The sequence below is a fragment of the Hippocampus bargibanti genome, linkage group LG02 (assembly GCF_051943395.1).
Source record: "Hippocampus bargibanti isolate YZ-2025 linkage group LG02, ASM5194339v1, whole genome shotgun sequence".
Taxonomy (NCBI): Eukaryota; Metazoa; Chordata; class Actinopteri; order Syngnathiformes; family Syngnathidae; genus Hippocampus; species Hippocampus bargibanti.
In genome coordinates this window covers 15257501-15326965 of record NC_142735.1, presented here as the reverse complement: position 1 = coordinate 15326965, position 69465 = coordinate 15257501, and the positions used below count along the sequence as shown (strand labels likewise).

Here is a 69465-nt window from a genome sequence, read left to right as displayed (position 1 = left end):
AACATGAATGGTAGGTTCCTTGAGTACGTACTCTTGATCATGTGACAAATTAAGATACTTATCTGTGATCCATTTACAGAGGATCAAATATCCTACGTCATAATCAGCAATGTAAATTGCTTTTGCAAAGCAGTGTAAGTGAGCCGGGTATATGTGTGATTAGATGGAGTATTTATGTGTGAAACACAAAGAGACCCACTCTCCGGCATGAGTTATATTTAATTTAAACCCCATAAATCAAGTATTGTGTAAGACACAGGTATTCCGTTAGCCTATTATTGATAAATCATTGGGCCCCCTTTTTGCTTCCTGTGTATGACAGGTTATCACTGCGGGAACAAATACCAAAAGGAAACGAAGAAGATTGAATGAGAATGGTTCTTTCTGGGTGACATATCAAATGGCAGGTTAAGGGATGGTTTGAAGTACACGCAATGGCAGGAAAAGCATGATTTAAGGTTGGCCAAGTCTCCTCTCCTTTTTTCCGTTGCCCCCAACTCTTTCATGTCAACCTCGGGTCGACCGGCTTGCAACCCCAGATGGTGTTGTCTATCTGCACTGACTTTGTACAGGATGTGCCCATCACACCCCCACAATTCCAGGTATTCACTAATTGATTTCAGGGGGGAGGTCTACTCTTTGTCTCTCTCTCTCTCTCTCTCTCTCTCTCTCTCTCTCTCTCTCTCTCTCTCTCTCTCTCTCTCTCTCTCTCTCTCTCTCTCTCTCTCTCCCTCCTGTTTCACACTAAGACAGACAGCCTGCCAACAGCTAGCCCCTTACCGCCCTTCACAGACACACGCACACACAGACATGCATCCGCTAACACACGCTTGACGCTGTGCAGTGTCAATGCTAATTCAATTTGAGACACAGGAGTGTGACTAACAGCAGACCTGCTGAGTGCTTTGCCATATGCATCGCACACACACACACGCGCACACACACACACACACACACACACGCACGCACGCACGCACACGCACACGCACACACACACACGCACACGCACATGCACACGCACATGCACACGCACACATGCACACATGCACACATGCACACATGCACGGACACACGCAACCATACACACACGCGCACATGCACACATACCATTCCACTGGTGTCAGAATGCCATTGATGTCAACATGTCAATTCAGCCCCACTTGTTTCCATCAGTTATGGAAGACCACATGAGAGGAATTAAGATGAAGCTGATATTCAAAATAGTAAAGCACCACAGCAGACCAAAAGGAGGACTATTAATTGACTAGCTGCATGTAATCTTCCTTGACAGTGTCAATCAAAAATCATATTTATGAAATTGTTGAAGGGGTAGAAATTTGAATTTTCATTGGCTCCCCTCAGATTATGAAGTGTGAATATATCTGATTGGATTCAAGATACCAGCTTCAAAGCTCATGCTAATTGATGACGAGTAGGTGTTTTAGCTCTTGATAAATCATTCCGTCTGTCAATCAGTCCGTCTGTCATCTACAGGTATCGATCCATCCGTCCATTCATCCATCGTGCGTCTGCAATGAATACTATGGTCATCCACCACAATGAGTCATTGTTTGACTTAGCTCAAGGCCACGGATTCCTGAGTTGACTCATACTTACACATTACAGATTAAAGAAATGTCCAGCAAATGTCATTGTGCTCACGCTGACGTCACCAGAGTTCATATCTTGAGTAAACATGGTGTGTTTTCTTGGAAGAGATATCAGAGCAAGTGAAGGGGTAAGGTGACGGTCAAGTGGAGGGTTAAAAGGGTGAAGAAAGGGACTGGGTGGCTGGATCCGGTGCCTGTTAGTGCACGCGTGTGTGACAGTGTCCAAGCTTATGAGAGGAAAAGGTGTTGTCTTAATGAAGCATGAGCTGGGGAACAACGACGGATGGGGCCAGCTGTCTTGGCACGTGTGTGTGCGTGCATGTGTGTGTGTGCATGAGATAGTAAAATTAATTAAAAACAGACATAGCACTTTTGAAAAGAAGCGGTGGTCAAGAGGTGAGTGGAAACAGGGGAAGCCATTGAGCCGAAACGATTAGACACACTCATACAGGGCGCGGTGATAGCAGCCGATTTGTCACACATGCACATCTACACCTGAGTCGAACCAATCAGCGCAGCTTCCTGTGTTTGACCTGGCCCTTCACGTATAATTGGATATTTTAAATTGGAGGCTGGATGGACAAAAGGTGACAAGGAGAGGAGGAATAAAGCCAGTCCTACCTTCATGCAGGAAAGGTGTGTCATATACTTCATAAAGATGGCGCATAGCACAGTGTATAAATCAACAAGTTAATCTGGATGACTTTTTGTGACTGTTCTTCATGACTTTAGTGTGGTTTTCATTTTAGATCGATAGATTGTTTGATCGATAAATAGATTGGATTGGATTGGATATGCCTTTATTAGTCTCACAGTGGAGAAATTTGCATTTCACAGCAGCAAAGTGATGAAAGGAATGAAAGTAGAAAAACAAAAATACATGAGCTGCTGGAAAGGCAGCCATTAAGGCATTGATAAATAGATACTCTGTAGAAAACTTAAAACTGCTACCACCTAACCGCAATTTCAGCATTTCACATGCTCTTAATATAGCAGCGTGTGGGACTTGGGACCTGGACTCATGATTCTGTCATGCAACCATTAAAATAACTAAATAAGATTGCATCAATTCAACAAACCATTTTTTTTCACAATGGTGAGGAATGGTATTTTTTATTTAAAACTGATTTTTTCTGACTTCTCTTTTCTTTTTCTTAATACAACTGTAACGGTGAGAAACGGTCTTTCTGAACGAAAGCTTTTGCATATATTTTAAATTGATTCATGCATTGGATTGGATTGGATTGGATTGGATATGCCTTTATTAGTCTCACAGTGGAGAAATTTACATTTCACAGCAGCAAAGTGATCAAAGGAATGAAAGTAGAAAAACGAAATACATGAGCTGCTGGAAAGGCAGCCACTCTCGCGGCGCCATCTTGAAGTCAAAAGAACAAAAAAAAAAAAAATCGATCTAAAATGAAAACCACACTAAAGTCATGCTCAACAAAACACATTTTATTCTATGATATTCTATTTCACGATGAAAACATTATTTCTCCACAATGACAGGCATAATCACCTTTTAAAATATTGGTCTATCAGTGCCAACCACTAAGGGACCAACAAAGAGAAAAGGTGTTGAATAAACACAGTCCCGTATAATGTGTCTTAAAACAATGTCAATCACTTTATCCAGAATTAGAAATATAAGCAGTTTTGTGGGTATGATTCAACAGTTCACTATTTCCAGCTACTACAGCAGTAAAAAATAAATAAATAAAAAATCTCCAACTTTTAATGGATGTGGTATTTGATTGTGTCACGCATTTCACCTTGGCAAATCACACTTATGCAGGCTCCTTACCATCGACAGCAGAAAAGGCTGTTAGCATTGTTAGTATTGCATATAAGTTTGTCACAGTGGCGGACCGTCAGAGCTTGCAAAGTCTTGTCTGCTGGCCTAAAAATATCTAAATCACAGACTGATGTTAATTATATTTTGTCTGTGCATTCTTATTAAATAATTACAATTTTCTTTCAGCTTCCTTTCATTTCTTATCTCCTGTTGCGCTGCTTCCGGGTGTGGGTTTTCGTATTTAACCAATCACATTTCAGCCATCCTTTGTTACCAGGGTCAGAAATCGACCTGGGCACCTTCACAATCAGTTCTGTGGGCCCTGTAGCATTGAATTCGGGTTTGATGACTCCGTTGCTTTAACAAATGTCTGTTGCTTTAACCAATCAGATTTCGAGTTGGTGACGCGAGAGGCCTGCGCAACGTCAGAGTTTTCGCGAACTATGATTGGCTAGTCACCAGTCAATCGTAGTATCACCTGTCGCAAGAGCTAGCAAACTGTGTCGGTAGCGAGCTGCATAAGCAAATATATTGTGTACATTTAATAGCAGTTTTGGCAACCCACAATGGCTGAAGGAGGAGAAGAAATTGATTTGGTTGGCGATTTACTGTTAAAGCCATTTTCAAGATGGACTTTTGAAGAAAAAATGGTCTTCATGAAGAAAAGTCGGTCAGTTATTTCCTGGCTAATGGTACTCACTAGTGGACTTGTAGTAAATCACGCCACGCCATTCAAACCAAGCACTACTGAAGGCATAGCGATGAAATCCACGGCCAGCCACTGGTTTGTCGGGACAACAAATTCCTCCGTCATCTGCAAACAGATACTTTCCGAAATGTGTCATAGTCCAAAATGTAAAATTATGATGCAGAGTACGAGTATGCAAGAAACTAAATAGGAATCAACAATTCGAGCCGCTTGGATAATGTAAAGTAGGCGAAAGCAGAGTTTACTTGCTTAGTCTAAGTGTGACAGGTTGTAAATTATCTTATTTCCTATTTTGGTTACATTCGCGTAGTTCTATTGGTTTACAAATGATATATATCGAAAATGTTTATTTAAACATGGAACGCCTGCTTCGGTTAGTGTTTCGTGTCGGACCGATTTAGATCGTTGGACCGGAAATTGTTGTGCGCATACGTTTTGCATTAGATCGGGGCATTCGAAGTAAACCACTGTTGAGTCAAGACGTATCACATTGCTTGTCTTGTGTTTTTTTTCTGGATCCCACAACACCGTATCTCCCTTACTATAGTGGAGAGCGCAACATTTTGGAGGCACCGCTGGGATATTTGCGTTCGAGTGTTGTCTACTCGCCGTGGGTAGAAGCTCGCGCCGAATATCCCCAATCAACCCAGTCGAAGTGGCGTCGCCGTTTACTGGTTTGTTTCTACATGTGCTCTGGTTGCATCTCTGTGCGTACAGCCACCACTAGAGGGCACTGGAAGACTTTGAAGTGAATCCGGCCAGTTGAACTGCGTCTACCCTCTCGAAAATGGCGTTAGAGGAATTACAGTTGGACATCAAAGGCAAGTTATTTGGACTGAATTTTCAACAGTTGTCAGAGTTATGTGCTGAAATCCAAATATCTGGACTGGAAAGAGAGCAACTTACAGGAAAGACTCGAGGCCAACTAATTAATATTGTGTCAACCTACATTGAAAGAGCTGAATTAGAGCTAGAAGATGGAGGAATGTCAGATTTGCTACGTGTAAAGGACTTGATTGAAAGTATTAAAGATATTGAACTAGGAATAGCCAAACCAAGTGAAAAAGGTCGGTATGCAGTGCGAAAGAGAAGCATAGTGCCCCCAGACACTGCCCCCTGGCGCAAAGATTTCAAAATATCTGGACAAATAGGTGAACTCGGACAAAAAGATAAACTCACATTTCCTAATTTGGTCAGACAGATAGAAAGTGGGCTCAGTAAAGGCTACCAGGGGGATGAGATCATCGATGCAGTGGTTCGTGCCATAACACCAGGTCTGCAGTTGAGAAGCTACCTCGAAGGGAAAGAAAATCTCACCCTACCTTCTTTACGAAGGATTCTCCGATCTCACTATCAAGAGAGAGGAGCCACTGAATTGTACAAGCAGCTCTCATCGGAAGTGCAGACTAATAAAGAGTCCCCACAGAAATTTCTACTGCATGCAATGGATCTTCGTCAAAGGATTCTTTTTGCATCTCAAGAGGCCGAATCAGGGGTGAAGTATGATCCCACGTTGGTCCAGAGTTTATTCCTGCACACAGTTCTGACGGGGTTAGAGTGACAATGTAAAGAGTGACATGCAACCTTTCCTCCTGCTAACCACCACATCAGATGAAGTACTGTTAGAAAAATTAAACATGGCATGTGCAAATGAAAAAGAGCGACAGGAAAAAAAGAAAAATGCTGCTGCACGGGTGACAACGCTGAACACTGTCCAGTTAGATGACACACCAGTCCTGATTGGGAAGAAGACAGTCTTAAAGCAGAATACTGTTACTGTGCCGAATGAACTCCTTTCAGAGATCAAAGAGATGAGGTCAGAGATGATGCTGTTAAAAGAGCTGCGTGCAGAAGTTTCCCAGATCAAAGAGACTATTCAGAAACCAACAGCCACTTCTCAGCCCACCGGCGGAGGACCTGAACGCCTGCCTGACCACTACCCTGAACAGGTCGCCTTCACTCCACCTTCACAATATCAGGTAGATCCACCAGCCAGGCACTACAACACCCAGCACTCCCCATCAGCTCTTCAGCAGTACCACCCAGCACCAGGCCCCAGGCCGATGAGGGGGGCAGCACAGTTCCAGCAGCGGTTCGCCCCTCAGCAGTACTACATGCCCCGTCGCCCTCAGCCCAGGTGTTATTCTTGTATTCAGACAGGTGAAGAATATTGTCAGCACTGTTTTAAATGTGGAAGTAGTGAACATTTCAGAGCAGGCTGCAAAGCACAGAACTCAGCTAGGAACCATGCTTTAAACTAGAAAGGGTTACCCCAGTGGGACATGGTCTGACCACAGAGACAGATAGGTCCCAGTGTTACAGTGGTGCTATGAAAATGGAATGTAAGCCCCACACATGTGGCCCCGTTCAGAAGAGACATAAGCAGTCATTTGTTGAGCGTACAGATAAGAAACAGTGTGGCAAATTACCTTCGGTCAGGGAGTTAGTGGGAAAGAAATGTCTTATTCGGTGCTTTTTGGGTAACAAAAGGGTTGAAGCACTCTGGGACTCGGGGTCCCAGGTGTATGCTGTAGATGAGTTATGGAAACAAACAAACTTACCTGACGTGTCATTGAAAAATGTGAATGAGCTTATTGACCCTGATAACACTCTCAATATTGGGCAGCTAATGGAACGGATATGCCTTATGTAGGATGGCTTGAGATACCATTTAAACTTGGTGCTAATGATCCAGGGCTACTTGTACCAGTATTAGTACTAAAAGGTGACCAGCAACAGTGTCCTATCATAGGGTTTAATGTCATTGAGCGTCTTGTGTTAGATAGCCTCTCTAATGAGTCACAAACAGGGGATACAGAAAAGCTCTTGAAATCGGTTAGACTAGCTTTTCCCCACCTTAAGCGCAATAAAGCTGCCACTTTCATAAAAGCAGTTAGTCTGGGACAAGCACATGAGTACCGTGTAAAAACAACAAATGGGAGATTCACTATAGCCAGGCATAGCTCACTTATTATTCCATGCAAAGTACAGGCTAAGCCCTTTAAGGAAGATGTTACATTGGTTTTTGAGCCAAGTGAAAACCCACAGTGGCCAGATGGCCTCGAGCTTTGTGACTCGTTGGTCTCAGTAAAGGCAGGTTCCATCCCTAGGATAGTTGTTAGTGTCCAGAACCCTACTAATCATGATATTAGGTTTCCAGTAAAGGCTATTATTGGTACAGTGCAGTCAGTAGGGTCTGTCTACCCAGCTAACATATTTAAACGGGACCTTCCTTCAGCGGTTGTCAATGAGGTCCATGTCCAGAATACCACCATCGCTCTCAGTGAGCAGTGGGACCCCCCAATTGACCTTTCTCATTTGGACGAAGATAAAAGAAAGACCGTTCAGCAGATGTTGAGAGAGGAATCGGCATCATTTTCAAAATCGGACGACGACATAGGGTGTGTGGAAAACCTACAAATGGACATTTTGTTGAAAGACACTGAGCCCGTTTCAAAGACATATATGTCTGTCCCAAAGCCAATGTACAGAGAGGTGAAAGACTATTTACAGGACTTGATAGCGCAGGGGTGGGTGGAAAAGTCCACTTCGTCCTACTCATCCCCTGTCGTCTGTGTCAGGAAAAAAGATGGTACATTGCGCTTATGTATTGATTACAGAGAGCTGAACCGGAAAACACACCCTGACCGGCACCCCATCCCACGGGTACAGGACGTGGTGGATAGCCTTGGGGGTAACACCATCTTCTCGCTGCTGGACCAAGGCAAAGCATACCACCAGGGGTTCATGTCCAAAGGGAGCCGACACCTGACCGCCTTCGTGACCCCTTGGGGCCTTTATGAATGGATTCGAATCCCGTTTGGACTCATGAATGCACCAGCAGCGTTCCAGCGGTGTATGGAACAATGTCTGGAGGGGTTACGGGACGAAATATGTGTCCCCTATCTTGATGACATTCTTGTTTTCAGCGGGACATTTGACAACCACGTTGAGGACGTCAGACGAGTGTTGCGACGTCTCAGGGAAAATGGAATAAAACTCAAAGCCCGAAAGTGTGACCTCTTCAAGCCGGAAGTGAGGTACCTCGGCAGGATTGTCTCTGCTGAGGGGAGCCGAATGGACCCGGCAGATACAGCAGCAGTGCGTGCCCTGAAAAACAAGCAGCCAGCCACTGTCGGTGAGCTTCGAGCCATTTTGGGACTATTAAGTTATTATAGGCAATACATCAAAGATATCTCTTGTATCGCTAGTCCCTTGTATGCTTTGCTTAAAGCCCCTCTGAATGTTGAGACTCAGCAGCATCAAAGAAAAAAATGGAAAGTGAGACATAACAGTGTGTCTTCCAACACACGTATTGAGTGGAGTGATGAGCATCAGTCAGTGTTAGAGCAGCTAATAGACTGTTTAGTTCAACCACCAGTTTTAGGTTTTCCTGACTTCGTGCATCCTTTCATTTTGCATACAGATGCCTCTAACTGGGGTTTAGATGCTGTGTTGTACCAAAGACAAAATGGCAAACTTCGCGTGATAGCCTATGGCTCTCGGACATTAACTGCAGCTGAGAAGAATTATAACCTACACTCGGGCAAGTTGGAATTTTTGGCGCTTAAGTGGGCGATCACAGACAAGTTTCGTGATTATTTGTACTATGCACCATTCTTCACTGTGTATAGTGACAATAATCCACTCACTTATGTACTGTCGACTGCTAAGTTAAATGCAACCGGGTGCAGGTGGGTCGCAGAACTTTCTGATTTTAATTTTACTGTTAAATATCGTCCCGGTAAGGAAAATGTTGATGCAGACAGTTTATCTAGGATGCCCCTTGATATGGTAACATATATGGAAGGATGTACAAAAGAAATGTCATATGATGCTGTGAGTGCTGCCGTACAAGCGGTTGACCAACAGAACGAGTCTAGTGCAGCTTGGTCTATGGGAATCTCAGCTACGTGTGCCGAGGTGTCACTAAACACACCGATAGCCCCATTGACTGTTGGACAGATCAAGCTAGATTAAGAGACTGACCCCATTATAGGACATATTATTAGATACAAACTGGCGGAGACGAAACCGCTAGGTACTGAACTAAGAAAGCATTGTCCTCAAGTTGTTTGTCTTGTGAGGGAATGGGACAAGCTACACTTTAATGACAGAGGTGTTTTGTACAGAAAAACGGCAAACAGAACCCAACTACTGCTTCCTGAAAAACACAAGGTGACAGTGTTAAAAGAGCTGCATGATGAAATGGGCCACCCTGGTGTAGAAAGGACTCTTTCCCTTGTAAGGGATCGTTTTTACTGGCCCTTTATGCAAAAAGAAATAGAGGACACAAAAAGCCCAACCGTGAGACCAGTGCCCCTCTCACTAATATTGTGACTACTCAGCCTTTTGAACTTGTCTCCGTTGACTTTTTGCATCTTGACAAATGTAAGGGTGGTTATGAATACGTGCTTGTGCTAGTAGACCATTTTACACGTTTCGCTCAAGTTTATGCTACAACGTCCAAATCTGGCAAAACAGCGGCAAACAAAATATTTAATGACTATGCTTTAAAGTTTGGGTTCCCCCTTCGAATTCACCATGATCAGGGTGGTGAATTTGAAAATCAACTTTTTGCTCAACTGAAGGAATATTGTGGGGTTGCGGGTTCAAGGACAACCCCCTACCATCCACAGGGAAATGGACAGGTTGAACGATTTAATCGAACACTGATCCAGATGTTAAAGACACTGACAGAGAAACAAAAGAGTAACTGGAAAGACTCACTAAACAAACTCGTTTATGCTTACAACTGTACCAAAAGTGAGGTGACAGGGTTTTCACCTTTTTACTTACTTTATGGACGTTCACCACGTTTGCCAGTTGATATGTTGTTTAGTTTGAATCCAGACTCTAACCAGGGTGACACCAACCAGAAGGACTATGTGAAGAAGTGGAAACAGGGCATGGAGGAAGCGTATGTGATCACGCAAGAAAATAACAACAAAGCTGCTGCCAGTAGTAAGAGACTATATGACAGTAAACTAAAGTATTCTACCCTGTTGCCCGGTGATCGTGTTCTGGTTCGAAACTTAACCCCACGCGGAGCTTCAGGCAAACTGAGAAACCACTGGGAGGATGTTGTTCATACACTGGTTCGTCAAGTCAGCCAAGACATTTCAGTTTATGAGCTGAAACCTGAGAGGGTGAAGGGCAGATCTAGGATACTCCACCGCAATCTATTGCTGCCATGTGATCATTTGCCATTAGAGACTTCACTTCACTTCAACGACCGAACAAGATGCCGGAAATGGATCCGGAAGAGGATGATGAGGAGGATGAGTATTATCCAGTGTTGCATCGCCAGAGCACCCGACCAGACTCACCAGAACCGCGGGACGTGAGCTTTGTGGAGACAACCCACCATGATGACAATCAACTGGGGAATGAACTGCCGGGGACAGAGCCGGGAGCTGCGGAAGTTGACCAATCTCAGGAGGGCAACATTGGTCCGGAAAATGATCCACCTGTGACAGTGTGTCCCCCTTTTCCACAGCCACCCCCCAGTAATCCTGATATTGGGGGAAATCAACGGCCACAACGAGAACACAGGAGACCCAAGGTATTCACGTATGATCGCCTTGGTTCGCCATCTTGTTACAATGTAGGGACAGTACCATATCATGGTGAACAGACAATGCCTTGGATGTATGGCGCACACCCCTATTATGCCACGAAATACTACAGAAATGGTTAATCGACACTTCTGTTTAATAGAACAGTGAGATGGAAACAAGAAGACTCCCTTACTATAGTGGAGAGCGCAACATAAGCTATGTTGCATGTTTTCTCAACATTACAGAGTGTTTCAGACGAGCTGTACAGTTTTAGGGCTTTTTTTGAGTGATAGTTGTGCTACCTGAACTGCTGCCACTGTTGCATGACTGCATCTTGCCTACGGATTCGCAGAATGACGATTTCTTCACTTCCTTTTCCGTTGCTGTTAATGAACGCTGAAGAGTCACTGGTTGCGGACTTTGTCACTTCTTCCTGCTTTCCATTCAATCAATCAATGCATTGTGTTTTTTTTTTTGTACGAGTCCGTTTTTGAGATGTTATTTTCATCTTCGATCACAAAAAAATGCAAATCGTGAAAGACCTTAACTTCTTTAATTTTGAAATTCACCGATTTGAAGCTACAGTAAAGTCTCGTTATATCGATATCGGTTATACTGCTTCTTACGATACTATTTCTATGAACTCAAGGAGAAAATTACATGCCCGCAGGATCGGATATATCGATAGTCCGGTTATATCGATATTTTTTCAGACTCCCGAGAATATCGATATAACGAGACTTTACTGTAATTCCAGATCAGCTGCGCTCATTAATACAGAAGCAGTGTGTCAGACGCACATATCACCCACCATTGTCAGAAATGGGTGCATTCTGGAGTCAAACAGGAGGTGTTGGTGCTTGAGAGAAGATACACTTAATGGTAAGACACACACACACACACACACACACACACACACACACACACACATTGAGCAATGTTAGAAGAAAAGCGACCTCAAGTATGTGGACAGAACTTGCTAAGTCACAATCTATTGAGTTTAAGGAAATCTGTTACTTATGATTTTTCAAGGTAATTTTAAAATTCACAAGTTTAATTATTTTACTTTTCCTCAAGTAGGGAAGGACACACATTTTTTTCACACAATTTTACTCAAATCTGGGCAACAAAAAAAAGATTGACAGCTGCTAGAATCCATGGGTCAGTAGAAAATAGGTGTAAGTCTTGAGGAGTAAAAGAATCATGTGTGCACAAACACACCAAAATCAGCTCACGCATCAAAGTGCCTCAATGGCAAAATGGAGATTTGTTTCACTTTGGGGCCACTGATGATGATTGTGGATGGAGTTAAGTATGAGCTGATGATAATTAGGAAGGACAAAAAAGGGTCAAAGGTGGCGGAGTGTCACTCCGGAGGACTCGCATCAACCACGGAGCTGCGGGTGTGTTCATGTATAGATATTTGGGGCTGCTTTGATAGCACCTGTAATGGCTCCCATCTGAGTCTCACCTCCCCCCTGAGATGTAGTGAATTACGTATGTGTGTAATAAGGCAATGGCATGCAAGCAGCAGGAGAACGCTTCCTCTACAGGTGACACCTTTGACCTCTCATCTGTTCCCTGTTGGCAGAGTGGAGGAGGAGGGGTACAAGGGAAAAAGGAAGACTCGTGTCATTCTGCATTCTTTGGAAAAAAAATACAGCTGTACAATGAATGTTATTCAAAACCCTTTAAACAAACTTAAATGTGGATAGTGATGCAGGAAAACAAAACAATAATCAGAGAGCCATCCAAGTGGAATAAATGATCAGCCTGTCAGTTGGATCAACACTCGAGAAAAATCAACCTCAGTGGATGGATTTCAGAAATGGAGGAATGTGGTCAAATATCCACTGCATGGCATTCTAGATGAAGAGAGTTTCACCAAAAATTTCATCTAAATTCTTTGACAAATGTTTTTTTTGGGGGAAAGTTCTGAATTTTCCCAATGTCATATGTCTCAAGGTTTGCCACTGTAACAGCAATTTACATAAACCTCAAGACCGGGATTCCAAAATTGCAAGAAATACATATAAAGTATATGTGTGTGTGTGTGCGTGTGTGTGTTTTAATCGTCATTACTTTCTGATTAGTATAGAATAGAAAGTTCAAATGTGGCTTTTCTTCACACGCTCCTAAACCCAAATTACCCAGATAAACTCCAGCTCACTAGACATGAAAAATAAAAAGAAATGATAAATGCACCACGATGGAAACAGTGTGATTTGGACATTGTCCACTGGGTGTCACTTTTTACCTTGACTTGCTTGGAGTGCTTTACGTTTCCAAAGTACAGTGCTTTAAAATAACCCTGTACATACTGAGCTTTTAGGAGGTCAAGTCAACTTCTAGCTTGAAACTACACGGTATTGTTCTTTATTTTGCAACAAGCATACTTAGTAATCATCAGCATAATGAACAATAGTTATCTAATGAAAGCGACAGGTCAGGCTGATGATAGTGTGAGACGGTGTTGTTACGATAGTACCATATTTATTTCTGAGGCTATCTTTCTGACTGTTTGAGCAGATATACCTTGAGTAACAATGATTAAATATGATGATTGAGATGCCAAATTAGTATTTTTCTAATTTTACTTTTCACCTTCAGTCCTTCAGAATCAGGGAAACACCCCATCACAGACATACAGTACAAACCAACATACATACATTCATGTATCCATCCATCCATACATCCATCCATACATACGTACGTACATACATACATACATACATACATACATACATACATACATACATACATACATACATACATACATACATACATACATCAACTTAATTTGTGTTCATGTACATTTTTGGTGAGTATTTCTAATTACATTCCATAATTGATTATTCAATGAAAGTAAATACGTGAGTATATTCACTTCAAACTATTATGACTCCAGAAAAAAAAAGTATGTTTGTGTATGTGCAGAGGTCGTGAGTTCAAATCCCGCTTCGGCCTCCCTATGTGAAGTTTGGGAACCAAGAGCGTGCTGTACTGTATTCGAGTCGAAATCGAGGAATTGTGTTGTACGTATTTACTCTTGGAATTAGTCAATGTCCGCGTTTGTAACATGCAAATAATTAACAATTTTGCGGCGGATATAACAATGATTAATTAAGAATCGAGATTGGAAACAATCCCAATTCAAGATGCGAAACGTACATTTGCAACGAGCTGCTCGACGCCTCTCGCTTCTTCTCCTCCTCAGCTCGGTCACGATTTTGCATCGCGTGACCGCGCCTACGACGTCACGACTGTTCCCATCGTAGACAGGCGCGTGTGTCCGAAGCAAACAAGTTCAGTCCGCGCTAAAAATAGTTTGTACACGGAATTGCTAGATTGTGGGGAGCGTCTAGTGACGCAGTTCATGCACTCCGCTCATGTGAAGGAGTAATTTGACATTTTCCACAAAGGTTCGCGCCATTTATCACAATGTTTCCCTTGTGTGGTTTTGTCACTTGTTTGTGACGCACCCCGGATGAAACATCTTCCTCGCCGTTTGTCCACACGCTAATTGTTTTTCAATGCAGTTTGACACAGGAAAACGCTGATATCGCACTTGAGCATAAGGCGAACGATTAAAAAAAAGAGAAACAATTCGTGAATGAGAAAAGTTAGTATGAATTCGTGCTCTGGTCGATTTGGCTGGGATTAACGAATGGGTCAAGGAAGGGAGCAGCACGGATGACTCATAGCCGCGTATACATACTCACCGTAGACACCGGACATCATTCTGTCTGTAGGCGAGGGGGTAAATGTTTTAAAGTGTGATATTGCCTTTAATCTCGAGCTCAGCTGCTCTCTCGGTGGCGAAATGTTGAGCCACTTGAGCGCCACACGTGCCTTTACCACGCAGAAATATTAATACGCCCCTACTCCAAATTGCTTTTATAGTCTAGCTTTCTGTTCCTTCTAAATATATTGTAATTTCTTTCCAACATGTTTGGTGACGCTTGTTGCGACCCGCATGTTCAATACTAGAAACTGCTTCATCGCGCGTTCACACACACATACACACGCTCGCGCACACGTACACACACACACGCACAAACGCGGGTGCTCACACACGAACGCGTACACACATACACACACGCGCGCGCGCGCGCACACACACACACACACACACACACACACACACACACACACACACACACAAGCACACACACATACACATACTCACACACGCGCGCACAGCCATAAGTGAATGACGGCAGGTCGCCATGGAAACTGCGTTACGCTCCGGGCACCCGGAGAAGCAAACAAGAGCGCGAGGACTGAGTGGAGTATTCATTTCAGCACCCAGCGTCTCGTGGACAGCGCTCGGCTGAAGTGGAGCAACCTCACATGTGTGGTCAGGGACAAAGCCTCATGCAGAAGCAGCAGCAGTAGCGAGCCTCACCAACGTGGTTCTAGACTTCCAAAGAAAAAAAGAAGACTCTCAGATATAGCTCGACGTGAATCACGGTGGTTCCACGAGGTTTGATCCCGGCTGCGGGAAGAGGAGCCAGTCGCTCTGCCTCAGCAACAGGTAAGAAAACCGTGTCAGCGCTTTCAGATAGGTCGGTTCACTTCTGCTACATGAATTATTGATGTGAAGGTAATCCGAATTACCTTTCCCCGGCATCTCACTTTATAAGGCTGACGTGATCAAATCAAACCAAGGAAAACTGTCGTATTTAGAGTGTTTGGCCATGACATACTCTGGAACCGTATACTACTACTACTACTACTACTACTACTACTACTACTACTACTACTACTACTACTACTACTAATAATAATAATAATAATAATAATAATAATAATAATAATAATAATAATAATAATAATAATAATAATAATACATTTCATTTACAAGGGCTTTCCAATACGGAACAATAAATGTTTTGTTTTTACATCGTGCTTTCACAACACCTGCAGATGTAACAAGGTGTTTTACAGAATATTCCACATAAAATAAGAATACAATAGAACACAACATAAACGAAAATCAGTATCCGCATGCACACCTTGTTTAGTGATATTAATTCATGAGTAAACACCGCGTATTCTTTACCAAAAAAAAGCTTGGGTGAGGGGGGGGGGAGTCTGTTCAACAAAATTTGTAAAGTTTCAGAGACAAATTATTGTAATCATCTCCTGTTTGGTGCTTTGCACTGACAATGTGAACTTCAGAAAAGCAACGTGGAAATATTCCTCAGAGTTTTGTTGTCCATCAAGTTCTGTGTGTGCCAAATCCAAACATTGTGTGCCAATTGAGCTGATACGCCTGGATGAGTCACTCGGGCTGCAAGTTTGCAGAAGAGTGTGACGAGGAGAGAGAATGAGGCGGGCAGAGAGAGAGAGAAAGAAAGACAAAGAGAGAGAGAGAGAGGCCAATTGTATAAAGATCCTGCAGTGGTGATAAAGGGTAATGGGGAATCAGGGTTCGATTCCGGAGAGGGAGCCTGAGAAACGGCTACCACATCCAAGGAAGGCAGCAGGCGCGCAAATTACCCAGACCGATCCTGCAGTGGCTATTTGCTTTTCACATCAGTGCTTTGTTTGTTTATCAGTGATAACATCATGGCTTGTGATCATTGCCTTTGTGTATATGTGATTTTCCAGAGTTATAGTTCATAACCTAAAAGTTATAGTTCATAACCTAAATGGCACATCCATTAGGTTTTGTTTTTGTCACTTTCCAGTCAGAGTACAATGAAGGACTCCTGGTGTACAAAATAAATGTGGTAATTCACATTTACTCAAACTTCAAGATGGATTGCAAGCTTTTGATTGTGGTTGCTTAAAACTATGAAATCTGACAAATGATGATCAAATTCCAAACCATTATTGTTCATTGGTATCCTGTTGCTTCCCTCTGAATATTGACAAATCACAGCAATCAGCGGTATTCAGCTGTTGCAATGATTGACAAGTATTGGTGAAAGCAAACAGTAGATCATAATATTCTGCGATGTTATCACTTGTTCCCTGAACATTTTCCCGCTGGCACATTCTGTGACACCGCCCTTGACAAATGAAATTGGACCATTTAAATATTTGCCACGACTGCGTGTTAAATCCATATCACCAAACCAAACCGAGCAATCTAATGTCAAACTCTGTATTGATTTGTTCGGCTTCCAAATAGATAATGGAAAAGCTTGTGATGGCTCATACGCATGCAGGAATTCTTGTGGGTAAAATATGCATATCCGCATGCTGTGTGGCGTGCACACAGACATGAAAACAGATGTGTGTCCTTAATTTGTGACGTTGGTGTGATTAATGAAGTCTGCCGGCAGTGACTCATCCAGCTTAACCCTTACGCTACTCGTGGAAACAATCAAATGATAACTACTTTAGCTGTCACAACAAATGCCCGTGATTAGTTTTTGTGTTGGCTTTCATTATCGTGTATGCCAAGTACAGATATCAAATAAATGGGCTTGTAGCTTTATTTTATTCTTATCATGTTTCAGAGTAAAAGGGAGTGTTAATAAAGTTCCGGTTTCATTGGATATGGGCACTGAGCACTCTGCTTTTCATATTCAATTATCCTAGTGAAACATTTGTTCACCATTTGTTTCAATCAGATTGCAGCAAAGGATACGTTTGCATGAAAAAGTCTCATGAATGGCCACGTGTCAGTTTGTCAACACAGCAGTTATATTAGCATTGTGGAAAAGCTGTCAGGCAAGCTGTGACGAGCAGGCGTCAGACTGGCAGCGGCAGCGATTCTCTCGCAGTTTATCTCCCGCCACGTTTGTGCGATAAAGAGAGTCCGACATTTGGTGGTTTCAATATGAATAAACTCTCAAGCCAAATGTTTGTTTTCCCTCTTTTAAGGCATCAGCATGCCTGAAATGAAATCCAGTCAGCGGTTCCACAGCCTGAAGCCTGAGCAAGTGGCAGTTCTCCATCAGCTTTTGTCAGACATTGTTCCCATCCACGGCCGTGGGAACTTTCCAACCCTGGAACTCCGTCCTCGAGACATCATCATCGCCGTACGGACTAGTCTGCGGAGGCAAGGCATCATTGTTAGAGACGTACGCCTCAATGGCTCCACAGCAAGTCATGTTCTGGTCCAAGACAATAAAATGAGCTACAAAGATCTGGATATTATTTTTGGGGTGGAGCTGCCCACTCAGGAGGAGTTTCAGGTAATTTTTAACAGAAAAGAAACACCCAGTTCAATAACATGTACTATTATTTCATTTTAGTACAGCGACTCGCGCCACTAATACTGCAGAATCGATTTTTGTGCTTTTCATTTTGGCAAAAATAATTTGAATCTAAACTAATTCCATTACCATTTATTCCACGGGTAGACTGGAATGGTTTTAATATTGATAACCGGATTACACCTGAAGCCAAAGTCTCATATTGCAAGCAATATTGCAGTCATTATTTATAGTCCTTGTCGTATTTGTTCCCTTCTCCCACAGGTGATCAAGGAGTCGGTACTTGGCTGCTTGCTGGACTGCCTGCCAGCAGGGGTCAACAGAGAGAGGATCAGCAGTGCAACAATGAAAGAGGCCTATGTCCAAAAAATGGTCAAAGTCTTTAATGAGCAGGATCGCTGGAGCCTCATCTCCTTGTCCAACAACAGTGGCAAAAACCTGGAGCTCAAATTTGTAAGCATGCTGAGGAGGCAGTTTGAGTTCAGCGTTGATTCCTTCCAAATAATTTTGGATCGTCTTCTTGAATCTTATCTGCAGGAGTCACTGCATAATGTTACACAGAAGGACGCAGAAATAAGGAATAAAGAGGCTTCTTCTCTGCTTAAGCAGGGAAGCCCTGCGGGATTTGAAAAATCGACATTTAAAAATGAATCCCTTTTAGAAGAAGGGACTAATATTACCAACAGTGAACAAAAGAATCACATGCAGAGAAAAGAAGATATAATGCAATCAACAAAACACTCCACTCAGGAAGAAGGTAACAAGGAAAAAACACCCACAGAGTTAATTGAGCACCAAGAAAACTTGAATCAACCCAAACTCCCTCTGCATGCATCTTTAAAAATGATCGCAGGAGAGAAGCCAACCACAGTGTCCGAATGTACACTTGACGATGCGATTCAGGCCTCAGATTCGACTGAATGCTCAGTGCACTTGGAACCGGTATTTTCAAATCACAATGCACAGGAAGTGCTCATGGAGGAAACAACGGAACTGACAAAGAACACCCAGCCAACGCCGACAGAGTCCGTAAGATTGACAAATAACTGCGACAGCAAAGAATCATCAGAGAAAACCGTGACCTCGAAGACTTTAGATGAGCGGGAGAAAGATGAAAGACGGTGGCTGTGCAACCCAGATGTTGACACATCTTCTCAAGAAAGAGCAGACAACACCTTAAAGTGCAAAAAAACCCACAACATCGATGAACTGGTTGACGCAGTGCTTGGAGACGACCAAGGAAAAAGTCAGCCATCAACATCTTTCACATCAGAAGAGAAGATGGAGCATACAGAGGCTTATCGGTGTGCTTCTTCCATCGCCGCCACACCGCTTTTGCCCAACAGCTCTGTACAATCTCACAGCGAACTGCAGATTGAAAAATCACGTGACAGACATGATGACAGCATGGCACATACTCAGGACACACTTGTACCATCCGGCCATGCTACTGACGAAAAGGCATTCGGTCCTCCTTCCTGTAAGGTCTCAGAGAGACTCTCTCATATGGTGGTGCTGAAGCACTCATCTCCTAAACCTCCCCGTAGGATGTACAGGAAGGTTACCTCCATGCCTGACCCCGGCCAAACCTTTGAAAGTGACTCCATATCTAATTCCAGTTTAGATCCAAACTCTTCCTCAAGCCCTGAACATGATCTTCACAGTCTTGATCTCGCTACTGGTTCAGACAGCACAAGAGTCCCACCCTTGATGTTGACAGTTCCTGCGACCAAAAACAGTCCAAACAGCAACAATTTATTAAATCTGGACCTCCACTTCACTCCTGATCTTGCCCCTGATTCAATTTCCGTTGGACTTCAGGATCCCAAATCTTGTGAGTTAATCACAGAATTTTTGTGCGGAAAGGAAATTGAACTTCGAGAGGACAGATTGGCTGGTCAAAGTCAGTCTTCCACTGAAAATACGACTTATCAAATGAAACAAAATGAATCTCCCCAAAGTCCGGACTCATTAGTTTCACATCTTGATATATGTCCCTCAAATGCTCAAGAAGCTAAAACAAAAGAGGACGAGGAGAACAACTTGGATAATCCAAATGGCAGCAGCAAAAAATCTTCATCACTACAAAAGACCCCGGGACCCCCATCCCCTGCCTCTCCAAACGGCGTCACCTCGCTCGTTTCATGCCCCCCACCTCCTGTACTCAGTTTCTCACCTCCTTGCTTCACCCCTTCGCCGCTGAGCCTCACTCCACCCCCATGTTCGACACCCTACTCCCACTGCCTCTCGTCTTCAACGCAGCACACTGCCGGCTCCACCACCAGTTACAGTTCTCCGTCCTTTGGCTTCAGCCCTACATCGTCCTGCATCAGCTCGCCTCCTTATCTCACCCCTCCTATGCTCAGCCTCAGCCCTCCCCCTGTCTGTCTAACTCCTCCTTCTCCGTGCCTTAGCCCTACCCCCCTCTGCTTCACTCCTTCAGTGGAATCAGAGGATTCCGTGTTTCAGATAACCTCAGACGCTGGGTCTCTGATTGATAACTCAGACAGTGAAGAACAGATTGTCGAACCCTCTGCCCTGCACCAAGTTCCTGTCCTGCAACTGGAGGATAAAAGAGAGCCGACATATGTTTCTTTGTTGACTCATGTTCCAGAGCCTTTTCCAATCGCACTGCCAAGTGCAACCTCGCCTGCACTGCCCCAGTGCGGAGACCCAAGCGAAGCTGCCCCTCCTAACCCAAATGACGCATTTAGCTCGACGCCTGAGAGCAAAGAGGCCCAAAATACAACTGCTGTCGTGTTTGAGCAGATTGCAGCTGCTCAAGCAGCAGGCTGTGTCCCTGCTGTCGAGGTCCTGGCCGAGAGCATGTATGGTGACTTTGAGGCCGCCATGGATCACCTGCGCTACCGTTTAATCGCTACGAGGAATCCTGAAGAGATTCGAGGTGGCGGCTTGTTAAAATACAGCAACCTACTGGTCAGGGACTATCGACCGGCCAGTGAAACTCAAATCAAGACACTGGAACGTTACATGTGCTCGCGCTTTTTCATTGATTTCCCAGACGTTCAAGAGCAGCAGCGGAAGATCCTGTCCTACTTGAAGAATCACTTCATTGGAGAGGAGAGAAGCAAGTATCAGTACCTCATGACGCTACGGCGCGTAGTTGATGACAGCACAGTGTGTCTGATGGGCCACGAGAGGCGCCAGTCTCTCAACATGATCACAGTGTTGGCACTGAAAGTTCTCGGGGAGCAGAACATTATACCCAACACAGATCATGTTACTTGCTTCTATCAGCCTGCTCCATACCTTGCTGAGCACAACACCCCCTACCTGACGGAACCCAGTTACTGCAGCTACTACATCCCCCAAGGGGGATCGACTCTCTTTTACCAACCATACCCCTTGCACGTGCACACACAAACGGGATTAGTTTAACTGTGAAGAAAACACACCTCCAATAGTACAAAAAACACCGCAAAAGAAAAATATACCTGTAATGAGCTAAGAGCTGGAGAATGGATGTAGCTTTGGCCTCTCACAGTCTTGAATGATAAGCATTTGAGATACCTGGGACCAAAGATGAGTTTCTGACCATCCTAGACATGCAAATGTACTTCCAGATTGTTGGATTCCAATATGTCATTTATCTGCTCCTACTGTGGTGTTGTTCTTACCGGGTTTGTTTAGAATTTGGACCTTGCCTGTGATATATATATATATATTGTGCATGGACTACATCGGACTGTTCTCCCACTGCCAAATGCTGTGTGACTATGTTCCCAAGATGGTTTAAATGTTATTTTCATGGACTGAAGAGTTAATTTTGAAGATGTGTACAATTATGTTTTTGTTTTACATTTGTGAAGTTATGTGTTCTTTCCTGCATGCAGACATATGAACACCACATGTATTGTAAAATTGATTTGAAACCAGATAATGCATGAGCAACGACACATAGGGTACATATATAATTAAATGCAAAGGCTTTAAAGTCAATTGAAATGTCTATATTTTTGCAAGACTTTCCAAGATTATACTCACATTGTTCACAATGCCTTTTTAACACTGTTCAGCGTACCGGCTACAGTAACATTTGTCATTTTCAGGTAAACTGTGAGAAAATGTGCCGGATTCCTTTTCTTTTTTCTTTTTCTTTTTGTGGAATACATTATGTAGTCATGTGATGTACTTGATGTTTTCTTTTCCATGACAGAGGTGGTAAAAAACGTAAAACCCTCTTTGGGTCATTTCCAAGAATGGCTGAGGTAGAAGCAACTGCCTTTGAACGACTGGCTCATCTCACAATGAATTCGCATTCACAATCTCCATGATATACTGTAATTTCATAATTAATTTCAATTTAAAGTGACAGGAACCATGACCAAAGATGGTTGGGCAGGGAAATCAAGTGCCTAATTTAAAGAAATAAGAGTCCTTATCTTACCACATTGGGGGCGTTAACGGGGTGGGTCTGGAACTGAGTTGTAGTTTTTGTGTTTAAATGTTGACCCCGTCACTCCAGCCTGTTTTGAAGTCTTCTTTAATGTACTTGTTTGTTGGTGTTTATTCATGTACATTTTAATAAATAAATGGAAACTTAAAACAGTTTAAATATGGTGAAAGATTATTTTATATGCAGCTCTGCCAAATTGAAAAACAGTCACTATGAAGTTCTTTTAACTGTTTGACACAGACGCTTCTTTTTCCACAACATGGATTTTTGTAGCTCATCGTTAGCCATGACTCAGTGCTACAGTGTTCCACTTAAGTATAACAGTTACACCACAATGATGCCGGGGAGACCAAACGATAACTGAGAAACTTTGCCTGTTTGAGACCTTTTTTTAATATCATACATCAACTAACTTCCTCAGAATTGATGGGGTCTACTGACTTGCATATATTCAACAATGTGAATATGCAAAGAACAAGCAATGGTTGTAGATCAGGATGTGCTTTTACAACTTGTACTCAAAGAGACTTAGCAGTGTAATGAAACCAGGCAACTCCCTCCCAGCTGACCGACTCCCTTCTATGTCACACCATTTATTATATTGTGGACACAGGGCGAGAATGCCCTCAGGGTTGCTCGAGTCTGATTGCGGGTTACACACAACAACTATTTACTCCCAACGCAAGCTCGCACAAGGCTACGTGGCTCTCTGGGAGAGAAGCGACGTGTGGGATCTTTGAGGCTCTGTACCAGCATCTCACAGACCCCTGAGCCGCTCTTGTCCACTCAGAGTTTCCATAGAGACAGGGACAGACAGCCTGTTGGGTGCAGGAGAGCATGACGTAGGACAGAGAGGGCGGTGGCTGATGCGGATGCTTAAAGAAACAAAAGAAAAAAGACTGGTGAAATAAATGGCTCAAGATAGTGGACGGCTGGCCACAAAAGGAAATCCAGTTGACGAGGGAACAATAAGACAAGGAAAATGAGTGGGGAAGGGGAGATAAAACAAGAGTTGGGCGGAACGGGGAGTTGATGAGGCAAGCGTGGGAGGCTGTCAGGCCTTCAGTCACAAGGGAGTCACAGTGAAGTGGCTGCGGTGACGTAAGCAGTGATGTCAGAGCATGTGATACACACACACACAAATACAAATACATACACACGCACATACACTCACACAGCTATATGCGCATCACTTTTCCTAATGGCCAGCCCTATTATTCACAATAAACAGACATTTTCTAAAATTACAGCGACACCTCATCTAAAAATCTCCACCACTCATTATGGCCTGTTCAGACGTCAAAGTCCCTTTTCATTTCAGACTTCAATTTGGCATCGTGAGATGTGAACATGCAATTTTGACCGTACAAATGGTTATCTCCATCGATTAAAAGTACTTCAATGCTACTTATTTCATCTGCTTGCTCTTTATAGTTTCATCTTAGTGCAATGTTTTTAAATGTCATTCTAAACTGAACTTGTCATTCACACAATCACCTCAAATTATCAGGGGCTCGGAATTATGGTAATATAACCCAATAAAAGGTTATATTCTTTTGAGGACAGAATTCATGTTGTGTATTCACCATTTATGTATGTTACATTTTTTTGTCATTTACAAAAATGACTACATCCTCACCCTGCTTAACCTATACCACGCACACCCTCTACATTTCTTCTCCCATTCCACGACCTCACTGTGTACCTCCCTCACATTAGACTACCGGACTGCTATGACTCAGTGCTCATTCATGCATGAATCGAAGAAGGTAAAAATCTTGAATAACAGCAAAGAGAAACATTCTTCTGATCGAGATGGAGAAATGGGTCAAGCACGTGTTTGCAGAATAATTTGTTTTAATACAACCCATGTCACACATCCAGAAGGTACACATGATAATATAAGAGAATGTAATATAATCACAGCACTATCGAAAATAAATGAATAACATCAAGGTAAACTTCTTCAAGGTGATACCAATGGCTTCTCACGGGTCATATATTAATTACTATTCTTCATTTATTTTGTTATTCAGGTTACATTAAAGTTGCATTTGGGTGTAACACCACACAGGGATGCTGGAGCGAGGATCACTGCGAGGTCGACATGCTAACCACTGGATCAACGGGCCGTCCTCATACAGTCTTTGAATTCTCATATTGAGTTTTCAAAATTCGGAAGAGAATTCCTCCGTTTGTGCCTGTTTTAGTGTACTGTATACAGATCATATGACAGATGTGTGCGAGGTAGGACATGAAAGAACTCTCCTGTGGTTGCGGGTTTTTAAAACTCAGTGCTGGTGATGTCAAACATGACACAAATGGTGGGGGCAGTGTGGCAGCTGGTTGAGGTTTCTCCCTGGAATATACGGTTTATTTTAATGTACAAGTTGCACAATGACAAGTGCTAGTACACATAAAGACAACCCGTAGACACCAGTAAAAAAAAAGAAAAGAGACTTGGTATCTCAATATGTCTGTATTTCCCAGGAAATGTATTACACTATTATCCTCACCCTGCCTGAACAGACTTATGTTTTTCCTCCACTGACAAATACAGAGAGCTATATAATATGAATATAATTCCATATGGTAGCCATACCTTTCGAAATCAATGCTGGGTCAGGAGCTGGCATTGACAAAGCGGCCAGTTTGGCCCCCTAAAATGTCAAGCCCCACTTACTGGAAGTTATTTTTCCATGGACAAAGCCAGGAATTTTTCATTGGGTTCGGATAGGCTAACACAACATCTCATTTAGGGGTTGCCATAACTTCTTTTTCAAGGTGGCGGTTTAGTTTGTTGTGAAAGATTTTGAGTGAGGTTGACTATTTTTTTTGTTATTTTGACTTCAAGACGGCGCCGCGAGAGTGGCTGCCTTTCCAGCAGCTCATGTATTTTGTTTTTCTACTTTCATTCTTTTCATCACTTTGCTGCTGTGAAATGTAAATTTCTCCACTGTGAGACTAATAAAGGCATATCCAATCCAATCCAATAATTGTGGTATTTTAGAAGACAGGAACCTATGCACTCTGGTTAAAAAGTCGCTGAGGCAAGCCCAGTCAACCAAATTTGAGACTGCTTCACTGAACAATCAATCGGATGGAAATGCAGGTCCCTTGATGCACCTGAAATTTTGGAAAAACAAAGTGGACTATGCTCGATGAAAAAAAAATCGACGCATCCTGGTTATTGTGACAGGGCTTTCGGTTTTAACGTGCTGATAAATTTGGTAGAAGTGTGACATTCTGCTGGCCGTTCAGGCCGATATGGCTGCAAGCTTTGCCCCGGTGTGTCTTGCAATTTGGCGGTAAAAAGTAGGGTACAATTTAGAATGAGAATCAGAAAGCTTTTAATAGTCTTGCAATGTGATTTGGACAGATTTCATCAAGAACATGCATGTGTGTGATGGATTTCATCCTGTTGCATTTATAAATATGATGACTGTGTGGATCAATGACAAAATCATTTGGGTGAAGAAATGCCAATCATTATCTATGTGCCATCTGTGCCAGCCTATGTGCCACCTAAATGCCATCTTTATATATATATATATATATATATATATATATATATATATATATATATATATATATATATATATATATATATATATATATATATATATATATATATATATACTGTATATGTATAATATACATGCGATTTACACTTCAGTGAATGTGAGTTGAGCATGAAACAGGCCCATCAGTTTTTATGTCGCACTGATGATGTGTCTCTTTGCAATGATGTTCCGATAGCGAATTGTCATTTAGCATAGGAACTCGATGACAAGGGGAGTTTCTGTTTGTGTCTGCGTGTTTAAGCCTAGTCTGATTGACGTCACCGACTCCCACTCATTTCCATCTTGCCTGCATACGCAGAGAATAGACTGCCATTTGCATCCAGCTTTTCTTTTTTTTCCTTTCCTTTTGTTGCCACCATTAATGCTCACCTCCTGTTCACTTCTATCATCCTTTCCACCTCCTGCCTTCCTATATTCGCGCACACCTTTGCATCCATTTGAGTATGTTTGGTCGAAAAAAGTTCCCTCAGTATAAGCAATTAGATAACATCCTCTTCAAAAAGCAAATCTTAAACAGCTGTCAATAAACATCTGTTCATATTAAGCATCACTAAGGTTGTGTATGTAGGGAGGGCACTTTGACTCCAGCACCTCCTAAAGGCTTCGTGTGTGTGTGCGTGTGTGTGTGTGTGTGTGTGTGTGTGTGTGTGTGTGTGTGTGTGTGTGTGTGTGTGTGTGTGTGTGTGTGTGTGTGAGAGAGAGAGAGAGAGAGAGAGAGAGAGAGAGAGAGAGAGAGAGAGAGAGAGAGAGAGAGAGAGAGAGAGAGAGAGAGAGAGAGAGAGAGAGAGAGAGAGAGAGTTTTGCTCTCTGTGTGTGCTAAATTGTGACGTTGGTTTTTTTCCACAGTTGATGTTCATCCACGCTCACTCGTTGGTATCCTTGGTGATGACAGGCCATCATTTAAATCGCTTCTTCATGAAAGGTCATCCTCATGTTTTACGCAGAAGAAGGTGTGTGCAAACTCACTCACCCACTAACACCTTCCCTTCCTCCTGTGTGCAAAGCCATGACCATAATGAAGTGCACAGTGGGCGTGGGGAGGACAGAGTCTGGAAATGCGTGGGATGACAGAGTTGGACATTTATGTGTTTGAAAAAAGAATATGTTGTAGCCGTTGAGGAAAGAGCACACACGACTGAATATAGAGACGTGTTTATTCCAACGGCTAACAAGTGGATCTAACACAAACAGAAAATGCAGTGAAATATATGTAACATAAACCCGCCCCCTCCCGTGCACCTTCTGGGTGAGATGCCTGGTCCTAGTGCCCGCCAACAGCCATTCCCCAGAACACCCAGAAGGAAGGTCAAGGTGAAAATTTTGCAGGGGGCTTGACCAGCCTGCCACAACGACTACGCAGTCCGTCGTTCGGTGGTGAAGGTGTAATCATTCGGGCAGGTGATCCGGATGAGACCTGAGTGGGGGAACGACACTCAACCCTGGCATGCCGCGGTGAGGCTGGAGGTTTCGGAGGGCGTCCACGACGTGGGACCTGGGCCGGCGAAACGTCCTCGCCTGCAACTAAATGAGCCGGTTTGAGTCCATAGTGCGGTGTACCTGCACACCCAAGGACTGCGCCATGGCTGACCAGAGCTCGGACACAAACTGGGGGCCTCTGTCCGAAGTGATATCGGATGGCGTGCCGAAATGTGCGATCAAGGACGACAGAAATGTGTGGGCTATATCTCCCGAGGTCGTGGAGGACAGGGGGACTGCTTCAGGCCACCTAGTTGTCCGATCGACCATAGTGAGGAGATGTGTGCGACACTGCAAAGGAGGGAGGGACCCGACCAGATCCACATGGACGTGGTCAAATCTCCTGGCCAGAATTCGAAAAGTTTCCAGGTTTGCCCGGGCAAAAACTGGCGGGTCGACCATGAGGATGAAATGCTCTACCCCGTGTTTCGTATCGGAATTGGAAAAGGCGGGGTAGTTAACGACGGGAAATCGGTCAGCAGACGCTCGGAAACGTTACCTGCCGTTAAATAATTTGTGTGATTTAATGCTCCGAGCCCTCCAGCCTCACACGGGAAACTCGCGAACGATATGGCATCAATCAAACGACAGCTAGCAATCGATGAGAAGGTTTCTTCAGCCGTCATCTGTACAAAAGTGAAGGTTTCGGACGTTTCGCCTCCTATCCAAGAGGCTTCGTCAGCGAACTAAAGTCTGACTGGTCGTATCGGCCCCATTTATATATCCCTAATGTCCAGACCTGGTGGCGCCGGACACAGCTATGATAGGTCCCTACTCTCAGGTTGGGGGAGGCGCGGGACCCCCCCCTGTGGCCCCACTGATTGTTCCTACATTCCTGACTAACGATTGGCCTATTACACCCACTCCCCCCGGTATCACCTCATCAGCATAACGACCCTCATCAGCATTGCGAAAGTTGCCTAACCTGTTTTGCCTGAGCAGGCTATTATATGAACGATCCAAATTGAACCTCACACCCCCAGACCGGTTTAATGAAGGATTTTGTTGTTTTATAAGAATCGCCTCTTTTACCCCCCTTTCAAACCATCTATGTTCTTTCGCTAAGATTTTAACCTCATTGTCGTCAAATGAGTGGTTAGTAGCTTTTAGGTGCAAATGTACTGCCGATTGAGGCCCACTAGTATTATCCCTGCGATGTTGATAAAGTCTTTTTTTGAGAATTTGTTGAGTCTCCCCAATGTACTGCTCTTTACAATTTTCATTCTTACAATGTATGGAATAAACTACATTACTTTGTTTTTCATTTGGTAGCCTATCTTTTGGATGCACTAATTTTTGCCTTAACGTGTTTATCGGTTTGAAATAAGTAGGAATTTTATGTTGCCAAAGGACTCTTTGTAATTTTTCAGAAACTCCTGCAATGTACGGTACTGCTACTCCTCTCCTTTTAGAATCTTGAGAATTATTGGTTTCGTTCGCTATTCTTTCTTTCTGACATTTGTTGAATGACCACTGAGGGTACCCACAGTTAGTGAGTGCTCTCCTGATATGTTTTGACTCCTTTTCTCTACCTTCAGTGCTAGTTGGTATTAGTTTAGCCCTATGCTGGAGGGTTCTGATAACTCCTAGTTTATGTTGTAAAGGGTGGTTAGAGTCAAAAAGTAAGTATTGGTCAGTGTGCGTAGCCTTCCTAAAGACTTCTGTTTTTAGCGCTCTGTCCTCTTTTATAATTACTTTACAATCCAAGAAGGCTAGTTGGTTCTCTTGAATGTCCTCACGAGTAAATTTAATGTTGAAGTCTACAGAGTTGAGATGATCTGTGAAGGATTGAATTTCTTGTTTCTTAATTATGACAAAAGTATCGTCCACATATCTAAACCAGTGTCTAGGTTTTGTCCCTGGGAAGGATGTGAGGGCCTGTTTCTCCATCTCTTCCATGTAAAGATTAGCCACTATGGGTGAAACTGGTGAGCCCATAGCACAACCATGGATTTGTTTATAAAATTTTTCCCGAAATTGAAAATACGTAGTATTAAGGCAGATTTCTAATAATTGGCAGATGTGATCCGGTTTCAGTTTGGTTCTTTCATGCAGAGAAACATCCGCCAGCAGCCTCGTCCTCACCACTGAGACTGCTGCTGGGGTTGGGACAGATGTAAAGAGAGAAGTCACATCGTATGATGCCAAAGTTTCCTCAGGTTCCAATATGAGGTCTTTGATCCTCTCTACAAACCCTGTGGTGTTCTCTACGTGGTATTCTGTGTTACCAACCAACGGAGCTAAAATAGTTTTTAAATATTTGGCTACATTGTATGTAGAGGAGTCAATGCTACAAACAATGGGTCGGAGGGGGAACCCTTCTTTATGTATTTTTGGCAGGCCATAGATACATGGTGTGGCCTCTCCCGGGTATAATCTAAAATACATCTGTTTATCTATATGTTTTCCTTTCTCTAGCTTTTGGAGACAGTCAATCATTTCTTTCTTGTATCTATTGGAAGGGTCCCTTTTTAGTTGCTCATACGTGTTAGAATCACTGATTAACCTATTTATTTTGTCTTCATAATCCAATGTGTTGAGCAGCACTGTGCATCTGCCCTTGTCTGCTGGCAAAATAGTAATATTTTTGTCTTTTTGTAGAGTAGTTAACGCCTTTCTCTCTTCTAATGTTATGTTGGACGGAGGAAGTTTGGCACTACTGAGAAGAGCTGATATTTTAATGCGTAGATCATCTGCCTCTGCATACGAAAGTTTGTTATTTTTAATAGCCGATTCAGTAGCTGTGATATAATCTATTGTAGGTATAGTTTTAGGAGTCACTGAGAAATTTAAACCTTTGGTAAGTACCGCCTTTTCTGTCTCTGAGAGATCTCTGTCTGACAAATTTTTGATCCAATTCTCCCTTGCAAACTGTTCATACCTAATTTTACGCGTGTTTACCAGTAGCTGAGATTGTTTCAGTAAAAGTAATTTTTGAAATTTACCCTTTTGTCTCTCTTTGGTTTTGCTGTGGTGCCTCATATAACCGGATTTAGTAAATTCACACACTTCCTGATAGATTTTGTGGGTAAGATTAGTTTGTAATCGCTGATAATAAGTTTCTATTTCTGACTGTTTGTTTTTGTTAATTCCTAAATGCTTGAAGCAAGCACCCCTGGAACCCGGATACTTAGCCGATAAAATGCAACAAAATTATACCAGGAAAATTCTAAATTTGCGAATTAGGAGACTTAACATAGAGATAAAAAACAAACAGTCAGAAATAGAAACTTATTATCAGCGATTACAAACTAATCTTACCCACAAAATCTATCAGGAAGTGTGTGAATTTACTAAATCCGGTTATATGAGGCACCACAGCAAAACCAAAGAGAGACAAAAGGGTAAATTTCAAAAATTACTTTTACTGAAACAATCTCAGCTACTGGTAAACACGCGTAAAATTAGGTATGAACAGTTTGCAAGGGAGAATTGGATCAAAAATTTGTCAGACAGAGATCTCTCAGAGACAGAAAAGGCGGTACTTACCAAAGGTTTAAATTTCTCAGTGACTCCTAAAACTATACCTACAATAGATTATATCACAGCTACTGAATCGGCTATTAAAAATAACAAACTTTCGTATGCAGAGGCAGATGATCTACGCATTAAAATATCAGCTCTTCTCAGTAGTGCCAAACTTCCTCCGTCCAACATAACATTAGAAGAGAGAAAGGCGTTAACTACTCTACAAAAAGACAAAAATATTACTATTTTGCCAGCAGACAAGGGCAGATGCACAGTGCTGCTCAACACATTGGATTATGAAGACAAAATAAATAGGTTAATCAGTGATTCTAACACGTATGAGCAACTAAAAAGGGACCCTTCCAATAGATACAAGAAAGAAATGATTGACTGTCTCCAAAAGCTAGAGAAAGGAAAACATATAGATAAACAGATGTATTTTAGATTATACCCGGGAGAGGCCACACCATGTATCTATGGCCTGCCAAAAATACATAAAGAAGGGTTCCCCCTCCGACCCATTGTTTGTAGCATTGACTCCTCTACATACAATGTAGCCAAATATTTAAAAACTATTTTAGCTCCGTTGGTTGGTAACACAGAATACCACGTAGAGAACACCACAGGGTTTGTAGAGAGGATCAAAGACCTCATATTGGAACCTGAGGAAACTTTGGCATCATACGATGTGACTTCTCTCTTTACATCTGTCCCAACCCCAGCAGCAGTCTCAGTGGTGAGGACGAGGCTGCTGGCGGATGTTTCTCTGCATGAAAGAACCAAACTGAAACCGGATCACATCTGCCAATTATTAGAAATCTGCCTTAATACTACGTATTTTCAATTTCGGGAAAAATTTTATAAACAAATCCATGGTTGTGCTATGGGCTCACCAGTTTCACCCATAGTGGCTAATCTTTACATGGAAGAGATGGAGAAACAGGCCCTCACATCCTTCCCAGGGACAAAACCTAGACACTGGTTTAGATATGTGGACGATACTTTTGTCATAATTAAGAAACAAGAAATTCAATCCTTCACAGATCATCTCAACTCTGTAGACTTCAACATTAAATTTACTCGTGAGGACATTCAAGAGAACCAACTAGCCTTCTTGGATTGTAAAGTAATTATAAAAGAGGACAGAGCGCTAAAAACAGAAGTCTTTAGGAAGGCTACGCACACTGACCAATACTTACTTTTTGACTCTAACCACCCTTTACAACATAAACTAGGAGTTATCAGAACCCTCCAGCATAGGGCTAAACTAATACCAACTAGCACTGAAGGTAGAGAAAAGGAGTCAAAACATATCAGGAGAGCACTCACTAACTGTGGGTACCCTCAGTGGTCATTCAACAAATGTCAGAAAGAAAGAATAGCGAACGAAACCAATAATTCTCAAGATTCTAAAAGGAGAGGAGTAGCAGTACCGTACATTGCAGGAGTTTCTGAAAAATTACAAAGAGTCCTTTGGCAACATAAAATTCCTACTTATTTCTAACCGATAAACACGTTAAGGCAAAAATTAGTGCATCCAAAAGATAGGCTACCAAATGAAAAACAAAGTAATGTAGTTTATTCCATACATAGTAAGAATGAAAATTGTAAAGAGCAGTACATTGGGGAGACTCAACAAATTCTCAAAAAAAGACTTTATCAACATCGCAGGGATAATACTAGTGGGCCTCAATCGGCAGTACATTTGCACCTAAAAGCTACTAACCACTCATTTGACGACAATGAGGTTAAAATCTTAGCGAAAGAACATAGATGGTTTGAAAGGGGGGTAAAAGAGGCGATTCTTATAAAACAACAAAATCCTTCATTAAACCGGTCTGGGGGTGTGAGGTTCAATTTGGATCGTTCATACAATAGCCTGCTCAGGCAAAACAGGTTAGGCAACTTTCGCAATGCTGATGAGGGTCGTTATGCTGATGAGGTGATACCGGGGGGAGTGGGTGTAATAGGCCAATCGTTAGTCAGGAATGTAGGAACAATCAGTGGGGCCACAGGGGGGGGTCCCGCGCCTCCCCCAACCTGAGAGTAGGGACCTATCATAGCTGTGTCCGGCGCCACCAGGTCTGGACATTAGGGATATATAAATGGGGCCGATACGACCAGTCAGACTTTAGTTCGCTGACGAAGCCTCTTGGATAGGAGGCGAAACGTCCGAAACCTTCACTTTTGTACAGATGACGGCTGAAGAAACCTTCTCATCGATGGACCACTCCTGTACGACTGAGAGCTTACACAGACGTATTGCTGCCAACTTTGGGAGAGACATCCTTCTGCTGGTACGTAACTTAGAAAAGGCCACCTTTAAATTAGCTGATTTAAAGAACCACCTCAGATTCAATCTTAGATGTAGACAGAGCCGGTTAATTCCTAAATGCTTGAAGCAAGCACCCCTGGAACCCGGATACTTAGCCGATAAAATGCAACAAAATTATACCAGGAAAATTCTAAATTTGCGAATTAGGAGACTTAACATAGAGATAAAAAACAAACAGTCAGAAATAGAAACTTATTATCAGCGATTACAAACTAATCTTACCCACAAAATCTATCAGGAAGTGTGTGAATTTACTAAATCCGGTTATATGAGGCACCACAGCAAAACCAAAGAGAGACAAAAGGGTAAATTTCAAAAATTACTTTTACTGAAACAATCTCAGCTACTGGTAAACACGCGTAAAATTAGGTATGAACAGTTTGCAAGGGAGAATTGGATCAAAAATTTGTCAGACAGAGATCTCTCAGAGACAGAAAAGGCGGTACTTACCAAAGGTTTAAATTTCTCAGTGACTCCTAAAACTATACCTACAATAGATTATATCACAGCTACTGAATCGGCTATTAAAAATAACAAACTTTCGTATGCAGAGGCAGATGATCTACGCATTAAAATATCAGCTCTTCTCAGTAGTGCCAAACTTCCTCCGTCCAACATAACATTAGAAGAGAGAAAGGCGTTAACTACTCTACAAAAAGACAAAAATATTACTATTTTGCCAGCAGACAAGGGCAGATGCACAGTGCTGCTCAACACATTGGATTATGAAGACAAAATAAATAGGTTAATCAGTGATTCTAACACGTATGAGCAACTAAAAAGGGACCCTTCCAATAGATACAAGAAAGAAATGATTGACTGTCTCCAAAAGCTAGAGAAAGGAAAACATATAGATAAACAGATGTATTTTAGATTATACCCGGGAGAGGCCACACCATGTATCTATGGCCTGCCAAAAATACATAAAGAAGGGTTCCCCCTCCGACCCATTGTTTGTAGCATTGACTCCTCTACATACAATGTAGCCAAATATTTAAAAACTATTTTAGCTCCGTTGGTTGGTAACACAGAATACCACGTAGAGAACACCACAGGGTTTGTAGAGAGGATCAAAGACCTCATATTGGAACCTGAGGAAACTTTGGCATCATACGATGTGACTTCTCTCTTTACATCTGTCCCAACCCCAGCAGCAGTCTCAGTGGTGAGGACGAGGCTGCTGGCGGATGTTTCTCTGCATGAAAGAACCAAACTGAAACCGGATCACATCTGCCAATTATTAGAAATCTGCCTTAATACTACGTATTTTCAATTTCGGGAAAAATTTTATAAACAAATCCATGGTTGTGCTATGGGCTCACCAGTTTCACCCATAGTGGCTAATCTTTACATGGAAGAGATGGAGAAACAGGCCCTCACATCCTTCCCAGGGACAAAACCTAGACACTGGTTTAGATATGTGGACGATACTTTTGTCATAATTAAGAAACAAGAAATTCAATCCTTCACAGATCATCTCAACTCTGTAGACTTCAACATTAAATTTACTCGTGAGGACATTCAAGAGAACCAACTAGCCTTCTTGGATTGTAAAGTAATTATAAAAGAGGACAGAGCGCTAAAAACAGAAGTCTTTAGGAAGGCTACGCACACTGACCAATACTTACTTTTTGACTCTAACCACCCTTTACAACATAAACTAGGAGTTATCAGAACCCTCCAGCATAGGGCTAAACTAATACCAACTAGCACTGAAGGTAGAGAAAAGGAGTCAAAACATATCAGGAGAGCACTCACTAACTGTGGGTACCCTCAGTGGTCATTCAACAAATGTCAGAAAGAAAGAATAGCGAACGAAACCAATAATTCTCAAGATTCTAAAAGGAGAGGAGTAGCAGTACCGTACATTGCAGGAGTTTCTGAAAAATTACAAAGAGTCCTTTGGCAACATAAAATTCCTACTTATTTCTAACCGATAAACACGTTAAGGCAAAAATTAGTGCATCCAAAAGATAGGCTACCAAATGAAAAACAAAGTAATGTAGTTTATTCCATACATAGTAAGAATGAAAATTGTAAAGAGCAGTACATTGGGGAGACTCAACAAATTCTCAAAAAAAGACTTTATCAACATCGCAGGGATAATACTAGTGGGCCTCAATCGGCAGTACATTTGCACCTAAAAGCTACTAACCACTCATTTGACGACAATGAGGTTAAAATCTTAGCGAAAGAACATAGATGGTTTGAAAGGGGGGTAAAAGAGGCGATTCTTATAAAACAACAAAATCCTTCATTAAACCGGTCTGGGGGTGTGAGGTTCAATTTGGATCGTTCATACAATAGCCTGCTCAGGCAAAACAGGTTAGGCAACTTTCGCAATGCTGATGAGGGTCGTTATGCTGATGAGGTGATACCGGGGGGAGTGGGTGTAATAGGCCAATCGTTAGTCAGGAATGTAGGAACAATCAGTGGGGCCACAGGGGGGGGTCCCGCGCCTCCCCCAACCTGAGAGTAGGGACCTATCATAGCTGTGTCCGGCGCCACCAGGTCTGGACATTAGGGATATATAAATGGGGCCGATACGACCAGTCAGACTTTAGTTCGCTGACGAAGCCTCTTGGATAGGAGGCGAAACGTCCGAAACCTTCACTTTTGTACAGATGACGGCTGAAGAAACCTTCTCATCGATGGACCACTCCTGTACGACTGAGAGCTTACACAGACGACAGCTAGCAATGTCCACAAGTAGACCGTGAGCACATAGAAAATCTGCGCCGATTATCGGGACTGTGATCGAAGCAACAATAAAGTTCCACTTGAATTCCCGTCCGTGGAAGCGCACAGTCACCGACCTGGAGCCAAAGTTGGCAATGGGCGAGCTGTTAGCAGCACGCAGGGGAGGCCCGCACCCACCTGCCGTCTTGTCCGCGGCGGTGGGCGTCAGCAGGCTTACTTGTGCTCCGCTGTCCACAAGAAAATGTCCACCTGATGAGGAGTCCGTGATGAAAAGCAGCTCGCTTTCATTGCCGGCGCCCACGGCTGCTACTGGTTGCCGGTGTTAGGAGTTTCCCGGAGCCTCGTGGCGGCAGGGGGGTACGCAGAGTCGAGCCTTGACGCCAAACCGCTGATGGAAAAAACAAGCAGGCTTCCCGCGCCACTTCTCCGATACCACTCCTGCCACGATGGTCGCATCGATACTCGATGCCCCTTCACCGAGGGGTTCGGCCGTCACGCTTTGCACGGCGAACCGCCGTGCCACCAGAAGCACTCGATCCACTTCTTCAGCCAAACCTTGATAGTCGCCGGCCGCTGAGCACGTCGAGTTAGCTAGCACAGCGCGCGCTGAGGCTGGTAGCTGACGGAGGAATATATGGGGGAACTGGAATCCGGCCTCATCCGAACTTAAGAGCGACAGCATATTGTCCATGAGATCACTGCTGTTCCGTCGCCGAGTCCGGGAAGGGAAAGAATCATGTCTGCTCTCTCAGAGGCCGATAACGTGAAACGTCTGAGTAGCAGGTGTTTGAGCGCCGTGTATTTCTCGCTCTGTGGAGGCGCGCGTAAGAGCGGCAGCACACGACGAGTAGTTTGCTCGTTGAGAGACGCCACGACCAGGTAATATTTCGGCTCATCCGCCGTGATGCCTCGTAGGTGGAAAAGCGCTTCCACATGCTGGAACCATGAAGCCGGGTCGCTGTGCCAGAACGCGGGCAGCTTTGTGGCGTAGGCAGCAGCTGCGAGTCGAGGCGCCGGTTGTGGCGACATGGCCGTAGAAGACACATCTTCATCTGTTGCCATGAACATTTCCAACGATGTGGTCACTAGTGTAGCCGTTGAGGAAAGAGCACACATGACTGAATGTGGAGACAAGTGGATCTAACTCAAACAGAAAATTCAGTGAAATATATGTAACATAAACCCACCCCACCCGTGCACCTGCTGGGTGAGATGCCTGGTCCGAGTGCCCGCCAAAATTGTGTCTATTTTATCCACCATTAGTTAGATGGGGCATGGGTGTATCTGCAAGGCTTGCTTAGCAAATATCCCATGTGATTATCCTGAATTGAGCACAAAAAAAGCTACACATACGCAACAATAGTGAAATGTACCTGAGAAACTTTATACATTTTGGTCTGACAGCTCAGACCAGCATCATGGGGCACGAGCCCGAGTGCTCGTTGGCCTATTGGGACACAAAACAATCCTCCACCGTGAAAAAGTAACAGCCCTTGGGGGCGAGGTGGGGGAGGTTTGATCAATAGAAAAGCAATTTGTAAAAGAAAATCAACTTTTTTAGGGCAATTTAATTTAAAGTCTAAGACTTTGTCGAGTGAGGCAACGATACCATCTAGTGGCAGTTATAAACAACACACCCCGCCGTCCTCGAGAGACGTGGACAAAATGGAGTCCGTGGCTCGGTCATGACTGGCTGGCACAGAGAAGCTGCATCTGCTCCACAAAATAGACGACAAGCAGGAAGATAAAGCGATTATTACGCAGTGGCTATGTCGGATGCAGGCCGCGTATCGTGCTTGGATTTGCATCAAGTGTGACCTGCCAGCGAGAGAGAGAGAGAGAGAGAGAGAGAGAGAGAGAGAGAGAGAGAGAGAGAGAGAGAGAGAGAGAGAGAGAGAGAGAGAGAGAGAGAGAGAGAGAGAGAGAGAGAGAGAGAGAGAGAGAGAGAGAGAGAGAGAGAGAGAGAGAGAGAGAGAGAGAGAGAGAGAGAGAGAGAGAGAGAGAGAGAGAGAGAGAGAGAGAGAGAGATACAGAGAGATACAGAGAGATACAGAGAGATTGCAGAATCCCACTTTATTGAGACGTGACTTCTCAAATGTGTACAAAATCATAAAGATAAACTCTACTCGGAAAAAGATTTGCAAACAACAAATACACACGAAGAACTACGATTTTGGGTTTAAAGCAAAGCAAGAAAACTAAAGACTGAAGTTAGCTTCACAACATTTCATGATTCTGCTTGCATTTTGGTCTCATGTTGGTGGGAGATCAATGTAGTGGTTTATTGTATAGAAATAATATAATACTGAATTTGAGTCATGGGACTAACCCAGGGATTCGTGCAGTTGGGTGTGAACATGTCAATGCCAGAGGGGAGTTAAGATTCAGCAGTCCAGGGTGAATACGTCAACTTAGGGCTACACAAAGTTAATGAAAGGGTTCAACTCTGGGAGATTCATACATTGAGCTGACAGGTTTTGCCGGAATGCATGGCCTTGATCAGGCGAAAATTATCAAATAACAATAATACATTAACTCTCAAGGATACTTGATTGTCTCTCAATGTACCGTGACTGACTGATAACCAGTTCAGCGTTTTACCGCCTTTTGTCCAAACATTGGGATTAGACGACAGCAACTGCAACCAGCAACCTCTTCAGGCAATGCAGTGTTTAAAGTGAATGGAAGCATTACTTGTAGGATCATCTTCAAATTTTAATGACCTTGAAGAATTTCAGACAGATTTAAATTGTTCATTTGTGTAATTTTGTTTTCTATACACACAAAAAAGTCTCGAGACACAATGCTTCGAGGAAAATTCCCAGGACTGTTTTTATTAAGAGAATTTCAGAACATAAGAGAAGGACTAGACACCTGCGTTGTGTGATTTCCAAATTCAAATCGAAAAAATAAAATAAAATAATCATTTATAAAGAAAAAAGCTGACATGACAGTGCTGATGACACAAGAGCTGTTTTTCATCTTTCTCATAGCGCAGGGTCGTCTCGGACACAGGTCGTAGGCATCAGCGTTCCAGGAATGTTTTACATGTTCATCTTCCTCTTCCTTATGGGCAATGTGCGTAATTATTTTTAAAAACACATTTTCAATGTGGGTGGGGGTAAGGTGAGAGGGGGGGGGGGGGCGTCATAAGACAAGCAAAAGGGAAGTCACTGCACATGAAGAGATCTAAAAGAAACAGCTACAACAACATGGCTGAACCGTTAATAAAACATGGGTAGGAAGCTGAACCGCGAGGGAAAAAGGAGGGTTCTAATCTGCAGAGGAGATGGAGGAAAAATGAAAACAGGAAAACACAAGTCACGACGGAGCCAACCAATCGGGCAGGGGACACTTTCTACACCAAACAAGGCTTCAACAATCACAAAATGCCATTTAAAAAACATTGTAGTGTGTTGTTTGTCTTGCTTGCAGACACTTGATATGACCACTGCAAATCTGCAAGGTGCTCCATGATCAGCTTTGCTTTTTGTGCTAAAAATCTGTACGGATACTTATAAAATCATTGATAAAAATATTCCTCTGTTAACAAGACGCCTTGGAGGGAAACCATGTGAGAGACTTGAGAGGGGAGATTCAAGGGGAAGAGCTGTTGAGAAGGAACGTTGGGGCAGTGGTGCTACTCTGTCTTGTCCTCCTCCTTCGCCTCCTCGGGGGCGTCATCCACCTGCGGGACAGGAGACATGAAGTAAAGTCACCGCAGTTGTATGACATTGCGAAAGTCCAGAGCAACTAAGAGTAAACTCACCTCGTTGGCCTTGGCCTCTCCGTTCTCAGAGTGGTTTTCTTCATTGGCCTCTGCCTCGGCGTTCTCCTTTGTCTTCTTGGTCTTCTTGTCTTCCTTCTTATCATTCACAGCCTTCTCTTTCTGGTAAAAGGCAGCAAAATAAGCAGTTCATTGGATTCATGTTCAAATGCCAGAAGGCTGTTTGTGCGGGTGGCCTCTCCTACCTTTGCTGGTTTCTTAACCTTTGGCTCCACCTTAGATGTGGCCGGTTTCTGCAAAAAGGGACAAGATAAAACATGGTTCACATATGGTTTTTTGTTACTTTTCAAGACGTTCTTTCTATATGGAAGCTGGGTCATGGGATAAAACATTTTGAAAGCAATTGTTAATCATTCTATTAACACACTGGATCACTTGAAAAGTGTTTGCAATATGAAAAAGTAAACTACGTATTACAATACTGGATTGATTTCAGTAAAATTGCCTTATTTAACCATTTTGTTTGTAAAAAAAATAAATTGTTATTTATACCTTTGCTCAGAACACTGTTATTATATTGGATTTTATTTCTGTTAATATTTCTGATGTTTTGAACAAAATGTGAAACTTTACTATTATGCCTACAATCAAATAACACAACCCATTATACACACATTATAATCGGGTTACTTTTTACTGTGTTTAAATAACATCAAGCCTAAAACTATGGAGGCAAACTTTTTAAATTTTATAATCATGTGTCGGACCGGTCTCTGAATATAAAGGTAGATCATGTTTGATTGATATGATTTTTATTTTGAATAAAGGGACAGCCTTTTTCTCCTGGGTTTAAAATATGGTTTAACTCACATTGGCTTGTTTTCACCCATGTTGTGTTATTTTAAGCCCAGCAGTTTTAAGGGTGATCTTTTTGAATGCAACCATATTTGTGAATTAATAAACACTCAAATTAATTACAAAAAAAGTTCATCTGGAGAACTGTGCTTTACCTAAATCACTATACAGTAGTATTGTATATACTTAAGTGCTGTTGATCTCGTGTGCATTAGTGATATTATTTAATGGAAACATTTTATTTACGTTTGTATTATCTTACCTCTAATAACCGGGCTGATCTCCTCTTGGGCTGAAACAGAACATGTTAATTCAATCATTATGCTTTGCAATTCTGAGGTAGCATACAGGTAACAACAGCAACAAAAAAATCCCATTTAAATGGAATTTATTTGGATAAATTGCTATGTAAGGTATTGTTTTACAATGTCAACACGTACCTCCTCCTTGTCTTCTGTTACTTCTCTCTGCAACCCCCAAAAACAAAAGTCAAACACAGAAACTGAAAAATGGCATTATTAAATGCTTAACCTATGTTTATAAGTCGGGTAAAGTGTCAACAAGCGACTTGTGCACTTCATATGATTGACAATAGAGGTGTTGAAAAAACTTTTTCAAATCATTCCAATCCATGAATGTGTGACAAATCGAGCTGCTTCTAACATTTTAGGGCTGTGAAATGTGATGGCAACACGTCGGTTGCGAGAGGGCCTCGGAGAAAATGAACATGTGAGCCTCTGGGAACACATTTGCAGGGCCTGGACCACGCTCGTCCCTTTCTCTCCCACATGTCTGCCTCCCATTCAATGCAAGCAGCTCAGATTTGAAAGCTCGCGCGGGAGACTCAGTGAGGGGGGAGGAACCACATTCGCTCTCACGGGCGCCACCCGCAGGCATAGAGGCGCCACCGCAGCCATTTGGGACTACGAACAAAGAGAGAAAATATATCATTTTATCCAAACACGTTGGCCAATGTTGGATTTTCCGGCCAAAATGCGAAGTAAAGTCGCCGTAGTATTTTATGGCGCTACTTCAGAGCGGTTTGGCGAGCAACCGACGATAAGCGAGTCGTTTGTTCTCGGCTGACTCGCCGACGAAGGTGGACGAGCGCTGCAAAGCATGGCTGCTGCTGCTTGTGCTTTAACTGCATAGAGCCACAGACTTGGGAGCTGCATAGCGGACAGTGGCGGCTTGCACCGTTATATCGCCATATTCGCGGGGGAAAATATTCATTCCAACACCAAAAAAAATAGAATTATTTTTAGAAAACAAGTTATTACAGACGACACCCGAACACCACATTTTGCGTTAGAATTCGGCAATGTCTCGGAGGAATGTGTTAATAAGCGTTTGCATTGCAGCCGTGCTCCCTCTGGTCGTCTGATTGTTGTATATATTTTTGGGTGGCTCACCTTTCTCCTGGGCATGTTGATCTCTTGGAGGTTTGAACGAAAGCACAACTAAAAACAATTATTCTCAGTGCATGTGAAGACGAGTGTCTTTCCTATGGTCGCCAGTGTAGTAAACACACAGAAACAGAGAGGCGAGTGGTTGAATGGGGGGAGGGGTGCGGCTAAGCGACTGATTGACGGCTGCCCCATCCAATCCCTTGACGCCATTTCGGGCTGCCGAAGACTTGGAAATTCGGAGTCGGTGATGGCTAGCCGGTCTGCACGAATGGCTTCTTCTTACGGGGGAGATGGGAGGACGCCTATGAGAATGAAAGGATTCGAGGACATTTTGACTGAATACATGTGTAGGGATTGTTCAAGGGGAGGGAGTCTCTTGAAAAACGCGCCTCACTCGAGACTCCACGGGTGAAAAAGGCTGTGCATTTGCCCTGATTATTTTGAATAAATACATAAAACAAATTCATCCAACATCGGCCATGACTTTGTCGTGAACCATGTTCGCGTTGAGTCCAATATGGCGCCCACTCCCCCACGAGACAGTTGTGTTTGTTTGTTTGTTTGTTTCGGCTTTCCTAAATTCGTTTGACTGGACAGGAGTGCGTCGCCTGTTTCAGACGCCTGCAGGGGGCCCACTGAGCACGTCTCTTGAACATGGATGCCCTCGGCTCCCAATGCTGCCTGCTACGCCCCCGCCCCCACGCACACATAAAAAATCATTCGCAGCGTGAACTATGCATTGGCACTCATCCATTCGCCATTTTCCGTCGTCGTTATTGCTGTTGCTCGGACACATACAGGTGTCGTGTGCCTGTGTTTCAGCGCGAAGAGAACAATAGAGTGGCACCCACATAAATTGTCCGACCAGACACCATAAGCACAGTCTCGCCACCTTTTATTTGCATTTCTGTGGTAACGAGTCTCCCTGCGACTCGAGTTTGTGCACTTCTCACTGTTCAGAATCTCTCGAGAGCGACTGAAAGGGGCGGGGAAGCCAAGAGAGGCGGGGGAGGAATGCAACGCTCCATCTAGTGCAAAAGAGTAAGAGTGTTTGTGCATGCACTCTGTCTGCAACGGAAGATCAAACCTGAGAATTGAGTATTTTCCCCTCCTCAAATACCCCCAAAGAGCCACAGCGGCAAGCGAACTGCACCCGGGATTGACTATGGTGATCAAAGTTTACATCGCGTCCTCCTCTGGCTCCACTTCGGTAAGTGATGAGAGAATAATACTTCTTTATTGTCTGGGCATTTTCAGCATCATTGTCCTCAAAAAGTCAGTCAGTGGGCAGCTGAACTTTGATTGAACTCCGAATATTCATCTGTATCGAAATGTCTGACCCCTGCTACACGGCCGGTCCTTATTCTATTGGATGTTTAGCAGTGATACAAAAGAGTTGTAGTAGTAGTACGGCTTACAGCACACTGCTGTGAACTGTGGTGCAATTGGTTATTGTGTATACTGACACTGATGGTTATGACTGCTTAAACCAGGATTGAAAACAGGAAATGCTCGCGGTTGCTAAACATTTGCTGCGCATTCTCTTCTTGGAATGGTTTAAATTTGCTGCAGGAACCTGGGGTGTTTTGTTTCAGTAGTGCCAATTTCATCTCGAGTCCAAAGGAATGAAACATTTTGGACATCTGGTTTCAGAAATGTTTTTATTTTGCATTAAATCTTGGGTTGAACCTCTGATTAAAACAAGTACACACCCACATGTTCAATTTTAAAGAAGAGCAGGATCACTAACCATGCATTTCCAGTATCTTTATGTTTGATGGACACGACCACAGATGTGCTGACATAGACCCAATGTTTTGTAAATGCAATCAGAAGTCAGCATCATACTGAGACATATTACAATTGGTTTGGTTAGCTCATGTAGTGGTAGTTGCATGACAGGCTCACATATGAGAAGTAACTCCCTGTCACTGTAATTCCGTGCATTTTATTGCCATCACAAACTAAAACCAGAACAATCATGATGTTGTTCGATTTGTGGTACCTTTCAGACAGTGTCATAAAACAGGGAAGTGAGTACATTAATATCTTTGTAAAAGGATCAAATGGAATGCAGCGGTTTACCTAATGTGGCCACTGAGTGCATGCAATAGCTTCTGTCTTAGTACTTGTCGGTGTCGTTCAATGTTGTAATTTTTTCAATGTACTGAACTAACACGCCCTTGTCGAGATACTTACATCACCTCAACATGATGTACTTTCAGACACACAGACCCTCTTTTGAGTTGGCAGCACTAAAATGGCTTTATTTCTCCTCCAGTAAATGATTGGTAATTATTCTGCGGTAGTCTAAAAGGAAAGCCCCAGTAAACAACTCAGAGACATAGCTGTATCAGCCTTGGTTCTGATGTCCTTTAGGAATCAGGAGCAACAGCGCCTGAACGATTTGCCACTACATGCTTGGTCTGGTACATAAGTTAACATTACACTGTCATGGTCTTTCCCTTGTCATTTCCCACTGTTTGCTGGGAAATTAACACTGTTTAAAATATACTGTACAATAAAAGAAAATATTTGAATTAGCCGAATGGCAAGAAGTAACCTTTTGTCATCGCCAAGTCCCAGCTTGATGCAATAAAAAATGTATTTTGTAATGTAGACGTTTGCTCAAACTCAAGAACCTCTCTGTTTCTTTATGTTTGGCCAAAAGAGAAAGAATTTCACATTATTTATCTTAATAAATCTCAGGTCGGACCTTTTCCAAGACCACAACATTTTAGTTTGTCTACTTGTGTTTAATGGTCATCTCTCAAGCTCCACTTATGGCCACTTTATTTTTGACACATGCACATCACAAAGATGATAATGTGTTTGCTTAAAGAGAAGCACTGGGCCAAAATATATATGACAGATACAAGGAGCCTTGCCTGCCACTCGAACCGATACTGCATGATTCCATCATATTGTTGTTTACTGTTCAAGCTGACTGACTCCCTGCTGGTAGCTAAGGTAGCACTTGTTCCCATGGCTCAGAAGGACTTTGGGCAGCGTCTTCGGGCGTTCTATAAAATTTGAAAATACAGTGTATTAATTTATCTACAAATATTTGTAGCTCCAGACAAAAACAATGCAAGTCCGTCCGTCCGTCCGTCCATCCATCCATCCATCCATCCATCCATCCATCCATCCATCCATCCATCCATCCATCCATCCATCCATCCATCCATCTTCTGCCGCTTATCCAGGGTCGCCTCGCGGGGGCAGCAGCTATAGTAGGGAAGCCCAGACTTCCCTCTCCCCAGCCACTTCTTCTAGCTCGTCCTGGTGGATCCCAGCGTTCCCAGGCCAGCTGGGAGACATAGTCTCTCCAGCGTGTCCTGGGTCGTCCCCGGGGTCTCCTGCCAGTGAGGCATGCTCAGAACACCTCACCAGGGAGGCGCCCAGGGGGCATCCTAATCAGATACCCGAGCCACCTCATCTGGCTCCTCTTTATGTGGAGGAGAAGCGGCTCGACTTTGAGCTCCTCCTGGATGACCGAGCTTCTCACCTTATCTCTAAGGGAGAGCCCAGACACCCTACGGAGAAAGCTCATTTCGGCCGCTTGCGTCCGGGATCTCGTTCTTTCGGAAACAAACCGTAGCTCGTGACCATAGATGAGGGTTGGGTTGGATGTAGATCGACCGGTAGATTGAGAGTTCTGCTTTTTGGCTCAGCTCCTTCTTCACCACGTCATATCGGTTCAAAGTCCGCATCACAGCAGATGCCGCACCGATCTGCCTGTCGACCTCTCGCTCCCTCACACCCTCATTCATGAACAAGACTCCCAGATACTTAAACTCCTCCACTTGAGGCAAAATCTCCTCCCTCCTCACCCTTTTCCGACTGAAAACCATTGTCTCAGATTTGGTGGTGCTGATTCTCATCCCAGCCGCTTCACATTTGGCTGCGAAACGCTCAAGAGAGAGTTGGAGAGCTCCACTTGAAGGCCCCAACAGTACCACATAATCTGCAAAAAGCAGAGATGCTATACTGAGGCCAACCAAAACGGAAACCTTCAACGCTTCGGCTGCGCCTAGAAATTCTGTCCATAAAGGTTATGAACAGAATCGGTGACAAAGGGCAGCCTTGGCGGAGCCCAACCCTCACTGGAAAAGATTCCGACTTATTGCCGGCAATGCGAACCAGACTCTGACATCGGTCGTATAGGGACCGAACGGCCCGTATCAGGCGCTCCTGTACCCCATACTCCAGAAGCAACCTCCACAGAACTCCACGAAGGACACAGTCAAACGCGTTTTCCAAGTCCACAAAGCACATGTAGACCAGTTGGGCGAATTCCCATGCACCATCGAGGACCCTGCTAAGGGTGTAGAGCTGATCCACCGTTCCGCGGCCGGGACGAAAAGTACACTGTTCCTCCTCAATCTTAGGCTCGACTTTCCGACGGAACCGCCCCTCTAGAACCCCTGAATAGACCTTTCCAGGGAGGCTGAAGAGTGTGATCCCTCTGTAGTTGGAACACACCCGGCGGTCCCCCTTTTTAAAAAGGGGGACCACCACCCTGGTCTGCCAATCCAGAGGCACTCTCCCCGATGACCACGCAATGTTGCAGAGGCGTGTCAGCCAGGACAGCCCCACAACATCCAGAGCCTTTAGGAACTCCGGTCGGATCTCACCCACCCCTGGGGCCTTACCACCGAGGCGCTTTTTAACCACTCAGTGTCTTCAGCTACAGAGATCGGAGAGCCCACCTCACAGTCCCCAGACACTGCTTCCTCCAAGGAAGGTGTGTTGGTGGAGTTGAGGAGGTCTTCGAAGTACCCTGCCCACCAGTTTACGAAGTCTCGAGTCGAGGTCAGCAACGCCCCATCCTCACTGTACACAGTGTTAGTGGTGCACTGCTTTTCCTCCTGAGATGCCGGACGGTGGACCAGAATATCCTCGAAGCGGTCCACCGGTCTTCCATGGTCTCACCGAACTCTTCCCATGCCCGTGTTTTTGCCTTGGCGACGACCGAGGCTGCATTCCGCTTGGCTAATCGATACCCGTCAGCTGTCTTAGGGGTCCCACTGGCCATATAGGCTCTTTAGGACTCCTTCTTCAGCTTTACGGCATCCCTTACTACTGGTGTCCACCAGCGAGTACGGGGGTTGCCGCCACGTCAGGCACCAACCACCTTACGGCCACAACTCCGATTTGCCGCCTCAGCAAGGGAGGTACGGAACATGGTCCATTCAGACTCAATGCACCCGACCCCTCTGGCCCCGCCCATGGGTGGTGAGCCCTTGAGAAAGGGGACCCACGTTTCCTCTTCGGGCTGAGCTCGACCGGGCCCCATGGGTGTAGGCCCGGCCACCAGGCCAACGAGCCCCATCTCCAGGCCTGGCTCCAGCAAGGGGCCCCGGTGACCCGCGTCCGGGCAAGGGAAAACCAAGTCCATTTATGTTTTTCTTCATATGGGGTCTTCTGAGTCGTACTTTGTCTGGTCCCTCACCCAAGACCTGTTTGTCATGGGTGACCCTGCCAGGGTCATAAAGCCCCAGACAACCTAGCTCCTATGATCATTGGGACACACAAACCCCTCCACCACGGTAAGGTGACGGCTCATGGAGAGGGCAATGCAAGTCGTGCTTCATGAATAGCCACAGTTTAACTGTAATGGGGTATTGTTATTGGCAACGGTGGCCAGTGTACTAATTTGGGTAGGGTCAGCTTTTTCCAGTTAAACTGAATGTAATGTTTCATACAGGGTTGGGCAATCAATTTTCCAAAGTGGCCATACCAAAAACTGCAACTGTTGCCAATGAACACAATAATATGTAATTGTGCTCCCCTTATTGAACATATTTGCATAAAGATTGTATTGTTTCAGTAGAATATTACTTTGTAGACTTGAACCAGGAAATGAAAATGGTAATCAAAACTATGAGCAATTATGAAAATGACATGAACATGATGTCAGGATTTAACGTTCACAAAAATGTTTCGACCATGAGCATTATTTTTTTTCTCTATTTTTAAAGTGCACTGACATGACCTCCAACCAATAACTCATAAAAGCAGTTAAGAATGCTGTAAACATGACGACCACAGTTGGCGGTGCAGCTATTTCCTCTTTTTTTTTTCTTCAAACATTTGCAAGAAAGGGAAGAGAAGTCGCTAAATAGGTCCAAAAAATTGCAACAACCATGCACATCATAATTAAAGCACTGTCACCAAATAAAAGTGCAGCATGTGTCTTTCTTCAACCGTCAGGGAGTCTTCCGGTTTGGTTGGGAGGTCTCCTTGTAAAGTGACATAATCTTTCCACCACGGTACGTTTAAGTCAATAAGTGGTTGGAACAGTGTTGAATTCACTGCGTTTCCCAACAAAAGCGAGACGATGTGAGTTTTGTCCTTTTTTTAAATTTCATACTGTACCCTACTGATGACGCATTTTTGTTTGATTGATATTTGAAGTCATACCGTGCCCAATATCTTTATTGCTTCGTTACTTCGTACAAACTTAGTACCACATTGATAAGGTTGTAAATGTGAATACAATACATATGCCGTACATATCTGCCATATTTGTGTGGACTTATACCCTTGTTTTCTTCCCAGGCAGACTTTTTAGGTCAGACATTGTGTCAGTAGTGAGGGAGCCTCGCCAAAGCTATTCTTTTGTAAGTGCGTTGTAATGCTGAGCTGAGGCTTGGGTAGGGAAGCGACTGTGGTTCTCACATCAGCCAAGCAAGTCTCGCCTTTTATTAGCACAAATCAGATTTCCTTCAAACAAGGCAAAAGTAGAAACACCATAATTTACACAGACCCCCTGAAGTGGGTTGACTTGGATTTCTGTCTCATGGAAGCAACCATCAACATCTTCTTTTGTTCCCATAACCATTTGAATTTGTCTGCGAAGAATGGTCAACATAATTTTTTTTGTCTATTTCTGTCTATTATTTGAGGTAAAAATATTGACCATCAGTATAATCTTTTTTTGTGGGCGAGTGATCCAAGCTTGTGCTACAGTTTATGTAATTGATTCCTGCTCTTGTGTTGAGCTGCTGTCCTTCCTCTCCTGACCTTTTTTAAGGATCGATTGGCCCTGAATCTAATTTCACTTCCTTGACAACACAACAATCACATGGCGCTGAAGATGACGCTGCTGTGAATCATGTCAGAGAACACAAAGGGAAATGGTCCCTTGAGGATATACTATATACTGTACCAAGTTATAGTCTGGAAAAGGTATACAGTGAACGCCTATTCGTCCTGACTCCGCTGCGCTGTCGTGTCTTTTTATCCTGAAGGTGTCTTTCTCTGAGAGAAGAACATTGTTATCGGTACTTGTTGGCACTCTTTCTTTTTTTTTTTGTGTAACTTTTTTGGAGAATAGAGAACAGCTCATGGAGCATGCTCCATGAGCTGTCAAAGCCAGTGTGTTTGATTTTAATCTGCTTTGTTTGCAGTGTTGTTTGCGGTTTTCTTTCTTTTTATTTGTTTGTTTGCACATTTGCATGCCATTAATAAAAAAAATGGAAAAATAATGTTTTTTTTCCCTGAAAAAAAATCTGCGATGCATTGAAGCCGCGATAAGTGAACCGCGAAGTAGCGAGAGATCACTATATAAACGGTATACTATACTTTTTAAGCAACGTTTATTTTCTCTTCTTTAGTTGTTAGTATTAACTGTTGTATTTGGAAATGCTTGGATGGGTAGTGTCTTAGTTTGTGTGAAGCACATTAAGTTGCCATTTCAATGAAACGTAGTACTTCTGCTCATAACCGATTTAAATTGCAGGGGGTGAAGGTCAAGATGAGATTGGTGAATGTCACATTTCCAGGTTTTTTTTGGGGGTAGTAGGCACACCCAAAACTGGTTTTCAACTAATTGCATGAATATACTCAGTCTAGCTTATGCTCACAGTCACACCTCTGGACAATTTAGGTCATTCCACTGACCTGTTTTGCGTGTTTTTGAAATGCGGGAGGAAACCGGAGTTCATCATTAAAACCCATGCAAACTCCGCACAGGTGTAACCGAAGCCATGACCTCTACACCGTGAGGTGGATGTGTTAACTAGTCAGGCACCATGCCACAGATTCTTTCGTACAGATGTATTTATTAGTCTTTTCTGAATCGAGGCACATTCCCCAAGAATGTTGAAGGTTTTATCCAAAAATGTGGTGGCATGTGCGGAATGACTTGCATCCGCATTCTTGATTCTGTGGGGATTGGAAACTCGTGATACATTTCCAGACAAACAATACAAGATGTGTGCTACTTTTCCAGAGGACCATTATCAGTGTTATTCGCAAAGCTTTCTATCAATATGTCTTTGTCTTTTTTTGTTGTTTCACATTATTTGTTTAGTTTTTTGTTGTTGTTTTGACTGCAAGATGGTGATGTGACAGTGACTGGCATTACAGCAGGTCCTGTACTTTGTTTTCTACTTCTTCCTTTCATTTTCCCTTACTTTCATCACTCTGCTGCTGTGAAATGTACATTTCTCCACTGTGAGACTAATAAAGGCTAATCCAATCCAATATCGTGAATTCCCTTTTTTTTCTGACCACTGAATGCATTTGGGTGTGCCATTGAAAGATTAATGTAAGCCAACCCATCATTATTTTATTTTTTTCTTTAATTTGTAGCTGAGATATGACCCAAAATTATGCCACACCACCTTTGTTGGTGAACAAAAGTGCTCATGGGTTTATTTAATTAAAACGAATTAAATATCAGTCACAGTTTTATGCTCAGCAGGCAACCTCAATATAAAAGTATCACTGAATTAAATTTTCAAGCTGTGCATAAAGTTACAATGGCTGGAACAATTTTTTAAACAGTCCTCGACATGAAACTGATGAGACAGTGAGTTGATAATGACCTGCAAGCGGACCTCCATTTGCAGTCATGTAAAGTTCTCCAGGAGATCACAGATCATTGGTATATTCAACTTCAATCATTCTTGGCAGTATGTCAAGATGAATGTGATTTGGGTTAAAAAAAAAGTTGAAAATAATGTATATGTTGTTTTGTTTCAGGTGACTGCGATTATGTAATCTGTCTGGTTTCCAGGCATGGTGCTATCTCTTACTTATCATTCGTATAATCCTTTGCTTCGTCATCCTCACACTTTGCCATGGTATTGCTTCATAATGCACCAGGTGAATGTTGCTCTGCCGTTGAAGGTGAGAGAGAGAGTGTGTCTGTATGTCTGTGTGTGTGCGCCTGTGTGCATGTTTGCATACAGTATGTCGACTTGGAGCAGGCCTTATTTGGCTTGTGTTTGACTGGTTACCTCTTCTCAAGACCCAGAGGAGCTTTTGTTTCCGTCTGGCCTTGTAGGGCCATCTTCCTTCTTCCATGCACTCACCAAGGCCCGATTGGACAAGCACTCAAACTACATCTACATCTACATCTACGTACAATGAGAGGCAGGGCTAAAACACAGTCAAGACACTGACTTTCCAAATTAACTGAATGGCTGAAGAACCAGCTTATCCTCTTTTTTGTTTTTTGTGTGGGGTGCTATTTTTTAAATATACTACACTGCCCTAAAAACAGGAATTTGAACAATATCCTTTGTGCTTTTGGAATTCCAGTGTGTCTTTGCATATTCAAACCTGGTGAGGATTTAAGTATATTACAGTTATATCAATCCTTTTACAAAACAACAGAATTAAACACGGAAATGAGATTATTTTGTCCATTCAGGCTTTTTGGTTATTGCACCCTTTGCCTTGAATTTTCCGCAGAATGACTTAAATCTCAAGGAGCCAATGTCCTTAAATATTTTCCAGTCCGAAAACTATGGATACAGTTTCCATACAGTGTTAATGTTTCAGTTTGTCTGCTTGAGTGATTTATGGGTATTCAATCCAAATATTGGTGCTTTGTGAAATGTTTTTCCTGTGTTGTCTCTATCACGTGTGTGGAAGTGTGGATTTTTTTCCCAGACTAATAAATGTTTGGCCCAACCAAACAATTTGTGTTTCCTCAAATTGCTCTTTGCAGTAGACACATGACCAAGCTACCACTTCCCTCTTTCACACTCCGAAATGTCCCCCACCCACAGATTAAAAAGCAGCAGCAGGACGTGAGGGGCTTCCTGGCGGCCAATAAGATCGGATTTGAGGAATATGACATCGCAGCCAACGAGGAGAACCGGAAGTGGATGCGGGAGAATGTCCCGGAGGACTCTCGTCCAACCACAGGGAACCCTCTACCGCCGCAGATATTTAATGAAGACAATTATTGCGGGGTGGGTTACAAACTAATGCCATTGAATTCAGTGACGTGCAGTCAGGGGAAGCAGGTGAGGCTGTGCCTCACATGTCATCATGGAAATATCAAATGACAAAATAAATTAAACAGTTATATTTATTTAGTGATTTGTACTTTAACGTTCAAATACAAAGTGGAGAAGAGTGGTGAGGCAGCAGCCGGCTGAGCCTCACCGTGGATTGCGCAATCATTATGCTAACGGTGCTGGCTTGCTCTGCAGTGAGACCGCATTGCTGGCCCTCTGCATATCATTATTAAAGTGTTCAAAAGCTTTTAGTATATGAACTAAATTTCTGCAGTTTAGCTGGTGTATATAATGTACAGTCACTGTACATTATAGACACTGTACTACAGTGTTTATGTTATTTTATTTTTATCAAAACTGTGCATAGGTGAGGCACACAGTTCTCCTGTCTCATGACAGGGGGCGCTGGTGATTAGAGATTCTTCTTGCGAGTCCTCGGCTGCAGAATAATAGAATTAGTGACAGCAAGCTACAGTAAACCGTTATCAAGTTAAGTGCAACCATCCAGTCATTTTTTTTCATGTTCCTTATTTTCAGAATGGTGGATTACATATGGAAATCGAAAGAATTTTCTAAACTGGACTTTCAATCGAAGCAGGAGATAATAATTAAAGGAAGACCAACACCGGACTGTATAGCTCACAAACGGTGTGGGATGAATGTAAATCTCCTGGACAGCTTCTCAGCTTTTTGGCCAAGAAGGATCTCATTGAAACTATTCCTAAAGCGACAAAGTTGCTCCAGCTCGTGCTCACTATTCCATCTACTACAGCATCAGTGGAGTGTCATTCTCAGCACAAAAGACTGAAAACATACAGTCGGAACAGGACTGATCAAGGACGACTTTCTTCACTGGCAGTGATCTCCATTGAGACAGAGAAACTTGGACTTCATTTATAAGTAACGGTAACACGATAATAACATTTTTTGATTTTTTTTTTCGATGCTACAGTTTGTATCCAGTATATAAAGAATGCTGACGTGACATTTTAAACAAAACACGTTAACTGTTGCCAATCAAATGGTGAATAAGCTACTCTGTGGAGTTCATATGTTTGTAAATCTGACTGTGATGACGTCAGTGCCTCACCAGCCAGGAACCTCACTGCACGTCACTGATTGAATTACGTATCATCATCCACATTAGCCTTGGAAAATATCTGCTTGTATCGCTAGCTAGCTGGCTACTATCTGTAACATATTTTCTTGTCTTCAATCATTGGTTCTCAGAACTATGAGGCCTTTTTTGATGCCAGAGAGGACAACGCCGTTTATGCCTTTCTGGGTCTTACCGCTCCGCCAGGCTCAAAGGTAACTTTTAAGTCCGCCATTAAAACGTGCCTTGCCTTCTTTTCCATTATTCTTAATCCTCAAACAAGAATGTGATTACAATGAAGAAAATTATTTGATTCCATGTTCTCTCACATATCACCCAAGCATGGCTCATGTGCTTCTCTCTGCTGCACTCTGGCGCCTCCCTCCCATCTTAATAACAAACACATGAAAGCATGCCAGTTAGTCACTTTAATGGAGTGTGGGATATAATGTAACACACAACCAGAGTCGATATTTCATAATCTCTCCGTCGTTTCTTTGCAGGAGGCTGAGGCTCAGCTGAAGAAAGCACAACAGTAGCATTTACCTTTTCTGCTTGAGGAACCGGACCCAACCTGATCAGGAATATGTTGAAAATCTATTCATGAAAAACGTTATGATTCATTTTTCAGGTTTTTACAATCCTTTCATGTGCCTTGTAAGTTTTTGTGAAATGAGGTACAGGAAATGCCAAACTGCATTCTGCTTATCACGACTCTGCAGTGCTTCCTCAACCGACCTTAAACTCTCAACCTGCTAGCCGTCCCATCTAATGCCAAGTCAGTCATCCATTTAGCATGATTAACATATAGTTTGTGCAATGTCGTCTTTCAATGTAGACATCCTTGTGCACAATATAATGTAATAGTCAGACTTATCGTGTCATCATTGATTCTTAAAAGGTCTTAAATCTTCCTGTATTCCAGAAACATTTTTAATGTTGTGCTCCTGTCTCTTCTGTTATTCCCAAAAGTGCAGCAACTTCTGCGGAAGCAACCCAATCCCATGTTTCTATGTTTTTGTACATTTCCTTCAAACTGTCTTTAAGCTGATTTCACAGCAACCTTTTTCTATGTGAGAATATATGTTAAACAATGAGACTTCATGCAGTGCCAGGTGGGATATTATTTGCTGTATGACTTTCTTTTTTTGATGAGTGGAAACAAATACAGTATTATGTGAGCCTCCTGTTTTGTATCATTGGATATGCCTTTATTAGTCTCACAGTGGAGAAATTTGTTGGAAGATGTTAGTTATCTGGCGTAACCTAAATTAAAACGCTACACTACAAACAGGTGTCTTTGTCGTGCAAATGGATTTGATAAAGGACAAGACTTCAATAGATAAATTCTTGATTCTTGAAAATTTGGGGATAATCTGCCACTCAGTTTGAGGTAATTTCCAAGTGTTTTATGGGGGTTGAGGTCAAGGTTCTCAGGCCATTAATATTACCTAGGCATTCAAGCAATTGTAATGTAATTTTCAGTCAACAGCAAGTGGTAAAATCTTCCCCCATGAAATGGCTAAAAACAGGTAGATTTTGCTGCTTAATATATATTCCAGAAAACGGCATTAAAAGGAATGCGATTTTTAGAATAATGGGGGCACATAGAAAAAAAAACATTTTACTGTAAAGAACAGTTTGGGCTTGACTTCCCTTTTCATAAAGGAAGTAACCCAAGTGGGTGGAGAGGCCATTTCTCTGTTGGAGAAGTGACATAGGCCAATAAATTGCCACATTTACATCAGCAGTCACAATTTCCCTTCTACCGCTACCGACGAGCAAGGAAAAAGATATTTAAAACCTAAAACGACAAGATTAATCGTGAGTCATGCTGGGCGATGGCTTTTTGAGTTTGATGCGTTACAAAGACGACGACAACAACGTTGCTTTGGTTACAAAGGGGAACAAGTTGGAGACAAGCTCGATAACTCCTCTGACCGATTATCAAGAAAGAGGTGAGCAGCATTCTTGTCACTCAACTCGTGAATGCACCGTGAAAGAGGAATTGTGAAGACCTGCACTAAAATGTGTTTTTTTATTGTATGTGTATCGTGTGTATTTTATTGTTTCGGTCTAGAACAGGAGGATCCTGCCTCCAGAGTGTGTTCCGGATTGCAAGTAGAAACCCAAGCTGCCGCCGGCCTTTCCATCCCCAGGTGTTCACCAGTTCAAACCCTCAAAACAGAGTCCACACTCGACTCAGGCGCTTGTAGCCTCCTGGAACATTATCCAGATCTCCAAGTGGCTGACTCTGGCCTCATCTCCTTCAACCCTTTTCGAACCAGCCCCACTCAGCGAGAATTTTGTCCTCAATATTATGCTTTGAACCGGTCAGAGTGTGCAGAACAACAGCACATACTTCAAGCACCCCTCCTCTCACTTCCAGACAAGGGCTATCTGGTTATGGGTGACGGGACAAGCACTAGCCTGGGTTTGGCCACCTCACAGTCAGAACCCATGTCTGACTCATTGTTGAATGGACTTCTGGAGAAAAAGCTAGATGAGGTATACCTGCAGCACCTGACTGACAACTTGGCTCGATGCAACTCCACTCTGGGTAACAGCCTCCTGCATGGCCTGGTGCCTCCGCTGCAACGTGATTCACTGGAGTCCTCTCTGGAAAAGGCACCTGGAGGAGAGAATGGCAAGAAGATAAGTCACCTGACCACCCCAAATTTAACTCCTTGGTCCTCCAACTTTAGCACTCCCGTCCTTCGTATTTCTGAGGATCTGCATCCACATTGAAATCATTTTACAGGCCATTTGCAGGTCTGGCTTTCAAACAGATTGAGTTTTGGTTTATTTGCCTCCATCCAAAATTCAAAGACTACAATGTGTATTGTTCGACTCATGGCAACCACCACTGCTATTCTTGTCCACAGTCTTTTCACCTCCTGTATTGATTTTTGCAATTCACTTCTACTAGGTGTCTTTCTCCAAAAACTACAACTAGTCCAAAATTCCTGAGTCCTGATCATCACCACTTCATCACCCCCGTCCTCCCAATAGCTTCTCTGGCTCCCGGTCAAACATAGAATCAACTTCAAAATAGGACTTTTATATACATTTAAAGCCATCCATAAGCTTGCCCCCCCCCCATATCTGTGTGACGTACTTCAAATTTGCGTTCCCTCACGTTCCCTCAGATCTTCATCCTCCCTCCATCTCTGTGTGCCCTTTGCCCGTCTCAGCACAATGGGGGACAGAGCTTTCAGACGCTCTGCCACCTAACTGTGGAAGTCACTTCTGCCCAACATCCATAATATTGATTCTCTTCCCACCTACAAATCCCATCTCAAAACCCACCTATTCCAAATTACATTCTCTATTTAGTTGTATCTCTTCTTTTATTATTTATAATTATATCTGTGGTTTTATTCTGCTTGTTTTGTCATTGTAAAGTCTCATTGAGAGCTTTGAAATGCGCTTATGAATAAAATTATTATTATTATTATTATTATTATTATTGGCAATTTGGGAATCCCTCGCTGTGTGTGAGGTGACTCAACTTTGACTGCTTGCATACGACACCTGCTGGTAGATTTTTGAACATCACAAACTCATCACTAAAGCATGTACGTAATGTGATTTGTGTGAGACATTTACCATAGTCATGTAAACTGGGATTTCAGCTCTCCTTTAATAAGGAATGCATATTCTAATAAAGCAGCATAGAAAAATAAACTCAGCGTTTAACACTTTCAATAGACAAGTTAATGTTTTTTTTTTCTTTTGGCCTGTCCCTTTAGTGGTTGCCACGCCGTGTCATTGTTTTCCATTGAAACCCATTTTCTGTCCTTATTTCCCTTGCTAAAACCAACTGCCTTCTCACGAGTCTTCGTCTCTGGTATGGCAGTTCCATCATCAGAATCAGAATCAGAATCATCTTTATTGCCAAGTATGTAGAACACACAAGGAATTTGTTTCCGGTAGAACACGCTGCACTAGTATCGTTGTCAAAAAAACTGCTAAGTGGCACTATACAGTTCCATTTTGGCTACTGTTGAAAGAGTTCAAAGAGTTAATGGCTTGGGGGAAGAAGCTGTTTAAATGTCTGCTGGATTTGGTGCGCATGGATCGGTAGCGCCTGCCTGAGGGGAGTAGCTGGAAAAGGTGGTGGGCAGGGTGCGGAGGGTCCAGTAGGATTTTCCGCGCCCTAGTTTGGATTCTTGCAGTATGCAAGTCCTCGAGAGTGGGTAGGGCGGTGCCAATGATTTTTTCCGCCGTCCTAACTGTCCGTTGAAGTCGGATTTTGTCCATTTTTGTGGCGGCCCCGAACCAAACGGTGATGGAAGAACACAGGATGGATTCGATGACAGCCGTGTAGAAATGTTGCAGCACCTCCTGTGGCAGGCCATGCTTCTTTAGCAGCCTCAGGAAGTACATTCTCTGTTGGGCCTTTTTCAGGATAGAGTTGGTGTTGACCTCCCACTTCATGTCCTGGGAGACTGTGATTCCCAGGAACTTGAAGGTCTCAACGGTTGACACCAGGGAGTTGGATAGTGTGAGGGGTAGCTGTGGTGATGGATGTTTCCTGAAGTCCACGGTCATCTCAACTGTCTTGAGCGTGTTCAGCTCCAGGTCATGTAACACCTACTTATATTACTCACTATTCCGTGTCTGGACCAGCAAAGTCCGGTCTCTATCATTATTGTCTCCAAAACATATTACCTTGACTATCCCTTCGATGAGCTCACAGTTGGTAGAGCAAAGTGAGACCTCTTTCCATGGAAACACTAAGGTGGATGAGTAGAATTTGTGAAAACATAAAAAAAAATATTCCTGCACATGCAAACTTGTGTTGCATTCTAATGATTAGAATCAGATCAGAACCACTCCTCAACACTCCTAAAAATTTAATGTTAGCTCAATTATTGAGAGTGAATCTTTGTTTTTCTCTATTTTCACTTTCAAACCCTGCAGTTCTTTTTTAAATATATATTATTTCTTCGGTCCTCTGTAGTTTGTTTTCATTGGTCAACTTTAAATTCCTTCTCATTCAACCAAGTCCAAGCGTTGCTGAATTAAATTTGCATTATAAGTATTGTACCATGTATTTTTATGGGAAATGTGACTTTTTCATTAGTGTTGATTTGTGTGTTTGTGTACCTCTCTTCTCTCTTGGTTTTGATTTTGTATCTGTCAATAGTAATAAACATTTTGAAGCACAAATAATTCCCCCTCCTCGTCAAATCATTGATCTAGTTTAAGATGGTGAGCTCAGTCCACCAATGTGATTGACAATATACGTTATGTGCAGATACATTTTCATCCTACAGATGGCAACAAATGCCACATTTCAAAGGACAACCGACACCATTTTTTTGTTTCCAAATTGACATCAGAAAAAAGACGTTTTATAGCATCAAAAATACCCAAAACACGCAGGCTGATATTTTTAGTCAAATGAAAAACACCAATAAAAATGAATTAAAGTGTGCTAAAACTGCAACAAATTGAGCTGCGGATTGTGGATTTTCAGAAATTCCTGCCCCCAGTTGGTGACGCCAAGACGTCTTGCCTTGCTCGAGAATCAAAACAATGGCGTCTGATTTGGAGAAGATGTTTACTTGTTACTCATCCAGTTATGAATATGATTCAAATAGTTCTGAAGAGGAAAGCATAAATGTTTGCAATCGATAAAGAAGTCCTCCCATATCGATTCAAGTCGTCAATGACAGTAATGTAGCACCCAGAAAATGCAGAAGATGGCGCCCCAGCTCCATAGGAAATGGACTGATTTGTCTGCAGGGAATTTGTGTCAGCGAATATCAAATAGTTGACTTGGTGCAACACACAATGATTCACCATCGCATTATTTGTGTTTTCCTTATAATTTCGACATCAACACGGATCAATACAAAGTTTTCAGACCAAACAAAGTACCGTAAAATGCATTGTGTGTCGCTTTCTCGGTCAGGGGCGTTCCAAAGGTGACGTCACGTGGCGATCGTCATCAACTCGAAAACAAGACTTCCTGAATATTCAGCGCGAGTCTTAAAACGTAAAATATAGCTATATGCGGTGAAATCGTGGTAAAATATGCTCAGTAGAAGTCAGTCGAAAATTTTACAAATTATGGACACAAGTTGTCCAAAGGCGTCGGTTGTCCTTTAAAGTCCTATCTATCTATCTATCTATCTATCTATCTATCTATCTATCTATCTATCTATCTATCTATCTATCTATCTATCTATCTATCTATCTATCTATCTATCTGTCTGTCTGTCTGTCTGTCTGTCTGTCTGTCTGTCTGTCTGTCTGTCTGTCTGTCTGTCTGTCTGTCTGTCTGTCTGTCTGTCTGTCTGTCTGTCTGTCAAATATAAAAATGTGTTAGTTGGAAGACCAGCTAACACATTTGTTGCATTCCTTCATGCTTGCACACTTGCCATCTTCAGTCGACCAAAACAACGAGTCCTCGTTGCTGGGCACACCATGGGTAATTTGACCAGGACAGACATGCTTCCTAAAATAACTTTGGTACCCCCGCCTAACTCACTGGATCTCCTTTTCCTCACAAGAGTCCCTGCGTGTCAAGGAGTGGTCCAGAAAGGGCTGCAGAGGGGATAACGTCAAGGTGTCAAGTCTGGAAAGAAGATAGAATTGGATTGTTTGGAGCTATGAGGGTGGGAGCTGTGGCCTTAGCTGGGGGGATATTTGGCGTATTGGGGACCATATGTTTCTTTCTGGCCTTTGGTACAGACTACTGGTTGGTGGCCAGTGACAACTGTGGACCTTACTCAAGGCACACCACAGAAACAATCATCGAAAAAGACGCCAATGAGACAGAGGTAAGTAATGAAATGAACATTTTTTGGTCAAAAAATGTGTTTTTATGGTGTTATATATTGTGGCAAACCCTTCTATTCAAGCTAAGGGCTTTTCATATGTTGACATTTTTTAGGTCAATGTTTTTTTATAATTTAAATAATATCATGAATAGAAAGTATACCAAAACTTGTTCCACCATTGAATTTACAAGCAAAATAAATAAATAATTAAAGTGAAGTTGTATACGTGTGGACACCCTCTCGTAACTTGGGATGTGCCTGTTCAGAATTAACCAAATTCGATTTGTATAATGGATGCCATTCAAACGCATGTTGATTTGGATCACCTCACACCTGTCCCAATGTAAATTGGCTTCCCCCCCCAAATAATATTCAAATCTTTGAGTCTGTCTGTCTGTCTGTCTGTTTATTTAAACAAGAAATGCAAGGCAACTTTGTTTATATAGCACATTTCATATACCAAGCAACTCAACCTGATTAACAAAAGCAAAGATACACCCTCTACTAGTGTTGTTTACAAACACAACCGTCTACGGCATTGGGAAATATTATTTTTCCTGGACCGCGTTATCCTCTGTGATAAATACACCAAGAATGAACTGCTGCCACTGATTGCACCTGTAATTTCATTTTCTTTGCAGCAGCAGTTTGCGTCATCTTAGCGTCCATTAGGACATTGCGCTAATACCACACCAGTGCAGACACACCCTCAAAGTTTGATAGCTGAGCGCAGTTTGCACCTGTTTATCCTCTGAATGGCACACATGGCAAAGTAGAAATACTGCTTTGCGCCAACTGCACTGTGACAGAACAACGGGAATTAAGAAGACATTTTGACAAATAACACCTGTTTACAATATATCGTCATTTTCAGTTGTTCATGAATGTAATTTATTTTTGACATTTGGACAACATGTTAGTCATTGCATCTGTCTGTAAATATCATCAGTGACCTCTCTGTCTATTATCAGTCTATTAGTCCCCTGCCCCTGCTCTCTAAAAATAACACAACATAGTCCAACATATCCGTATCTACAAAATGCATATCAGGTCATATCAGAGCTTCACACAGACACACGCTCACATACATTTCACCTGCACTTATTATATTTATCAATCTATTGAATTGTAACTGGGAGCATATGAATATATTAATTAATTAATATATTAATGTAAATTTCTCCATTGTGAGACTAATAAAGGCAAATCCAATCCAATCCAATCCAATATCACTGGCTTCCCTTAGCTATTTTAACTAACTTGTGTCAAAAGGTTTGTCAAAAGGTTTGAACATGAAGTTTAAAATGGCTTATTTTAGCAAGAATCCCACTCTGAATTATGGCCAAGGGTAAAATCCATTCCAAGCCGCTTGTGCTTCTAGTCCTGGACATAAATACTCATTTTAGCCATCTACTCTTTCTTCATCTCGTCCTTGTTCTTCTCATTCTTCTTCTTCTTGGTTTATTGGCGGATTTCAGTTCTTTGGTGCAGTTGTAAGGGCCTGGTCTCAATCGGTCATGATCAAAAATCCTGATTAAAACCAAAGACAAATGATTTTGATTCCAAGAAGGGATACAGACCCTTCAAAAGTCTCAAGAACTGAAAAACGTGTGGACAATGTAAGCCAACGAAACAAGACTATGGCAAAAAAGAAAGCAAATACTGTACAGGAAAACATATTTCTGGGTGTGCAAAGAAGTCAAAATGTTTTCTGCAAGTCTCTTTTACATTATCATTAGTAGCAAAGTTATGACCCCGTTTTGAAACTGGATTCCAAATTCAAGCGTTGGATGCAAAATTCAAGTGCCAAATAATGTTGTACCTTCACGGACGGCAGTGACGTGCGGTGAGGTTCATGGCTGGTGAGGCACTGACGTCATCACAGTCAGATTTACAAACATATGAACTCTTCACAGTAGCTTATTCACCATTTGATTGGCAACAGTTAAGGTGTTTTGTTTAAAATGTCATGTCAGCATTCTTTATATATATACACACTGTAGCATAGAAAAAACGAATTAAATAAAACATTATCGTGTTGTCTTTACTTATAAATGAAGTCCATGCGGCGCTCCTTCTGAAGAAAGGCATCGATACCTTCTTTGTAGAAGCCTTCCTTATCTTTCTTCAGTTTTAAAGTTTCTCTATTTCTTTCAACATAGATATGTAATCCTCCATTTTGAAAATAAGGCCAAGCAACATGAAAAAAAATGACTGGATGGTTGCACTTAACTTGCTAACTGTTTACTGTAGCTTGCTCTCACTAACTCTCTTATTCTGCAGCCAGGAGGCGCAAGAAGAATCTCTGTAATCACCAGCGCCCCCTGTCATGAGGCAGGAGAACTGTGTGCCTCACCTATGCACACAGTTTTGATAAAAATAAAATAAAATAAACACTGTTGTACAGTATTTATAATGTAAAGTCACTCTACATTATATACATACGCTAAACTGTAGAAATTTAGTTCATATACTAAAAGTGTTTTCAACACTTTAATAGCGATATGCAGAGGGAGAGCAATGCGGTCTCACTGCAGAGCAAGCCAGCACAGTTATCAGAGTCATTGCACAATCCATGGTGAGGCTCAGCCGGCTGCTGCCTCACCGCTAGTCTCTACTTAGTATTTGAACAGTAAATGTGAAAATTCAGCCATTTTGAAAAAAGAAAATCCAAAAATGGTGAAGTTAAATGGAAAAGAACTTTAAGGTACAAATCACTAAATAAATATAACTGTTTAATTTTTTTTTTCATTTGATATTTCCATGATGACAGTGTGGCACGGCCTCACCTGCCTCCCCTGACTGCACGTCACTGCTTCACGGGGCAACCGACTTTCTCCAGTCACAGAAATGTGAAATCACACCCCTCCCCTCCATTTTACAGCTGCTCCACCCAGAGCGTGTTTTTCTGAGATGAAGGTCCGTAAAAGGCAGACTTCAGTCAATGGAGGAATAAAGGCAGCCAGGAAAAGCTTGTAACTTATTTTTCCTCTTACGCACATAGGAGAATATGGAGCAATGATAGCTACTAGTGCTGAAAAGTCCAACCTACTGTAGGTCTTTCATTTTCCATACGAGGTTAATTAAAGTTCCCCTGCGTCATCAATCATATTTTTGACAAGGCGGTGGAATTTATGAGCATGCATGTTTCATACGTTTCCCATGAAAGCTGCACAAACCTCCCGATCAGAAGCACATTGAAGGCCTTTGAATATTTCTGTTCGCACAGCCATATGTGGACTGTCAGAAACTTCGGCTGTCGTATCTTTCTGTCACAACTGATGTCATCTTGTCTCTTTGTATTCCTCAGCTGCAGTTTGTGAAAGCAGTCACAATCTCTCCTGCGTCTCGCACCCTCCATCATGAAGGCTTTTTTTGGCGCTGTCTGTTCCACGTGGAACCCACCGCAAATGAAGTCTTAGCGACGTTTTTCAGTATGTGAATCACTTTGCAATTGTTTTGATCTGGATAGTATTGGGCAAGGTGCTAAAATCCTTCACTTCCTGAAAATAATAAAGAAATAAAAAATATATGAGCATTTAATAATAAAAATAAACTAATACAAATTAAACAGCATATAATGTCACCCCAAAAACATTTTCAAACATTAACATAAATATTTTTAAGTGACCATTCCAGAGAAGCTTCTCATCAAGATCACCTAACCACTTCTCTCATCCGTGGAAATCACAAGCATTAATCTGCATCTGTTTTTCTCAGTATTACGCATACACATTATGACATCATGATCAGAAAGAATAACGATCCAAATAGTAGACAGAAGAAATCTGGATACAAAAATCGATCGATAACTTTGTCCTGTAGCATTTTCTCTCGTCACATTTGGAACACCTGGACAAAGTTTGGTGGGGTTTTGAATGTGAAGTTACGGTTATGCAAATACAATCATGAGAAATCCATCTGTCGTGTCCTATATGGCATTACATCATTGTAATGAAACGGATACCCAAGAAAAACAAAGATAACTGTGGCATAAGCCTCTTATATCACTCAACAAATGTAACATTTATTAGAACATTGGAAGGTTTTGCTTGAGCTCCATTCAAACGTCATGTTTTCTTTTTACTTGGAGCAAACCAACCAGGATCCAAGGTGTGTATCCATGGCTACCTTTTCCCGTTACCAGTTGCGCTTGGACGAGTACCTCATTCCAGTTATGACTCGACAGCAGGTAGGTCTTTTCAGTTCCCGGGAAGGTTTGACACTAGTACTGTGGTACAAACCCCTTAGAGATTGGATGATTACTAATGGTGATGCACTTGTATTTCTTTCAGTGTTTCGAGGTTTCTGGACAGTGTTTATCATCCTCGCACTGGCTTCAGCTCTGACTGGAGGCTTCCTACTGGTCTGTGGCGTCCCCTTTATCAGCCATAAACTCTACAAGCTGGGCGGAGCCTTTCTCATCATTGCTGGTAAAATAGTCTTCGGTTATGTGAAGAGCACTCATGGTTTGTTGTGTTCAAAATATTATTGGTTAGACAATAGTATTTTTCAGTTGCTCCCTTTTACGCCTAAAGCCATTCTTACAATTTGGGCAATCTACAATACAATACAATACCCCTTTTACGCCTAAAGCCATTCTTACAATTTGGGCAATCTACAATACAATACAATACAATACAATATATATTGATTTATATGGCGCTTTAACAACAGATGACGCTGTAACAAAGCACTTGACATGGACAAATCATATACAGGAAATTAAGCAGTCACAAAGATAGTACGAAGCTCCAGGGAGTAAAACCAAGATCAAGTCGGAATCATGCTGAGTCGAATGCCAAAGAGCACAAGTGAGTTGTGAGACAGGTTTTAAAGATGAGCAGCGAGGGGGGTTGCTAAACATTCAGTGGCAGGCCATTCCAGAGAGAGGGACCAGCAACGGAAAAGGCTCGACTACCTTTGAGCCTCGGTTTAGTTTTCGGCACATCTAATAATGTCTGGTCAGCATACCTGAGGCGTCGGTAAGGTGTGTAGGGGTGGATGAGCTCGGAGATGTAAGAATGAGAGGAGAGGAATAATCGAGCCGGGATGTGACAAAGGCTTCAATGTGCTCATGAGAAGGGAGCGGTTTTATTTTAGCCAGCTGCCCAAGATGAAAGCCTAAACTACCAGTAAGACTTTAGTTTGCTGACGAAGTTTCTTGGATAAGAAGCGAAACGTCCGACACCTTCAAAGAAGTACAGATGACGGCTGAAGAAACCTTTTCATCGATGGACCATTCCCGTACGACTGAGAGCTTAACCAGACACATGTGCTATTGTATTGTAATGAAAGAAATACACTGCACAGTATAATAAAGTCACTTTATTCACATGTGCGATGGTCGTTGATGGCTCTTAATTGACACCTGTTGCTTTCTGACTTGTAAGGTCTTACGAAACTGAGGCATCACATTAGCATTCATCATGTTGATGATTCTCATAGCCACAGTCTTTTCTGGATGGAACTTTTCAATAAAAAACCTGCACATCATTCCACTTGATGCTGCAGCCATCTCCTCCTCCTCGCCCTCAGATGACAACTCCTGAATGGCTTGCTTCTGCTTGTCCTCTTGAAAGCAAATCAAATCCTCTATGTTGCGGACCTCATTATGGTCAGCAACAAGCTTCTTGATGTCATCTGCATCCACTTCAAAGTTCTGCATCCTCTTCAAAGTTCCCCTCAAAAATGCATGCGGGCCACAAATTCTTCAATGCTGCTTTCAAGGATCGAAGGGTAACATCATGCCAAGCCTTTTCTATCAGCTGAAAGCATCGAGTAAATAAAGCCTTTGTGTAAAGCTTTTGTTGTAAAGTATGGTAGCAATGGTGGACTTAGCATATCCGCTAAGCCGCTATATCAGACAAACGCACACCTCGTTCATGTTTCTCAATGATCTCCTTCTTCTCCTCGACTGTAATTTTGTTTTGTGTCTTTTGTCACGACCCTGTGGTGGGGTCTTTTTCGGTCCCATAACTGCAAAAGTATCGTTGAAGACAATCGACGTGTGCATTCAAATAAAGGGGGTGTGGAAAGGGAGAACGGCTGGGGCGCTGTTCGGTCGTGTGCTTTAGTGTTCTTCCGCCAAAGATTTCTCCGCCAGCCGTGGTGGGGCGGCGCTCCATATGTATCCCGAAAAGTAGTGCTTATGCCAAGGTTTAATTTTCATAAATTTAACGTTCGTAAACCGAAAATTTTGTAAGGTGAGAGGAATATGATTTGTTCATCATGTTTTGCAGTGGAAACACAGTTTTTCCAGTCATTGCTTGAGTAAGCTGTCTGGTGCATGACAATCACACCCTGCACACACTGATGCATCTAACTCATTCACTGGGTGGGATGGGGTTGAGGGGGGCAATTGCTCATGGTAATTGTAAAAACAGGAACGGTCTAATGACGTTAGCCGCCCAATTTTTTGTTTCTCCACAGCATGCTTGTTCCTCTTTGCGTTACTGCTCTTCATACTTTGGATGGAGGTGGTGGATGTGAAACGCTATATCCTCCAAGAGAGAGGGGAGACGTGTATCAATATGCAGGTCGCTGTGCTCTATGGCCTGTCGTTCATGGTGGCTGCAGCTGGAGTGCCCTTGGAGCTCCTCTCTGGATTGATCTTCATGCTTGTGGGACAATCGCTGCTGGCCAACAAGTGAAAAAAGGCCATCTGGCGTAGAAGAGGATACAGCTGACCTTTTTGTGTGCACAGACATTTTTGTGGTAATAGAATGTGAAAAGAGGATATGTCGCCACATAGCACAACCCCCAAATTAGTTTTACAATGCAAGTACTTATTTTATTCAAATTTAAAAAGAAATGGAATTCCATTATTTTTAAATGATCTGTTCATCGCTTAAAATCATTTGGGATTTCCTCACGTTTCTTTGAAGGTTTTTGTAAATGTGTTCATTTCACGCAAGAGTTTTGTTGGAATGCCACTTAAATTTAAGTGGTTATTTCATGTAAAATAGATTTGCATAGTGAAGAGTTCATAAAAGGTTTCTCTGAGCTTCTCTTTAATATGTACCTACATACGCAACGTCCCACCATCGCCACAGGGAGTACATATACAATGTATATGTATTTCTGTGGGGCATATGTGTTTCTTATCTCAAGGATATTGTCTTATTACAGTCGTCTTCTGATTCAATTTAAAAAGAACTATTCCCCAACCACAAACATATATAAGAGTCTAACTATTTATTAGCCTGGACGCAAGTAAAACGTGAGCTATCCATTTATCTAGCGATCTGGCAAACTTGCTAACTCTCTGAATAACTCCTTCATAGTATGCTCACTTAGGTATCTTTTATGTAACTAGTACGCTCATAAATATGAAGTAAAGGCCAAACACAAAAAAGTAGAGTCCAGCAGATCAATTATTTTTTGAGCATACAGTATAATCCAATCTGTGGTCAAAATTGATTATTGCCATAATTCAAGCAACAATAAACTACAATATTGAGTGATTTATTTTTGTTGACAGCCAAACCAAAGCAACAATCAGCTGGGAGATGTGTCCCAGCTATGTACCTCTGGTAATTTATGTATGATTGGTTCTTTCCCTAATTTTTACTGCAAGATTGTAGAACATTGGGAAACCCCGGAGTATGGCGTAGAATCAAAACGGAGAATATAATGTTTTGGAAGAACCTTTTTATGCTGCTGTTGTATTGGACTTCTTGACAGTAATCTCAGTATGGACTAATAGAATCGTTGATGTTTAAAGCTTGCCAAATTTGTATTTTGGATCTTTACATATTAAAATTACAAACGTAATATATAATAATGACTAAGTCAAATGTATTCATAGAACACAATTAAACATGTCTTGCACCGATCCAGTGATGTAGTGTATCCGTTAAAAAATAATAACAAGAGAGAAAGGAAAATACGATGATAAAAGTGATGGATACAGTTGTCAATTTGATGTTTGAAAGTGAGAACAAACACAACACGCAGTTCAGACATTTTAGATTTTAATATTTTTCCTGTTCTAACTTCAATTAAATTTTGCATCGAATAATGTAGTTTACCTTCAAGTCATGGAATGTATGCTATGTTTGACTCTAACTACAACCCGTAACAAGAAGTTACGCATCTACTACTGTAGTAGAAAGGTCGTCAAAAATAATTCCCGCAAATGGCCACTTGAGGTCTCTGTTCACAGCATGGTTGCACAGAAAAAAAGAATGATGGTGGGAAAAGCATCGTTAAAGAAGCGGAAATACTACAAGAATTACTAAACAGAAATGTGAACTGTCTGAATTGTTAATGTTCCACAACCTAAACTCCTACCACCAGATCCCTTATCAATAGTAATGTGGAAACTTTGTGAATTCTTCTAAATTCTATCTTTAATTTTTAAATGAAACCCAGTGGATGAAAGGAACTGACTTTGTTACCAAACCATTTCATGAGGTACACTACCAATATGCATTTTACAATATGGGCTGAGCAAGTCTTGGCCTACACAAGTAATGCATTGGTCTACAATTATTTATTCATACTGCAGATATGCACTATAGCATATTTTAAGTAGAAGTACTAGAAGTACGGTATATTCCTTGGAATCTTATGAAGGGCAAAATGTTGGTAAAACCTCAATGTACGGATGCATAATGCAGTATACATGTGAAAGTAAGAAACATAGCACAAGTAGTTGACAGGGTCATTCAAAATGTAGCATTATAATGATGATGAATATTAGTTGTGTTAAGTTCATACTGTCATTACAACTTCAACTGAAAAAGGTGAGTCACAACATCCGTGACACTCTGATGAAGGCGGAAGTACACGGCGAAACATGTCAGGTAATGGAACACCTAAAATAATCTGTTGTAAATTAAAACATAATGCTGAATATTGTTCTTAATGTTATTATTTAATCAAGGCAGAATTCACAATATGGCTGACATTGTGCCGATACACCCGACACTGTAGCCAGTCGCTACCATATTGTATTATATACGACCTCCACGGCTCCATGCCCTTCCAAATTGTCGTATTTTCCCTTACAAAATACAAAATAATCTTACACCATATTTTTTTTCAAACGTGTTTATGTAGTTTAACATGTTATATTGTACATGTGTTTTGTTATATCATTCTGTACATATTTTTAATAAATAAATGATGAAATTACAAGTGTTGCTTAATTACTATAGTGTACTCTATTGTATGCCACTGTTGCCTTCTTTGCTGACATAAGCATATCTTTTGATGGTTGAAGGTCACAACAATTGCCAGTGTAATTCAACTTCACCTGCAAGTAGGCAACAAGTGTGTCTTACGACATGCTCTTTCTGTATTCTGTGTTGATTTTCGCCTTCTTCACGTGCATGTGATCGGAATGATGCAATGGGAAATCCCCAGGTGGCAGACGCATGCACACAGTAGCATCAAACCACTTGCTTCGTTTGCAACGAAAAAAAAAACCATACCGGGATAGAGGCTACCGCGGCGAACTCGTTTGACTTGATTGATTTGCCAT

At 42.4% G+C, this 69465-nt stretch overlaps 5 protein-coding genes across 5 annotated transcripts; 4 read left to right on the top strand and 1 right to left on the bottom strand.

Annotated features, from left to right (window-relative positions):
* Positions 1-14999: 14999 nt before the first annotated feature.
* Positions 15000-22402, top strand: tent5d (terminal nucleotidyltransferase 5D). Its single transcript, XM_088989575.1, has 3 exons — positions 15000-15214; positions 17518-17831; positions 18117-22402. The coding sequence occupies exons 2-3, from the start codon at positions 17526-17528 to the stop codon at positions 21249-21251; spliced, it is 3441 nt and encodes a 1146-aa protein (XP_088845701.1). The 5' UTR covers positions 15000-15214; positions 17518-17525; the 3' UTR covers positions 21252-22402.
* Positions 22403-38639: 16237 nt separating this feature from the next.
* hmgn6 (high mobility group nucleosome binding domain 6) lies at positions 38640-41978 on the bottom strand. The gene is made up of 6 exons (XM_088989573.1): positions 41827-41978; positions 40855-40881; positions 40677-40706; positions 39805-39852; positions 39602-39721; positions 38640-39520 (listed from the first exon to the last, which is right to left on the bottom strand). Exons 1-6 carry the CDS (start codon positions 41839-41841, stop codon positions 39473-39475), a joined length of 288 nt encoding a protein of 95 aa, XP_088845699.1. The 5' UTR covers positions 41842-41978; the 3' UTR covers positions 38640-39472.
* An 874-nt stretch (positions 41979-42852) lies between these two features.
* Positions 42853-54476, top strand: sh3bgrl (SH3 domain binding glutamate-rich protein like). Its single transcript, XM_088989595.1, has 4 exons — positions 42853-43033; positions 51852-52037; positions 53316-53396; positions 53685-54476. The coding sequence occupies exons 1-4, from the start codon at positions 42881-42883 to the stop codon at positions 53718-53720; spliced, it is 456 nt and encodes a 151-aa protein (XP_088845721.1). The 5' UTR covers positions 42853-42880; the 3' UTR covers positions 53721-54476.
* Positions 54477-54614: 138 nt separating this feature from the next.
* On the top strand, positions 54615-58349 carry LOC148901665 (uncharacterized). The gene is made up of 2 exons (XM_088989592.1): positions 54615-55139; positions 55262-58349. The coding sequence occupies exons 1-2, from the start codon at positions 55013-55015 to the stop codon at positions 55927-55929; spliced, it is 795 nt and encodes a 264-aa protein (XP_088845718.1). The 5' UTR covers positions 54615-55012; the 3' UTR covers positions 55930-58349.
* A 1368-nt stretch (positions 58350-59717) lies between these two features.
* On the top strand, positions 59718-67441 carry LOC148901664 (transmembrane protein 182-like). Its single transcript, XM_088989594.1, has 5 exons — positions 59718-59975; positions 63286-63409; positions 64069-64167; positions 64271-64408; positions 66408-67441. The coding sequence occupies exons 1-5, from the start codon at positions 59805-59807 to the stop codon at positions 66626-66628; spliced, it is 753 nt and encodes a 250-aa protein (XP_088845720.1). The 5' UTR covers positions 59718-59804; the 3' UTR covers positions 66629-67441.
* Positions 67442-69465: the final 2024 nt, after the last annotated feature.

What these genes read in the sequence shown, in the direction of transcription:
- tent5d (XM_088989575.1), top strand. Translation starts at nt 17,526, where the DNA reads ATGCCTGAAATGAAATCCAGTCAGCGGTTCCACAGCCTGAAGCCTGAG. An exon ending in CCACTCAGGAGGAGTTTCAG is followed by an intron (nt 17,832 to 18,116) that starts GTAATTTTTAAC and finishes CTTCTCCCACAG; the next exon opens with GTGATCAAGGAGTCGGTACT.
- hmgn6 (XM_088989573.1), bottom strand. An exon ending in TAACAGAAGACAAGGAGGAG is followed by an intron (nt 40,707 to 40,854) that starts GTACGTGTTGAC and finishes GTTCTGTTTCAG; the next exon opens with CCCAAGAGGAGATCAGCCCG. An exon ending in GATCAGCCCGGTTATTAGAG is followed by an intron (nt 39,853 to 40,676) that starts GTAAGATAATAC and finishes CCCTTTTTGCAG; the next exon opens with AAACCGGCCACATCTAAGGT.
- sh3bgrl (XM_088989595.1), top strand. Translation starts at nt 42,881, where the DNA reads ATGCACTCTGTCTGCAACGGAAGATCAAACCTGAGAATTGAGTATTTT. An exon ending in CCTCCTCTGGCTCCACTTCG is followed by an intron (nt 43,034 to 51,851) that starts GTAAGTGATGAG and finishes CCCCACCCACAG; the next exon opens with ATTAAAAAGCAGCAGCAGGA. An exon ending in ATGAAGACAATTATTGCGGG is followed by an intron (nt 52,038 to 53,315) that starts GTGGGTTACAAA and finishes ATTGGTTCTCAG; the next exon opens with AACTATGAGGCCTTTTTTGA.
- LOC148901665 (XM_088989592.1), top strand. Translation starts at nt 55,013, where the DNA reads ATGCTGGGCGATGGCTTTTTGAGTTTGATGCGTTACAAAGACGACGAC. An exon ending in GACCGATTATCAAGAAAGAG is followed by an intron (nt 55,140 to 55,261) that starts GTGAGCAGCATT and finishes GTTTCGGTCTAG; the next exon opens with AACAGGAGGATCCTGCCTCC.
- LOC148901664 (XM_088989594.1), top strand. Translation starts at nt 59,805, where the DNA reads ATGAGGGTGGGAGCTGTGGCCTTAGCTGGGGGGATATTTGGCGTATTG. An exon ending in AGTCTTAGCGACGTTTTTCA is followed by an intron (nt 63,410 to 64,068) that starts GTATGTGAATCA and finishes TTTTACTTGGAG; the next exon opens with CAAACCAACCAGGATCCAAG. An exon ending in CAGTTATGACTCGACAGCAG is followed by an intron (nt 64,168 to 64,270) that starts GTAGGTCTTTTC and finishes TATTTCTTTCAG; the next exon opens with TGTTTCGAGGTTTCTGGACA.